The 72089-nt window shown below is 35.0% G+C and overlaps 2 protein-coding genes and 1 long non-coding RNA gene across 7 annotated transcripts in view; 1 reads left to right on the top strand and 2 right to left on the bottom strand.

Moving 5' to 3' along the window:
* Positions 1–6454, bottom strand: part of LOC129256278 (hydroxyacid-oxoacid transhydrogenase, mitochondrial-like) — a 27487-nt gene extending 21033 nt beyond the window's left edge. Inside the window, exon 1 of the mRNA XM_054894528.2 lies at positions 6241–6454. Within this exon, the coding sequence (XP_054750503.2) occupies positions 6241–6299 (59 nt within the window). The 5' untranslated portion in view covers positions 6300–6454. The remainder of the gene's footprint in view (positions 1–6240) is intronic.
* An 8597-nt stretch (positions 6455–15051) lies between these two features.
* On the bottom strand, positions 15052–54150 carry LOC135156811 (neuropeptides capa receptor-like). Of its 5 annotated transcripts, none has more exons than XM_064110551.1 (4): positions 36549–37650; positions 34920–35152; positions 25205–25278; positions 15052–17853 (listed from the first exon to the last, which is right to left on the bottom strand). In XM_064110551.1, exons 1-3 carry the CDS (start codon positions 37558–37560, stop codon positions 25219–25221), a joined length of 1305 nt encoding a protein of 434 aa, XP_063966621.1. In that variant the 5' UTR covers positions 37561–37650; the 3' UTR covers positions 15052–17853; positions 25205–25218. The 5 variants fall into 5 exon arrangements, with proteins under 5 accessions (XP_063966621.1, XP_063966462.1, XP_063966682.1 ...); XM_064110612.1 differs by lacking the exon at positions 15052–17853 and adding an exon at positions 45161–45446 and having other exon boundaries at positions 22847–25278; positions 36549–38103; XM_064110392.1 differs by lacking the exon at positions 25205–25278 and having other exon boundaries at positions 15061–17853; positions 36549–38103.
* Positions 40656–44959, top strand: LOC135156882 (uncharacterized). The gene is made up of 3 exons (XR_010295938.1): positions 40656–40929; positions 43027–44577; positions 44759–44959. It is a non-coding gene; the product is annotated as an uncharacterized LOC135156882 (long non-coding RNA).
* Positions 54151–72089: the final 17939 nt, after the last annotated feature.

Raw genomic sequence — 72089 nt, 5'->3', positions numbered from 1 at the left:
GATCTACACGAGATCAGTCTGGTAAGAAACCTCTCATTTTTAACCTTTTTATGAACATATTTTTTGCACCTTCATATGCATTAGGCGTATGAAGGTGCATACATGTAGATAAATAAAATGATAGAAATATACGTGATTTCTGTCTTCAAAGATGGATTTCCTAGGCCTAGGGAAATCCATGTTTGTTTACATGTGTCTCTTATATGTATATGGGAGGGGGTTCAAGGCTCCGTGATATCAATATCAAAATCATTTAAAAAATAGTCCTCAAGGCTACTATCGAGTACCGTACTACCGTCACGCCTCCATCCAGTTCCAGGGGCCTGTTAGAACTGCTCTACGCAAGAACGAGATATCGCTCAACTGTTTCACAAAGCTGATTTGGGCGATACGAAGAATGGTCCTTGGAAAGACACCTCCAGACATGTCCTACGTAGGCATGATCTTCTTTGCACACCGCCCGCCACTGTCAGCATTGAGAGAAATTGCGTCTACGTCAAGCCACACTGACATATCACCTTTAAACATTTTTTTTTTTTTTGGGGGGGGGGTCATTCGACTGCACTCTGATGCATTTTATATGGGATGGCACCAAGTTATTTTTTATATGGGGGTATAATTACCCAAAACGGATGTCATTTTAACTTCTCCAGGGTCAATCTAGGAGCAGACCTGCCTACCTCTGGGAATGAAAAATTGTATTCTGTGATTTAAAAAAAAGTGTATTTTTCCCCAAAAAAGTGTATTCCATAATATAATGCGTGGCGCACTCGCTCATCGCGGCACTCAAGCTGCATGCAAGCTAAAAGGCGCACTGCTCTTGCAGATGAAAAAAAAAAACATTTAAACATGTGCATATCTCAACCTGGTTTTAACAAAATGATTGAAAAAAAAACAAGTTACCTGAAATTACATTGATGTAATAACCATATTTGTGTAAGTTTTATGAAATAGAGACAGAGAGATGATTTTTTTTTCTTTTTAAACATAATTTTTAAAGAAAAAACATACTGCCGTATTTTGGTTGCAAAAACGTACTAAATACGCCAAAAACGTACTGGTTGGCTGGTCTGTAGGAGGCCCAAATAAATTTTTTAAAATATGTTTTCTTTTATTCTCACTCCTGTCTTTTCCCCAGGCCCAGCACCCCTTTTCCAGTTTTTTTTTTAAATTAAACTTGAAAAATCGAAATGGGCGGCAATCTTTCTCATTAGATAAACAACATGAAAACAGTTTAAAAAAAGAAATTATGAATGGTAAAAAACGTGTTTATAACGTTCAGCAAAAAAAAAAACACGATACAAAACTAAGATGTTACTTAACCCTAAAATGGCCGGGGGGGGGGGTTGAATCAACCCCCCCCTCAACATTTTCTGCGATCATTCCGCCGCGCGAAATTTTTTGACCGCGCCACTCGCAGAGTTTATACTTTTAAGTCTCGCGCATCTTCTGAGACCAAATTTACGACGCCCGGGTACGCGGTTCTGAAATTACGCAACATTTTGTAAGTGCATGTCAGACCAAAAATTGTTCCAAAACGTGATTTTGTGTACGAAGTCAATGCAAATTGAGTTTTCTCATCTTATTCATAAAGATATGATTATTTTTACTTTAAACAGCTGAAAGCAATTGATTTTAGCATAATTATGCTTCAAAAAGGTTGTGCAATAAATCTGGTGAAAAAAACAAAGAAAAACAAAAGGTTGAAAAACAAAGAAATACATAAGAAATTCATAAAACAATAAAATACATAAGAAATTGATTTCCAAACCGAAGTTTTTTTCAATTGCCATTGTTATGAATGCTACAAAGAATATTTTTACCAAAAATTAGCATTCTAGGAGCTTTATTTAGTGAATTAGAGCAAAAAGTATGATTTATGCATAAATTAGCATAATTAATTCATATAAAATAGAATCTCATTATTTTGGAACACTTTACCATACAGCCTTGTAGATTACATCGCACACTACCAGCGTGCAAATTTTTGCGGCACTCGCGCGATCGGCGGCCGAGATCTCAGGGGGGGGGTTGAATCAACCCCCCCCAGCCACAGAACAGCCAAAAAAGCCCGGCCTAGTTAGGGTTAACATGTTAAATCATTTATTTATTTTCATTTAATTTTCATGACAATTTTTTTTTTTTGCTGAGATTAATTTTAATCAATGAAAATTAATTGATGGATTTGTGCTAATTTGAGATGATGCATTACGTCAAACCCCCGTTTGGAGAAAGACCGCAGTTCAGATTGCAAACTGCGGTTCTATACCCCTTTTTCTGTTTGGAATTTGAAAAAATCATTTCCAAGCGCCGATCAACCCTGATTGGCCAGGTAATCCTGCTGTCTCAATTTCTCCTCCACAGGCCAGATTATGAGCGTTGAGCCAAGGACGAAATGATAAACAACAGCTGTGCTATTACGTAAGACTTCTCTGCCTGTAGTAGGACCTTCGGAATGAAATTATTGTATTCGATATTTAATCACGTTTTCAAAGGCATATTGTATTCAGAAATCCAATGTTAGCCCATTTTCAATTTCGAACGAAGAAAATCGACCTCGAAATTAGGAAAGTAGGGGGATAAAATGACGACATGGTTTGCAGGGATGCTACCGCGCTCACACATTGCCCATAGAGCTCTATGCATAGAGCTATTATGCTCTATGCACTGCCATATATCCATTTTGTGTGGCCCCCTACTGTGACTGTATATGCCGGGCTGTTGTTATCTTCGGACCGAGGTCAAGACACAGGTGTTTTTATACTGCTTGGGGCAGTAAGGGTTTGTTGTACTTGGAGAAGAGAATTGATGCAGAGGGAAATAGGGGTATAGTGTTATCAAATGGAGGTTTTTCGTCATGAATGAAAAAAAATCTGCAGTAACAAAGTAGTTAATTGAATTTAATATATAGATTAGGCCTAATAGCTTACGAATCCATCACAATCATTACAAATGAAGATAAGTTTGTTGTACCAATAAAAGAAAAGATTATGGAAAGTCCATACGGAGAGGCACATTTTAAATTGTAGGGTAGGCCCTATCGGCCCCTATGTCATGTTATAGCAATAATGTAGTCTCGACTCCTTAACTTTTAAATGTTGAACATATATATTTTTTATATTCTTAATGCTTATATTCTTATATAAAGTTATCAACTTTAAATATGACCAACGTTTATTTTTAGCATTGTTTCTGAAAATTGTATTTTTTTCCAATGCGGATCGATTTCACACATTTTTTCTGTTTTATTATTGCACTACCCACTTGACATGTTTGCAGCAATTTTGCTTGTCTTTGATTACTCATCATGCAAAGGTATGTTTATACTCTAAACACTCACATTTGTATTTCTTGCGTGATATCTGACAAATAAAATAAATAAATTCGATTTTCACACCCAGCCTCTCATATTTTCCTTTTTAGTCTCAAACAATCAGACACATCGATTTTGTTTACTCCATTCAAACCCTATTTTTACCTCAACAAATAACATTTAACGCATAATTTGCAAAATTATCATTATAAATAAGTATTCTATAAAAAATCAGAATATTTAACTAATACAATGTCGAAATTGCTTTGTTAATTCAATTTCTATGTCAGAAAAGGGTCTCTTTCATTGAAATATCAATGAAAGGTACACGTCTCTAAAACAGTAACAAGTGGAATGCCTCTGGCCGTCTCACCTGCATCACGCGATTCAATATAGCAGCAGTGCTGATTTTGAAAACTACTATAACTCGCACAAGATGTTCAGTGATACTTGGTTACTCTTATTTCCACGTTTTATGAACTAGACCAATACACTTATAGAGATATGATGGCAATTCAACAAATACCCCCAACGTGGCCAAAGTTCTTTGACCTTACATGACCTTTGACCTTGATCATGTGACCTGAAACTCGCACAGGATGTTCAGTGATACTTGATTACTATTATGTCCAAGTTTTATGAACTAGACCAACACACTTTCAAATTTATGGCTGTAATTCAACAAATACCCCAATTTGGCCAAAGTTCATTGACCCTAAATGACCTTTGACCTTGATCATGTGACCTGAAACTTGCACAGGATGTTCAGTAATACTTGATTACTATTATGTCCAAGTTTCATGAATCAGATCCATAAACTTTCAAAGTTATGATGGTAATTCAACAGATACCCCCAATTCGGCCAAAGTTCATTGACCCTAAATGACCTTTGACCTTGGTCATGTGACGTGAAACTCATGCAGGATGTTCAGTGATACTTGATTAATCTTATGTATAAGTTTCATGAACTAGGTCCATATATTTTCTAAGTTATGATGACATTTCAAAAACTTAACCTTAGGTTAAGATTTTGATGTTGATTCCCCCAACATGGTCTAAGTTCATTGACCCTAAATGACCTTTGACCTTGGTCATGTGACATGAAACTCAGGCAGGATGTTCAGTAATACTTGATTAACCTTATGGCCAAGTTTCATGAACTAGGTCCATATACTTTCTAAGTTATGCTGTCATTTCAAAAACTTAACCTCAGGTTAAGATTTGGTGTTGACGCCGCCGCCGCCGTCGCCGTCGGAAAAGCGGCGCCTATAGTCTCACTCTGCTATGCAGGTGAGACAAAAAGGACACCCTGTTCTAGATTTAAGGGAAATAATGAAAATTTCGATTTTATCCAGTTTGTTTATGAATCTTTAAAGTTTTTTTCTCCTTTTACCTCATAAAGTAAGCTCCATACATCAATTCTACAATCAGTAATACATAAAACGTTATTAGATCTCCATTTATTGAAATAGATCTAACAGTATACAAATAATGAATGTGTATGCGTGCAATGGGAAGAATATTTTCATGAGATGAAAGATGTAAAGTTCCATTCAACGAGGCGTTAGCCGAGTTGAATGGAACTTTTAATCTTTCATCGAATGTAAATATTCTTTCCATTGCACAAATATTTACATTCATTATTTGTTTTATATAACTCATATAAGTTACAAAGTTTTTAAAAATGTAAAAAAAGGAATAAAAAGATAAAGATTAGGTTGGCCTATTTCCAGCAACTAATTTTTCTCTGATAATTGCTAGTCGGTGGATAATATACAAATAATGCATGCAGCCGAGTGCGTTAGTGGAAATGCAGAGCACGCGAGGTTTCTTTAGATAGGAGTCGCACTGTGCACGAGCCGCTTGCGGCGAGTGCCCAGTGTGCTCCATCTGAAGAAACCGAGCTTTCTCTGCATTTACTTTTACGCACGACAGAGCAAGTGCATTATTTGTTTTATAAAATAGCAACACAGAAACAATTTTTTAAAAAGTTACAGTAGTTTTGTTGGACTTTACCGCACTGGTTTGCTCGAGCGTGCAATGTCAATTTTCGTTGCACACCTTTTGCACTACCGTGCATGCAGTGCACAAAAAAAGTTGGATGTCATGTGACGCGTATTGACCAATCGCGATGCTTGAAATAATACAGCTATTTTATAACACCATGTATCGACAGCTCATCAGCCCTTTGCTTTCATGTTTGTGACGCGCATTGCTTCATGGATCTGAGTCGAGTGCGCACAGTCAGTTTGATCTGCGCTAACTTCATGCGCGCGAACACACACACACACACATACACAATAAGTAGACATACACATGATTATACTGAGGGAGCGCTAGCGCGCGTACCGTGCAATGGGAAAATAAAAAATGCACGGTCACCGTGCAATGGAAAATTACAAAATGCACGCAGTAAAAAATGGACCAAATATTGAACACCTTTCAACCAATCAGATGGCAAGAATCTTCGTTTGAGTTATATAATTAGGTCTAGTAGTATAGTATAGTCTAACTTGTTAAAAAGTTACACCTATATTATTTTATGAAGTCGCCATTCCGAAATAAAGCCTTAAAGGTTCAGGTGACGATGAAGACTAAATATTTTTCCAATACTAGGCCTATTATTGATATCAAACGATGTCGCGGACTTGGAAGACAAAATTGCCTTCGTGAAACGGAAAGCGCTGATTTGTTGCCAATCTTCCTATCTCGGAAGAATGGTTCTAATGTTAGGACGTTCCTACGTGTCGCTCATCTCGATCTCGTCATGCAACAAGCCCCAGGCCAGGCCACCCAGGTCCCACCTAGTAGTATTACGGTACCGGTAGTGTGAGTAACGTACGGTACCGTACCGTAATACCCCGTGAACTACGAACACAAACTCCCACCTAATTCCTTAATGAACTTGATACTTGGACCATACTTACGATGCCTTGCCGACATCTTGCATAAGTTTTAGTACTCGCAGGGATTTTCCTGATGCCATTGTTGTTTTATTTCTCTCTTCAGCTTTTTCCGCTGTACCGGTACTGATCTCTCTACTCGGCGCGGCCTTAGCTAGCTGTAATATATAGCTGTCAGATCAGATATATATATTAGCTGCGCTGAGCTTGAGCTAGCTATTTAGCGTATCTATATATCGCGGTACAAAAAGCTATTGACGCCCTCTACGTTCGATACACTGACGCGGTGGCCAAAATGATAATAAAATAAATAAATAATAAATAATTCACTGAAACCAATAAATAAATAAATTAATGAATGAAGAATAAATAATAAATTAATAATTTACAATGAATAAATAAATAATTAATAAATTAATAATGAATGAATGATAAAGAAATAAATAATTAACACCAATTTCTCGCTGATTTGATTTTTTTTTCAAATATAGCATATGCATATAGCATTTCTATTTTTTAATGTAGGATAAAAGATCTCTGTAGTCAGTCGATTAAATTAATGCATTGCTCGACTGTGTTGAAGCCGGGGATCGAACCCCAGACTTTCAAATGTTTAGTCAGGCGCCCCGTCAGGCGCCTTAATTACTGGGCATTTAAATAGACCAAGCTCGGCTACGGCCACGGCATCTCTATTTTTTGTTTAAAGAAGTGCACAAAATGAATAGTGGCCAAGAACGCATATAGCACTTCCATTTACATGAATGTAGGATAAATGAGCACTGTTGATTAAATGCCTTGCTCACGCGGGCATACGGTGCCGTGGCTGCATGGGGATCGAACACTTGGCTTTCATTTCTAGTCAGACGCCTTAGACCACTCGGCCACGGCACCTCCTTTCATTTTTGGGGGATGCGAATGTAATAACACACTTCACACAGAGATGCAAGATTAGTACCCCATTGATTTGCCTCAATTCCCATATCTCACTAGCCTTTTTGTACCCCTTGAAATTTTCCAAATTTGTACTATAACATTGTCCTTGCCCTAATAATATCAATATTTAATGTCGGTATCTAGACCCATTCGTTGCATACTGACTTTAATACAAATCTAAATTACATCACAACAAATAATACATAGCTCCTGACTATCAGAGCCAAAACGAAATACCAAATTATTTGGGAGAAGATATTGCATGGTTTTGTGTTCGTGGCAAGTTTTCTCATTCTTTAATTGTTCAGTCTTGGTACATGTACAGGTCAATTTGCTATATTGAGGTGAATTACTGAAAAATGACAAGTCAAATTTAAATGTAGGCTCGTAATAAAAAAAGTGATTTTTGTTTTCATTTTATTATTCTTTTAATACATGTATTTTATGTAGTTTTCATATAAAATTACAAATACAAGTGTATATATCATAATAAGTTATTTTAAAATGATTTAAAGACAATGGTTATTAGTTTCTGAAGACACGACATGAAATAATCTTTCGTTTCTCATAATCAGAAAATGGTATACACTATTAACAGAAGTACACAAACTACTATAATTTTAGGAATGATTTTGGCAGCATATTGAAATTACTGTTATACCACAATAAAAACAACTTTTAAAGATTTAAATGAATATCTGCAAGAGCTTCATACTAATACAGTAAATGTATACAAAATATGTAAATGTATATCAAATTTGACAATTAACAAACTACTGACTCGAAATATATCAAGAATATCAAAAATTTATCATCACATTCAGAGATCCCCTTAAAAAAATTTATCTATAATTTGAATTAGTTATTCAACCATCATTAAGACATAAATTAAGAAATTTATGCTAAAAAATACATGGAAAAGTAAAGTGATACAAATTCAGAGAAAGGAGAGCTTTAAGAAGGGGTCATCAAAACAACCCGTGTGTCAAATAAAGTATGTACAGTATGGGATTAAGAATAAATTTACAAATTAGATTGTGTTTGACAGACCTGCCAACCTCTGAGAATGAAAAACTGTATATTCTGTGATAAAAAAAAATGTATTTTCCCCCCAAAAAGTGTATTTCATAATAAAATGCTTGGCGCACTCGCTCATCGCGGCGCTCAAGCGTTTTATGAAATAGAGACATATAGAGATTATTTTTCTCAATAAATTACGATTTAGTTTTTAAAAAAAAAGTACTAAATACGGCTAAAACGTAATGGTTGGCAGGTCTGGTTTGATCAAGTAAATGAAATTAGATTAGATTAAATGAATTTATGTAATTTTGGACATTTAAAGCCTATTGAAAAGTATCATAATGCCGTCAAACAAACAACTTTTTTGTCTTCATTCAGTATAAATAATATATTTGAATTTTTTTTTTAGCACTTGCGGATATCAGGAAGACATCTTCTCATCTCACTGCAGCAGCTCTCCTCTTTATACACTCTTAAAAATTGTTAAAATTGGTTAAAACTTTATCCAATTCTGGGTAATTTTAAACCAATAATGTACGCTTTGGGTGAAAACTACACAGTATTGGTTGAAAACTACCCAGAGTTGGATAATTTTTTAAACCAAATTATTGTTGTGTGGACAGTAATGTTGCCCAACATTTTAAGAGTGTAGGAATAAAGATATCCATCGATAGCTACAAACAAATAAGAATGATTGTACACTAGCTTGGCACTTGTGAGGGGGGGGCACTCTTGGCACTTAGAACAGATCCAATTTAGTTTCCCCTCCCTCTGCATTATCCTGAATGTACTTCAATATGTCATCTTCTGCCATCTGCTCCGACTCGTGCTCGTCTCGCACTCCAAACATTGAATCCTCGGTGTTTGACTTGGATACAGATCTGGGTTTTGGTGAGGGTCGTGGCTTTGTGGGCGGTTTGGAAGACACCGATGGTTTAGGTTTGGTGCCAATTGATAATAACTTATCCAAGTCGTCGTCAACACTGAATATGATATGGAAAAAAAAAATACATGCATTTTCGTTAAAACTGAATAGTAACTCGTATCGTAGTATTCAAAATAACCGAGGTAGTAATGATGAAAGTATTTTTTCTAATACAATACATAATCTTTGTCTCTCATCCAACCTGTTTAAAACGGATCACGGTATCAAAAATAGATCATCAATTTTGTAAATATTTTATATTTCAAGGATTTATCTAATCATTCTTTAAAAAGGTTTGGCACCCTCTTGTGTTGTGATAGTTTCAATATTACAGATTTGCTTTATGTGTGTTAATTTGAACTATTGAAAATAAAATGAGGAAATACAATATCAATGTGTTCCACGGTTGTTTTCATGCATAATTGAATAAAATAAAAGCATTTACAATCACTGATTATTTTGATGACACAGTCTTATTAGACAGCAAGTGTTTGTCTTCTTTCCCCCTGTTTTTATTACTTCTCCACCAGGGGGTCACAGTGAAGAGTTTATGCTATATAAAACTATTCACAAAACACTTTGCTACATACATATTAGACAGTTTTCCATAACAACTGGCAAAAATGTAGTAATTGAAGCAGAAGAAACAAATGTTTTTCCATCTAATTGGTGTCCTTAAAGGGCAAGTTCACCCCCAACAAAAAGTGGATTTGAATGAAGAGAGAAAAATCAAACAAGCATAATACTAAAAATTGCATGGAAGACGAATGAAAAATAATATTTTTTTACATTTCGAAGTTCCCCTTATTTTTAATAAAAGAAAAAAAAAAGAAAACACAGTGATATGTAAATGTGAGAGTCGATGATGTATCTCACTATTTCGTTTGTATTTTCTTACATGAAATATAAAGTATTTCACTCTTTGTAGATTTGACAGTAAAGAAACATTTTCATGCATCACAGAAGGTTGCAACAATGGCAATCACACATATTCCAGGAGGAATAAAACCTTGTTTAACATTATAATAAGGACAAAATAAAGATCATTCATATTTGATATAATACAATCCAAAAGGAGTAGTGTATGAGTAACGTCGATGTTTCCCTCATTTTTTTGAGAAAAACTTTTCAAATTTCAAACTTCATATTTATTTTTTTCAATTTACATCCGATTTTGAGATTTCAAGTGAAATATTACTTTAATATTTCTCTTTTTAAGACAAATCAACTTTTTGCTGGGTCGGGCTTGGGAAAGAATGTATCGAATCGTCCACCATGTTATCAACCACTTTGAACTTAGGGAATAAGTTGGGAATTTTAGTAATAGTAATGATAATAACAACAACAACAACAACAATACAATGAAAATAATAATAATAATAATTATGATAATAATAATAATGATAATAATAATAATAATGGCTACTTATATAGCACACAGGTCCACTTATATTAGTGCCCATGATGCTTCAAGAAACTTAATGTACACATTGGAAGAGATTAGAAATATATAGAAATATAGAACTTGAAATTATCTTTAAAAAATACTAATGAAAAGGGTGGTGATCCGGTGCGAGGCCCGACTTTTTTTTCATTTCCAAGAAAAAAAAAATCATGGTTGAGTGAGGTCTCCCCTGCCCCCTTTCTTTTCTTTTTTATTTGACAATGCTTGGACGATATTTTTCTTCTTTTGCAAAATATACTTTCAATGAAAGAAATAAACGAGCAAGGCCAGATTCACTTCAAAGACTGCTGAAAATAATGGTTAACCTACTTCAGAAGATCCGAGTTATCTTCCTTTACTAGTCCTAGAATGTCGGATGACGTCACGTCTGTCGTAGTACCCGGAGGAAGGAACAGCGTTTCTTGTATTTCTGAGTTAGATACAGCACTGTCATCTGCAGTTAACAGGAGCACACCCGTCCTATCTGAATAGTGCCAGAAATGAATGAATCAATACAAACTTGATCATGATCACACCATCGACTTTTCATCCTTGCAATGTCTTTTATTTCAGTTTTTAATAATATTAATGAAAAGTTGAACCAAATTATTGAGAACAAGCAGTCTAAAACTACACACATAGGCGGAGAGGGTAGAAAAGGGTGGAAAAGAGAGTGTTTTCACCCTTTAAAGGACAAGTCCACCCCCCAAAAAGAAAAAAAAAATTATTTGAATAAAAAGAGAAATATCCAACATGTATAAGACTGAAAATGTCATAAAAATCGGATGAACAATAAGAAAGTTATGACTTTTTAACAATTTTGCTCAATTTCACAAAAAAATATATTTACATCCTGATCGGTATGCAAATGAGGGGACTGATGACATTATCCACTCACTACTTATTTTGTATTTTATTATATGAAATATGAAATATTCAAATTTCATACTCAATGTCATATGAAACACAGTTTTATTCCCCCTGCAGATGTGGAATTTTTAACCTTTTTTGGTTCACTCAAGTTGGCCCTTATTTTCAAATCTGTAAACATTGAAATATTTTATAATTCAAACAATAAAAAAGAAAAGAAATAATGAGTGATGGACATCATCGACTCTTTAATTTGCATGTTTTGTGCAAAATTAGAGAAACTTTAAAACGTCATAACTTTTTTTTATTTTACATCCGATTTTGATGCTTGTTTGATTTTCTCTACTTCAAATCAACATTTTTCTGGGGTGGACTTGACCTTTAGTAAACGCTGTCACTCTTCAGGTTTAATTCAAAATGGTTATTTACCTTTTTATTCGCTTTCATTTTTTAGAGTGAAGAAGGAGCCAAAAGGAGAAGAGAAATGGAATAAGAAGGAGGAGAAGAAGAAAAAGAAGAACAAGAACAAGAAGAGGAAGACGAGTAGGAGGAGGGAGGGGGGGAGGGAAGAGGAAGAAGTACAATGACAAGAAGGGCAGGAATAACAAGAACAGCAACATAAAAAACAACAATAACAACGAGAAGATAAGACGGTGGTGAGGCGGTGTGATAGTAATGGGGGTTATACCTCGGTCACATTTGTTCTACGGCGGCCGTATACGGCGAGTCGAAGACAGCCGTTTTAACATTTTTTTGTACCAGCTACATTATAGGTGGTCTGAATTACTATTAAAGGTCAAGTCCACCACAGGAAGATGTTGATTTTAATAAATAGAGGAAACTCAAATTAGCATAACGCTGAAAATTTCATCAAAATCGGATGTAAAATAAGAAAATTATGACATTTTAAAGCAAAAAAAAAAAAAAAAAAAAAAAAAAGGTCTTGAATAAAAAAAAATGAAGGTTTTCGTACCAGAAAAAAATTGACAAGCAAAAAAAAAAAAAAAAAAAAAAAAAAAAAAAAAAAAAAAAAAAAAAAAAAAAGGTCTTCAAGCTCATCAGGGGGGGGGGGGGGTCTTCAAGCTCGTCAGAGTGCCCCCCTGCCCCCCCGTAGGTACGCTAGTGCCGTAGAGCAAATGTGACCGAGGCATGAAGGACAGGTGATTCTCGAAAATAAAGAATGTAGTCATAACAAGTATGGATCTTTGACAATAAAATTATTGCTCCTTTCGAAATGCACACATATTGACCCCAGCTTCAACCTTATGCTTAACCCTATCATCACATCACTTATTTATTTTTACATATTCATATTCCACAATCATCAAAGTACAGTACATTATAAATCATTACCAATGAAAAAATACATCAACTGCATAACATGATTCTAAATCAAAACCCTATCAGTACTCTAACCATGTTAACCCCCACATTATCCTCAGGGTGACGTCAGGGCAAATTTCGTGTTACCGTACTATAACAAAACACAAATTAATGTACATGAGCAATTATTGAGACAGCTCTCCAGAGCTATTCTTCCCTATCTCATGTCTCTTTAATTTTCTTTTCAAGGTTGAAAAAAAATTCTCCGTCTGAAATCGAACCGTATAAATGACTTTGAACTCCATTGCAATATTCTTGCTTCTTCAAAACTCATCTGCCATCAACAAGGAATTACCGTATAGGTTGACGATTTGTCTATTCATCGGTATGAGAACCAAGACTCACCCGTGGAATCAACAAAGCCATTGACCACTTTAGGTACGTGGTCAAGGTCCGATTCCCGGTGGAGACATTTTTCAACCAAGTGTCCTACCAAAAATGAGGGGTATATGGCCTATGTACTATGTTGAGGACAGTTTTGGGAAGGTTTGATTTAAGATACAAGCAACTATCATCCTCTTAATTCATGACACACACGCATTACACTAAGAGAACCACATCCATTTACCACATGCAAACACACCCATATACACACACATGGTAAAAACACACACACACACCCACACATGCATTGACTGGATATTTACCAAAATGACGCTAGACGTATTGTGTGATGATATGGATGACACTGGTCTAGTCGGTAATAAAATGGAACAATCATTACATCATTCATTAGAAGTGCTGTATAGTGCCTTGATGCTCGGCCTTGACAACATAAGGGCTATTTTTAATGCCTTGTCCTTTGCCTAACATTTGAAGCCTTGAAAACCAGGAAGATCCGTTAATTTTTTAAAGTTCGTACTCCTTCTCCTGCGTTAAGCCTTCCTATTAAATTCTTGTAAACCCTTAATTGAGAATGGAAAAATACATGTACTATCATATCTCAGCAAGATCCGCTACTATTCTTAAATTCGTACCCTTCTCCTTCACTACCCCTTCCTCTTTCATAATCCAGCCGTTACAGTGCCTAAGCTATATACCCCTTCTCATTCAACCCCTACCTCTCAAATTCTTATAAACTCTTGAAAATGGCAAAATACTTTAATAACCACCCCATATCCAATGTCTGAGTTCGTACCCCTTCTCCTACGTTACACCTGCCTTTGAAAGAAATTCTCTTGAGAATGGCAGAATACTTTAATATCTCAGGAAGATCCGTATACTGTACCCGCTCTCCTTCATACTCCTCCCCCTACAATTTTGATCAACTCTTGAGAATGGCAGAATACTTTCATATATCTATCCATTACAATGACCAAATTCTGCAGTCTCCTATTCGACACTATCCTGTCTGTCAGATTTGAATTCTTCTCGTTACTTGCCGGAATTTTCCGGAAATTACTAATAAACTTTCAGTAAAACCTTCACAATCAGAGATTGCGCACTCATGCCTGATTCGACGGATCAATCACAGTCATATTCCCGGGTCATATTCCTTTAATATGATAATTACAGGAGCAGGTTTTTTATTATTGTTATTATTGACTTTGTTATGTTGATATGTATCGTGTCATATTAATAGATCGCATTTTCTATTTCAAAGGCAAATGTAATTGACACAAAACTCAGTTTTCCATTTCTAATTTCTACCTCAGTATATTGGTAATCCACTTTGATTTCTTTTTATTTTCTCAAACATTACTTAGCTTGAGAGGCCCATACTCCGTCGGACCTCGCTCTTGATTGCTGATATCCTAGGCTTTATATCGATCTGGACGATTGCACGAGTCGTATCGGAAAACACTTAGGTTGAGATTTCTTCAGTCAATTAAAAAAGTCTGCACTCTCGTGGATCAAGTTAACCATGCGATTGGTATTATGGAACTAAACGATTGATCGAAATCGCGAGTTACATTCCCATTTCTTTTGGCCATCTTCAATCTACTTACTCACTTCTTTTAGCAATTAACTCTGGGGAGATGATACAAATCTGATTTCACTATCATCCATCTGACTTTGAAGACATGCCCATCAAAACCTTCAGTTAAAAATAAGTAAATAATGGAACAAAATTCGATTTAAACGTTGTCAAAGAGTAATTATGTTGGATGTTAAACACATTGGAGATCATATTCGGGGATTCCGTCTTCAAAGTCGGCATGAAATGTAAGGTCTATTTTTCATTTTTAATCTCGTATACATCTGCATCACACAACAATTATACTATAGGAACAAAAAAAAAACACATACAATTCAGAGTACATGTAGCGAAAGTTGAGAATAAAGGTTCTAATTATTTATTAACATCATGTACAAGGTGAAGATAAACTTTTTAACAACACAAACACTCAGCATCTTAGAAATGAGCACATCAGAACAAAAATATGAATCAATTCACAGTGACAGATTATATTATATTTAAGCTACGCTTACCATTGTTCTCTTCATTCATTTCTTTCACAATATACATATGGTAAACAAGTTCTGCGGTTTAAGATTAAAGTAAGCCCTATGTAATATTTCAAACGGCCTTCTTAAAGCCATCTATTTTTTTTCTAGACAGAATTTCGAAAGCATGTCGAACAGTTAACTCCGATAATTCTTGATGATCACCATAATGTGCGCATGCGTTCGAACCATAAAGGTGGATAATATACCACCTCTACTATACGGTCAATACTTAACGAAAAAGCTCAGGGAGCGTTTCATGAAAGGACTTGTCAAACGTTTTATCCGACAAGTCCTTTGTAATCGACAGTTTCCATAGTACCTGTGCTTCTCAGCCAATTTAAATCAAGGACAGTTTTCAGGTCTGACAACTTGTCGGATGAAAATGTTGATAAAATGCCCCCAGTATCGCACGCGCCTCGTCCCTTTGGCACATCCATTCTGACGCATGCGTATTCCCTCACTATGCCCCCTTTTAAGGAAGTGCTTTAATTTATGGCTTAATTAAGCCCGGCGCAGACTATGCGATTCGTTACGATCAGAATTTCAAAGAAATTGTAATAACATTTGATATGGACATTTAAACCAATGAAATCTTAGCGATCATAGGTCAGAATAGTGATTAGGACTACTTAAATAGAAATTCAGTCTAGTTCGAGCCTCCCTGTAGGAATAAAAGTATATTCAAGTCCAAATCGTTATGACGTCATCATCGGCTGCGAGTTGAAGCCGATTTGAACATTACCCCGACCACAGGGTTTGCCGCAAAGCAAAATTATGATTTTATTATTCCTAACATTTTGCCGAACTTAATAATCTTACTTTAGGAAACTTTCATATTTACTACAAAATGCTATTTATTAAAAACTCGCGTCGCATCGGATCGCATAGTGTGCGCTGGGCTTTAGTGGCGCTTTGTGATCAGTATTAACCACAGAAATGTATGCAATACATCTCTATGGTATCGACAAGTCGACGTGCATTCGGAAATCTTACTACGAAATCACCAAAATACTTGCCGAATACTACTGTTATACAATACTAAATTTATATACAATCGAGAAAATGTTATTACATCCATATTATACAATTATTAAATAAAATAATATTCGGCATCGAATTTAGTTTTCCCTTAAATCACATATGAAATAGAATATCAAAATAGTTAGGTTAAGGTGATAGTGCCTGTGCTTTTTTCAAAGTTTTCAGAACTCATTTAATGTAAATTTTATTCTCAATATAAATGTTACTTATCCTTGAAAAAATATTCTATCGTGTTTTCAATTCTTCTCACATAAGGGATCTTCTTTTCTTCGTATATGTTTTATTAACTGAACGATAAACACTACGTCCAAACAATGCAAAACATCTCGGAGATTTCCAAATTATTAGAATATAATTATGTTCAATGGAATAGCAATACAACACAACACGAATAAGCCATCAAAGGAAATCAAATCATGGTGGGGGGGGGGGGCATTTCATAAAGACGTACAACTATGGCAATTGAGCAACAAGTGCAACTACCGTTGAAACCTTGAATTTGATTGGCTAAGGCTGTTCCCTGTAACCATGGCACTCTGTCATTGTCATAATAGCGGTGTCACAATAGTTGTAAGTCTTCATGAAAGGGCCTTAGATAGGCCAGCTTATGGCCACACCATTGTGATATGAGAGACTATTACAGAGGAGACAATATCATTCTGCACATTAGAACTAAAATGCTCGATGCAATTATTATATACACATATTATAATTTTATACGTCATTGGAGTTTATTGTGTCTTGTTTATGTGGAAAGCAAATGAATAAAAAAGTATGACATGAGAAATCGCCTTACTGACATTACACATTTTTAAGTAGTAAGAGTAGTAGTTATGTGCCAGTTTGTGGATTTTTGCGCGAAACTGACACAATTATGTGGCGTGTCGTGTTTAATTTGACGCGCGAAAACGCATTGACTTCCGCAGTTTACTTTTGTGGAGTCTCAATATATAGGAGCAAAGCAACATTTCCACAAACTGACACCTATGGTAGAATCGTTCAATATTCAAACTTGGTTACGAACATCTTCTCTATAATTATATCCAATACATGATTATAGGTAGGATCGTTTTTTTATACTTGAATTCTGCAAATTCTCTTAACTCGTGACAATACGTGAGCAATTTGAATCGAATCACGTTTTACTCGAAATGCGATTAAGCACATCTGAGTCAAATATTGGTCGACTCACTCAAAATTTAAAATTTTGACATCATATATTTTAATAATAATAATCTGGTATTAACAGTGATAACAATAAAATTACATTTTATATAGCGCATAATACACGAAGTCTCTCTGCACTTCACATATACATTATTAGGTTGCATTGCTCACGTGATCCACGACTCCGGTTAATCATCCCAAATGCAGCATTTTAATATTTCTACCCGTTTTATAGTCAGGTGATTTTACCAAATAAGTCTCTGATGATCAATAAAGTATGTTGTCAAACACAGTCTCTTTGGCAGACGTCTGGTAACTCGGTTTGTTTCTTCAAGGGTTGCAGTTCATGTGACTTCACGCACGACTCCCACGTGACTTTCTGTTGCTGTAGTAAATGGCATGACTGGGCGGGGTTGAGGTGACGTAACAAGAAGGTTGCAAAGCATATTAGGAAATTGTGAAGGGGTTTGAATATGTTTTAATTGATTTTTTTGTTTAAAAAGCAACAGACAACAAAATAAAAACCCATTTTTTTCAAATAGAAGGAGAAGGAATTCATGAAATTGCATAAAACGCAGTGGTTATGTTTTTTATGATAAAAAAAAAAATCGAACAGGTTATAATGATTTCAAGGGGAAACAACATGAAGATGTTGCGTGGAAGAAGGTAATAAAGGGTTACTTGAAAAAAAGCGAAAGAAATAGAAGAGAAGCAAATATACTTCAGCAAAACAGAGACAAAGAAGGGTGATTGGCGATTAATATTATTAGCCATTGGCATACAGTATATAGGTTAAGAAAGCGAAATAACATGAAAATTAAAACCAACACGACGCAATGATAATTCAGTTGGTTTGAAGTTTTGAGCATTATTAACAAAAATAAAAAGAAAAGAAAAAAGAGGAGAGCGTGGTACAAATACATTGAAAGAGATAACGAAGAATACAATGGAGGGGTATGAATGCAGGTGGCAGGGGAACAATAATTTAGGGAAGAGGGAATTGAATGGAGAAAAGAGATGGAAAAAAATAAATATAACAATATTAATAGATCAGCGCATGCGCATGAATACAAAATGAAAACAAGCATAGAGATAAGATCGGATGTATAATAATGTCAATGAAAGCAGAGTGGTAATATGGTCACTATCGATGAGGTCACGTCAGGTATCTGCTAATTATATCAACATTACAGCGTGAAAAACAAAGAATTATTTATAGCCTCCTGTTCTTTTTCGCGAAAACACATTGGAGGTCAAGTTTAAAATGGACTGAGAGAAATCCTGATTTATTCCGTTTGCTTTTTACCTTTACAAATAATTACACCCAAAGAATGTTGAATCAGGTAGAAACATTCTTATTCCTATAAAATGTAGCATTATGTAAACGTTTAACATTGTAATCAACACTCTTGTAGTAAGACACACATAGGCATAACGTCTACTTTAAAATTGACTTTGGTTGAAGTAATGATATAGATTTGTTCATGTCCTATATAATATAATTACGTTGTGAATTTATCGGCCTCTTGTTTATAAATTATTGCCAACATACACATAATACCATTGCTAGTAATAAACTAAAATGACGTGAAACATTAGGTCTTATGAAAGGAAATAATGTATTAGCATTTAGATGCCTGAATTTTCTTAAGGAACCATACTAAGGCCTTTTTTTTTGGGGGGGGGGATTGCCTAAAACTCAGGAGTCAAACGCTAGTACAAACTGCAAGCTTCTAATTGGATTTTCATATCATTTCATTAAAAAAAATACAAATGAAGTAGAGAAGCCCAAGTAAAAACGATAAGATTGTACAATTGTTGCAGTTGAACTAAATGTGTGGCATATTAATAAGTGTAGACTATCAATAACAAAGAATTGTGACATTAATGAAACTCCTTGTGGATGAAAATTGAGGTGCGTATAATTTGTTTGCATTGTGTTTGATAGAAACTCTTTCAGAACGTGCCCATGCTCCGTGGAATTAACGTAAATTTGCAATCCCTACGCAGACGCTTTCTACAACGCATCAATTCCTTTGAAAATGCAAGTCAAATCACAATGGACAGCTGAGAGGTTTTTGTCGAAAGTTGGTGGACCAGGGCAGCAGATCTTCCGAAGATTCGGACCGGACCAGAAATTGCAAATATGTCGTTTGTCCAGAGTCCAGGACGACAAAGCTGTTTTGATTCACTAATTTTCGACAAAGGCTGTTTTGTCATTAAATATTATCTGCGTTATATAAAGCATCAGTGATTGCGAAAAAGCGGTGTTATTGCTGTATTAAGAGGTGTTATGGGGACTGTTGTCATGATGGGTCAATGTTACACTCAGGAGCTATTTTCTATAATAAGAATTACAATACATTTTATTTCCGTTACTTTAATGACATTAATCACATGAGCGAAAGGGCAATTTTCTCTTTTTAAAGTCACAACCCTAAGGAGACATAACTAACCGACTCAACACGTACTAGATAATTGTGAACCATACATCTTGTCAAAACGAACAAAATTGAAGCATTATTTTCTTATAGGTATGTATAGAAAATCTTCGAGTATTCAATGGGGTTCACTTTAGAATGAGTGAAAATATTAATTTCACTTAAATTTTTGTTTTTGGTCCTTAAAGGTCAGCTTCAAAAAAGGGTTCTTAGCATAGCATACGTGCTTTATTCAATGTCTTGATGCATAAACATTTTCATAAAACACTCAAAATCTGTATTTCTGTTAAAAGGTATTGATTGATCTAATAAAAATTATGTGAAAGTTTGGAGTCGTACTGCATTCCTTTGTGTTACTTCACAAACAGAGCTGCCAAGTTGTATTTTGCATTTTCAGTATTCTTATCCCCCAAAATCAGTATTTTGACAAAAAAATCAGTATTTTTACCGTGTGAGATAAATATTTTTCCCCAAAAAAGTGTATTTCATAATAAAATGCTTGGCGCACTCGCCCATCACGGCGCTCAAGCTGCATCCAAGCTAAATTGCGCACTGCAATTGCAGATGAAAAAAAAACCCATTGAAACTTGTGTATATCTCACCCTGGTTTTTACAAAATGATTGAAAAAAAAAACAAGTTAGCTGAAATTACATTGATCTAATAACCATATTTGTGTACGTTTTATGAAATAGAGACATAATTATAGAGATGATTTTTCTCAATAAATTACGATTTTGTAAAAAAAACAAAACGTATTTTTGAAAGAAAAAACGTACTGCCGTATTTTGGTTGCAAAAAACGTACTGTACTGGTTGGCAGGTCTGCACAAACCATAGTGGCATGGGTTTTGTGAAGAACATCGAAAATCCTTAGTTATTATTATAGTGATTACACTCTGAAAATATTTAGTAAAAGTGCTCCATAAGGATAATTATGTGTCCAACCAACATTGGATATTTTATTTATCCATTGTGATGAACATTTTGCCAATTCTTAAGTAATTGCTGCTTATTTTTCTAACCTTACTGGACAATATGCTTCCCGCATTGGGTAAAATACTGCCCAAAAAATGAGTTGGACACATAATTACTCGTGGTAATAAAAATTTTACTCAATATTTTTACGGAGTAAGAATTCCCCAAGACTATCCTCAAATTATGATATTTTATGTAGGAAGTCAGGAATGATATTTGTTTAGTTATGGACTTGAGCTCATATATTTTCCCAAGAAAAATGAAAAAGATGGAAGTCTCAATAACTTCCATCTTCCATGATAGTGCTGAGAAGCAGCATAGCTTTTTATTTTTAAGGACACATATTCCTTCGAGGGATCACAGTAATTACTTTGGTCCCCCGAAGGAATATGTGTCCTTAAAAACAAGATGTGGTTTGAAGTCGGCATGAGTCCGGCCTCAGTACGGTCCCGCATAACACCCCAAGTGGACTCACGCCAGCTTAAAGGCGGGAGTGATGTGATGGCAGACAATATAGTTATAGTTACAAACAGTTAAATGAAATTTCAGGTGACTCGTGTTACGAAAATAGGCGACATGAAGCCGGATTGTGTGTATATAACAGGGGTAATAATAATGATCTCGAGGCGGCTTCAAATTGTAGGCGTCGGGGCAAGCTTCAAAGCCGACGCCTTTGTAACAGGGGCCTTATTTTCCTACTTTCATAAATATGTCGGTCAGTTCCGTCTTATCATCAAAAACATTATAAGGTAAAAGGCCACAGGCAGGTATACATCAGGTTAATATCTTTCATCTATTCTAGTCCAGTAAATTGAAGGTGCTTCCCTGAAAACATCAATGCACTTTTTCTTGTCATTAGTAGATAGAAATGTAACAGGACTGCCCGCATGGCTGAACTGTTGAGTGACTACTGCGTTATATTTTAGAGTCTCACTCATGGTCTATTGAACCAAAAATATAAAACAAAACATAACAAAACAACACATAGGCCACAGAGCTACACGCACAGAACAATCACAATAATCTGAAATACTGATTGATGACATGTAAAAAGAAATAAAATAATAGAGAAAAGTATAACGATTACAAAGGAAACGATTATTAAATAAAATGAAATTGCAACAATCATCGTCGGGTTGTTAAAGACCTTCTACTTTCGGGGTGGGGTAGTTAAGATGTCTCAATATAGTCTGCAAAAAGTGGGCACCATACGATATTCTTGTGTTGGACGTGTTTTTTTTTCTTAATTCTAACTCTACAGGTTAGAGTTAAGAACATGCACATAATGTTGAAATTGAACAAGGATGTTCAAAGCAGTGGTAGAGGAAAGGACATGTCTTATTGAATAAGAGGTTTTGTACTTTTTCTGTGGTTTATCTGCGGTTTTCTGTGGTTTGTTGCTGTATTTGTACTTATATTAGAAAGGAATGGAAGGGTCAAGACAACAAACAGGAATATGTGAATTAAGAAGCTTTTATTTCATAGGAATTTATAATGATCGGTGGCTACTGCAGTTGCAAGGCTTCCTCGTAGTTATTTTGGATTTTTCTAATGATTTCAGCAAAAAGTTGAAAAAATACATTGGCCACTTCGTGAGCAAATCAAGAGCAGATTGCAAAAGTTCTTATTGTATATTATGAATCTGAGTGACCAGTAGAAATTTATTATCTTTTTTGTCAAACGTTTCATCTAACCTCCTTTAATCCCTCGTTAAAGACCGGGGGCTGATTCGCCCCAACAATACAACGAATATTGTCACTACCAGCCTATTAGGCAATCTACTTGAAAGCATTGTTAGATGCATGACATATTAAACCATTAAGTTATGCATAATTTATTATGCAAATATGCATATTTTACACATAATTCATTTATTTGCTTTCTATTTCATATAAAAATTTGGGATCTAACATGGTTTACAAAAGTGAATAATCAATTTTGTCGTATCTTTAAAAAAGAAAGTGTTGTGACTTTATGGTAAATAGTTTTAGAAAGTTTTTATTTTTATTAAGAAAATCAAACATTTATCAATTAAACATAATAATTTGTCATATTCAATATCATTAGATATTACACACACAGGTAACACTGTTTTTCGTTTTGATCTTTGTTGTTGTTTTTGTATGAATTTATACCTGTAATAAAGCTTTCAACATACAAACACCTCATAACACATAATCTAACACGAAGTTCAAGACGCTACAATGATTACATTAAACAGTAATTTAAAAAATATATCTATATGATACAATTTCAATCAATTTTAAGCGGAGGAATATTGTAGATGAATTGTGTTATGATAGATAACGACTCATTATCATTACGAACTTTGAAATACATGCCTATACAGGGAGGGACATTATTGCTTCACATAAGATGAGGCTCACACTGTTCGATTCATATAGCGGCAGCGTTATCTAGGATATGGTATCATGGAAGCGAGATAATTAAGCGATTTAAATAACATAATATAAGATGACAATATTGGAACAGTTATGATGATCAAATAATAATAAAGAAATGTAAGTTGGAGAAATGTCATGACAAATATCGAAAGCAGATAAGTACAATATTAAGGGAAAGGAGAGTTTCGTGGATTTGATATTTTTTCTTGAAGCCATTACTAAGCTGAGGAAACAAAATTATAAGATAAAAAGGAAACAAAGTCACGTAACCAGCAAACGGATGACATAAACATTTCAGTAGATACCGGGTCACGTTGTTAGTAGAATAAAGAAAATAATGTATTAGTGACATAATTTTTTAGCTGAAGTTCTTTCATGCATATCACATTAACCCCGCTGCCCAAGAGTGGCCTACTTTGATTGCGACATTTAGTCATATTTAGTAACGAAAAATTCGCATACTGTCTTATAAAAACGAGCTTTTGTTGTTGAAAATATCTATATCGTTAGTCCCTTTGTTGTGTATTTGGCTATTCAGGTTGAACAAACAGATAAGTATAGATTGCTTAAGCCATATGACATATTTTGGCCACATTCGTGTTTACTGCGACCACATATCAAATTTGGCGCTATTTCCATAAAATATATTATGTGAATACCATTTTACACTGATGCAAGAACAAACATAGCCAAGAACAAAATATTAGCTCGAATGGTAGGCCAGTGATTTGCCAATTTCTGTTAGATTGATGACAGCTTCCAAAGAAAATGCCTTTGTGTTTCAAATGAGACTTGTCTGTTTTGCTCATCTTCTATTTCTATTTCCGCACTTATCTGTGAAATGACTGATGCAGTTCGTGTTGACCAGGAAAATTGGCACCTTGCGTTCAGCGGAGATGTACATAATATTAGTGTGATGGTATGAAACAAGCATGCAGCAGAATGAATATCTTTCTGAACATTTCTCTAATTATCACTCTTCGACATCTCACCAGATCAATATATATATATTTTTTTTAAATTAAGATTTTGACATCCCAAATTGTATATGTTCGTCACTACTTTGGCCAAGTCAGCAAAGCATTCGCATATACTCCATCACTTGGTGTTGATTTCGTGTTTCAATTTCATGGTTAAAGGGGAATTAGTTTAAAGATATTGCCCAATAGCTTGACTAATCCTTTTGTTCTAAAAAAATTTCCCTTCAACCATTCAAATCAAACATGAAATCAAGATCAATAAATAGGCCCGTTTTTAGTGAAGCTAGTAACGTATATGAAAAAAAATATATATATACATACACACACAATCATGTATACATACATATATATACATACAAAATTTTAGGTAATTTATAACTTTTGTATGCTTATGTTTTCAGCTTTAATAGATTGTGAAACGTTTTCAAGCTCACATAACCTTTAGCGGCGATATTCTAAGTAAATATACTTGTTTATTTTAACTATTTTCACGACCTCCAAAACCAAATTGTCTTTTATTTATCTTAATTCTTTTGAAATGAAATACTAGAAAACAACTTTTACTATTCCTTCATCTGAGCTCCTCGCCAAATTGTTAGTTGCTTGCTGGCAGTAGAACTTATTATCCATGTTTCGAAAGACAAAAAGCTAGCGTAAGCCATGCAAAATTAATGATTAAGATGCAAAGGCCATCTTTTGATGACCTGCGGACTACCCAAATCGACTTTTGTAATTAAATAAATTTGGTCAAACATATAACATTTACATAAAGGAAATGTACTGTTTTATATTGAAAACAGTTTATGTAAATATCTAAAGCCTAGAAAAGCATATCAATGAGACTACACCGGAATATCAAGTCTTTCAGACTATCATAACGTTAGCATGGTTAGTAGGGAGTTTGAACATAAACACTCCACAAATAATGTTCTCAATGTTATAATGTGAAGTACCCATTCATGGTTCTTCAAATCACAGTTGTTGTAGTAGTCGTTTGTCGATGACACGCAGAACTCGGCACGCCCACCTTAAAGTAAAACAAAAACAACAACAGAAAAAAGCAGTGATAAATATTTCAAGCAAGTGAAAATAAAGAATAGATTCGAGATAAAATATGTGAAGATTGAACTTTTAATATGGGTGCAAAACGTGAGTGAACGCGATTGAAAAAAAATGTCAAAGGTAAGCCACTGATTCAGATTACTTTAAGCAATTTTTTTCTTAATAATTGGAAGTAACATGACTGAAATATAAAAGCAGATATGAGTGAAATGATTGTGTCATTTTCAATAACAATCTGTCGGATAGAAGAATCGAATAAGAAAAGGAAAATTAAATGAATAGAAAAATAAATGGACAAAGGAAATTATGATGAACATAAATAAACGTGAATGAAAGAAAAACCTCTAAAAACCTACTGCATGAAAAGTGAGAAACAGAGATTTACCAAGTATTAAGTTGATAAGTGATGTAAACTGGTGAAGTTTTAAAGGTAGTGACAATAAATAGTAAAAAAAAAAATCTCATTTTGCTTTTTGAAATACTGATTCTACAACCGCACCCCGAAACAAAGAAAGAAAGAGAGAGAGGGGAAAAAAAAATCCGCTTTTGAAACATTACAAGGGGAAAGGAAGAAAGAAGATGTGTACGCCACCACACAAAACTCAAAGATATCAAACGCAACTTTATTAAAAGACCATATTCGGAATTAAAGGTTGGATATCTTTGTGCCTTTGAATGCAAGCACCACGTGATAATATGAAATATTCTAATATAAAGCCCTAGAGGTTTCGTGAATTTTTGAAATCAATTAAGTGATATAAAATGAAATAAAAAAAATATGGTCTTTGTTATAAATTTGTAAACAATCAGAAACGAATAAACTTTCTCTATTTCCAACACTCGGTTAAGACTGCCTAAGCTCTCGTGTGTCGAAAACAACACTAATCAACAATTTAAATAATTGTATACCTCCCAGTGATAATTAATAAGTGAGCTCAAAATGCCAAATAAAGTGTCATTTTAGTTGTTTCATCTATTAATCCTACATAAATTGAGGATTGCTCTTTCACAATACTCTAATTGGTCTCAATAAATCGTCAACTCCTCTCTTTCTAAATTGTTTTCCCATTGATTTTCTTCATTGTTTCTATTCCCCATCATGATTTCATGTGCCCTATTTCATACATACACACACACACACACAGTGGCGTACCGTGGGTCACAGCGTTGGGGGGGGGGGCACCAGTAAAAAATTTGAGTCACAATTTTTGAGCGCGCGAAAAAAAGGGACATTATACTGAAGCAAAATTTTGTAATCATGATACGTAGGAACCTACCTATCTCACTAAACAAACAATGCGAGCGCGAAGCGCGAGTTGAAATTTTTGTATGTATTGACCTCAAACAGAAACATTTTAGAGACTATATTTGGGGAATTCATGAAGAGCATACACATCTCACAATAGTCATCTAAAATGCGCTTCCTGATTTTTTTTAGAAACACATGAAGCACTTTTTGTATTCTTTGTAATCATGAACATGATCCGTAGGCTATCTCACTAATTTTGAATTTCAGACCAGAATAGATGCATTCTAAGGCTAGTTTTGTAGAAATTCATTAAGACCAAATGTATTTCACTAAACAAATAATGCGAGCGCGAAGCGCGAGCTGAAAACTTTTGATATTCAGACAAAAAAAGGGCATTCTAAAGACTGTTTTTAGGAAATCATGAAGAGCAAATCTATATCACCAATCCACTAATGCGAACGTGAGTACAACTGGAAATGTTTTATATTCAGACACTCGCCTGATTGCGCGCACACAAACAAAATTGAATTTGAAGCGGTTATGCTATGAGAGCAACTGCTGCCAGTTAGTAAGTAATTATTTCACTATTTCTGTAAATATATAAATATTTTGTGAATACTTTTGAATAAATTATTTCATATCATTATTTTTAAATACCTGAATGAGAGTGACATGGGTCCAATAAAATCATTGTCATTGTAACTGCCACACAGATATTCTGTTCATAAACTAAATGGCTTCTCGGCTGCTCATAGTTGAAATGTTTCCGGCATTACCACTATTGCAAGATTATTAATTCTACTTGGATTAAAACATTCAGACCACGCTGCATACATACATAAACAAAATAAAGTTGGGTTAAGAAAAAAAAACACCTCGGTCTCTGTGAACGTTGAATTTAAACCGTGACATACAAACGTACGTTTGATATCAATAGATCCATAGATGCTTAAAATAAAGAGTCGTAGCGGTCATAGATTCCATGAACATTTTATTTCCAGTCAGTTGCTTTAACTACTCAGCTATAACAAATTAAAAAGAGAATTCTAGTTTTTAATCACCATAATTATCCTCATGCTTGGCGCGAATGTATCAATGTATTCCCGAAAGATTGAGGATCTAAATGTAGAATCATTTGTGTCAGGTATTTTGAGGGCCGATGATAGAAATGAAATAATGAGCTTGGTCCAATCACCTGTACGCAACATTAGACACCCCAATAAAGAAAACCTCAGAGTGAATCATGGATTTTCGATAATTAAACGTATCATTTTCTTTACATTACTTTTCCGCATTTAATCTGTTCCAGATGAAGGTGTCTTTGAAGTCATTTAAACGTTAGATCTTTAGTACCAAGATCACAGCTTGGAATACAAATATTGCAGTATATTTTAGCAACACAATTCTGCGCTTTCATCACCAATTTACAGTATTGAGACAATATTTTCTCAACAGAGGGAGGAAAATGAACAAGTAAAAATAAGATGCGTATAACGGGGAAGAATTATCAAAATGAAGAGTATTAGTGATGGAACCGACAACAAGGCTTGTTTTCATGACAAGAGAAAAACCAGCCGCCTATAATCTTCCACATAATATGCATAGTGCTTAAAAAGCAAACGATATGAAAAGAACAATAAGTCGCGATATTGTAGCATTAGTTCATTTGTGAGTTTGGTAATTGCCGGGGTGAAAAATTGAGTTAAGTGTCGTATGATCTTTGGTAGTAGATAATAAAAAAAAGGGGGGGGGATACGTGATGGTAATAGTAAATAAAAAGTATTCTAAATTGCTGCAACATAAATAGTAGTGTAGGTAGAAGTTTCCATATCAGTCGAGGTAGTAGTAGTAGTGCATGCATAAGTATTAGTTTAACAGCAGTAGTAGTAGTAAAAGTAGTAGTACTGTTAGTAATAGTAGTAGCAGCAGTACAAGTAGTTGTACTGTTAGTACACTCTAAAAAAATCAATGATTTTAAATATATCCAGATCGGCTGTGAATAGTGACCAGCCGAATATTAGATTTAGTTTTAAACCTTGTAGAATTAAATATAAATCTGAAAGATTTGAATCTTTTGAGATTTGAAAGTTAATCCCAAAGATTTAAAATAACTCCAACAAATCCGATGTGGATTAATTATATATCCTTGATCTTTAGAGCGTAGTAGTACACTCTAAATTACAGGGATTTAAAATAAGTCCAGATGGACTGTAGCTAGGGACCAATCGATTTCTGAATTTAGTTTTAATCCTAACGACTTAAATTTAAATCTCAAATGATTTAAATTTAAATCTTTCGAGATTTAAAAATGAATCTTAAGGATTCAAACTAAATCCGGAATTCGATTGGTCCCTAACTACAGTCCATGTGGACTTGTTTTAAATCCCTGTAATTTAGAGTGTAGTCGTAGTAGTATAAGTAGTAGTATTAATAGCATAGCCGTGCGGTATATAGTGAAGCCTGTAAACAATACCTTGGTCTCTACATTGACCAGAATATCAACTTCAATACTCATAGATGCTTAGGTAAAGAAGGCTAACTTTAATTGTCTCCGCCTTCTGGAGTTGCAACTTCAGGCACTATTGTCACATGATGTGAACCACACACTCGGTAGTCTTTGTTACGACACTGGTGACTACATCCTGAAAATCCTCATCTCAAATATGACGTCCATGCATAATCCTGAAGTGGGAATCGTTTGCTCATCATACATCGTCAAAGACATGTTGTTCCTTAAACGATTCAACTTGGGTGATATTGCCTGTTAGTCCTTTATTCAGGAATTGTCATCAAGAACTAGAGAATATGGATCTTATTTCAAGATATATACGCTTCTTCCTTCGTCTCAAGAATCGACAAGGAAAATCTCCAAACAGGATCCAGTTCACACTCTATCTCTTGATGCCTTTCAGAGTCTTCTCGAGTGGGATGCAGGTTCAGTAATATCAGCACAACTGTTTTATTTACACTTGTATACATGTTTTTACACCTGCACAAAAGGAATAAAAGTATGATATACTCCAAATGCACAAACAATGCATGCGTTTATCCACATTATCTTGAAGCACCACTGCCTCTCCCACTGGAAGCAGAGTATTGGTATAATAATAATAATAGTAGTCCTGTAATGGTAGTAGTGCAAGAGTGGTAAAAGTAATAGTAGTCTAAATAGTAGCACATGTAGCAGCATTTAGTAGTAGTATAGCAGCAGTACTAGTAATTGTGGAAGTCGTTGTAAAAGTAGTAGTAGTAGTAGTAAAATGGTAGGTAGGTAGTAGTAGTAGTAGTAGTGGTGGTGGTAGTAGTAGTAGTAGTAGTAGTAGAAGCAGTAGAAGGAGAAGTAATACTAGTAGTCGTCGTCGTAGAAGCCTGTAATAGTTGCTGATGCTGCTACTGTTGACGTTGAAGTCGCATCGGTCGTAGACGTATTGCCTCAGTAAAAATTGTAATATGGTAGTAATAAGTTCATCGGTGTAGTAGTAAACATTTATAGTTGGATGTATTTGGATTGGAATATGTGCCAACTAGTTGAAGCAGAGGTTGAAAAAGCGGAAAATAGAAAGAAAAGTAGTAGTACCGATAGTTGTAGTAGTGGTTATAGAAGTAGTAGTCTAATCATGTTGCTTGTAAAGGTATTGGTAATCGAAATAGTAATACTGTTGATAATGTTACTATTTTTGCAGTGACGCTGTAAGTAAGGGTAAGGAAATTCATGAGATTCGGAGGTGGCGGTTTAATTGCATGGGTCACGTAAGGGCGGCCATGAGAAGTTTACTTGACAAGATGAATTGAGAAAAGCATGGGAAGAAGGGGGGATACTTCGGGTAAATAGTCTCAATAAACTGATGCAAGAGAGATGAATGCACAACTGGAAGTAATACAAAATGTAAGCTATATGATCCGATGGCTTTAACACAATATGATCAGGGGAGAGGGAATAGTAGTAAGAGTAGCAGTAGAAGTAGTATTAGTAGTAGTAGTATTATAGAAGTAGTAGTAGTAGAAGTAGTAGTAGTAGTGTTGGTATAAGTAGTAGCAGCAGCAGCAGCAGCAGCAGTAGTAGTAGTAGTGGTATAGAAGTATAAGTAGTAGTGGTGGTGCATGGTGGTAGTAGTAGTGGCAGTGGTAGTAGTAGTAGTAGTAGTAGTATAGTAGTGGTGGTGGTAGAAGTAGTAGTAGTAAAGGTAGTATCAGCTGTAGCAGTCGCCGTAGTAGCCATACACTGAATTGTATCATTAAAGTTCAGCAGTAAGGTTCAGTGTTGTAATAAGCATAAATAAGAAACATCAGTCGTAAGTCAGTGCTTCAAATAGATCATAGGATATCACTAAAATAGAGTTAAGGAACACGGTTTATTTTGGGGGTCACCCTTCCAAAATTATCATTCGTGATCAAGAGACGCCATAATGAAAGTAATACACACATTTTCTAATGTGTTACTGTTACATTTCTAATTTTTATTCCAAAAATAGGAATACATTTTTCTTTCTGTTTAGTGCCATGTGCGGTCTCCTTCCGTAAACATCCGCAGTAAACGGATTTATTTTTTCTAATATTTTAGTACGTTTAATATTTTCTTTACATATTCTGCAAATCCAAAATAGATTTTGCAAATTGCAAACACAATAGTAGAGAGATTCGAAATCTGGGCGGTATGACAGATAAAGAAAAACAAATTGGAGTCGGATACTAACACCTTACATGAAATAAGAAAGATACGAGCGCACATCTTACTTTAGTGCTTGAGGTACAAGAAGGTGATAAAGGTTTAGAATTAGAAATAAAGCATGCCTGATATAATGTAACCTCTGGTAAGTTTTAACCTCCCTTTGGTAAGTTTAACCCCTATTCAAATTGATGTGGAATACCTCTTAATTTTAATGCTTTATTCAAATCTACGTTGTGCAGAAGTCTATCATAAAAAGGAACAGAAAAAATCATGGATATTATGCCTTAAGCTAGCATTTTTTTAAAGTTGGTCTAGAATCTACCTCCAAAACTTAATAAATAAGTTGCTTTTATATTTGCTTTCATATTGAATCCCTCTTTTCAAGAAGATATTGAATACTTAAATATGGTTCATCTATGACTGTCGAGCCCTATCAAACATATTGTACATGTTTGTTTTTAATTGTTTAAAAATGTTGGAAAATTCGAAGTTATTTGCAAAAAGATGCACATTCATCAAAGCCATGAATCCCCAGGCCAATGCATAATAAACTCCTGATAAGTATGGTAAGTTAAATTATACATTTAAGGTGATATAGGCCTATCATACAAGCTACTTTTAAAAAGTTACATGGGGTTGCATCAGAAACGGATCCTTCACTTCATGATTTTTATAAAGACTTGTCCAAGGGTGTGAAAATAATAAAGGTGAAATGAGCTTTTAAATCTATTGAAAATGAGAATGTAAGTAAAAGCTTTTAAGGACATGAAATAACAACAAGCGTACTCTATCATTCTGAGACACAGGATATTTCAAACCCTCTTGCATCTCAAGTGCCATGAGAGCCACATTCGAATAAACATGGACAACAGGCCTAGGTCAAATGCTAAACGACCTGCCAGATAGACAAGAAATGCTTTATACATAATAAGAGATGATTGTTGTTGCTACAATCAGAGACGTAAAGAGGCAAAATAATGATTGGGCAAAATATGATTTACCTATGGGGCCAAATTCTAAGAAGCTGCGAGCAAATCAATAAAAACATCGATTTTGTGATTTAAAAAAAGAGTTTGACATAATATTGAGAGATTATCTTATTTATTACCCTTTTCCTTTTCTTTATTTTTCTCTATTTTTGGGTTTGGTTTTTCAGGTGGGGGCATGGCCTATCAGGCACAAGTAGCAACAGTAAGATAATAGTTATTATGTAAATATTTTCACTCATTTTTTTTTTTTGCAATTGTGTCACCCTTAGTACAGTCACGTTATTCCTATAGGCCCATGGGAGCTGATCGGTAGTTTAATAGTGAAGAAAAGAGAGGAAGAAAATGAATGAAAGGGGACCATTGGGAAGGAATGCTATAAAAAAAGAAGAAGATAGATCTACACTGTGTAGCTCTACATGGAGCTCTGTTATGTAGGCCATCTCCCCGGTCCCCACCCGTATCAAACTATCTCGGCGCCACCCTCCCCTTTTCTATGATATCTAACGCAAACAATGTGCGCGCGTATACTCTATACACATTACCAGCTTATATTTCGTCTACGGTTACCTGTGACTATAATAATACAAAATATACCCATCTTGAAGAAATGTTCCCAGAGTTTATCCTACCTTTTGGCAATTTGGCGAGGCTTCATATATGTCTCTGCCGAGAGTCGAACCCGGGCCCCCAGCTAAGAACGCCGGTGCCTTAACCACCATGACCACTAGACCACAGAGAAGGGATGGTGCTAGGACAACTCGATCCGATTAACCCTCTGGGGAACTTTACGCTATACGCCTTCTATTGTTCTCTTACCCCCCCCATTTCTTTCACAACATTTATATTAATAGAGTTGCCAAAGCTTTTGTACATGTATAATTTCTCACACTTGTATGTGTTTTTATATATAATTTGATATGCATCTAAAAAATAATGTCCATCAAAAGTATATTAATTTTTTAATCGCGCGTGGGTAAATTCCCGATTATTTGTACCGATTTCAATGTGATTTTTGATGAGATGAGTGTAATCGCTTAGCTTGTACACGTTGTGATTCTATATATCAAAGCTGTAACTGAATGGAGTCGCTGATGTTCTATTTATCAGAAACAACGTCTTGGTAGTAGCATCACTAAAGGGGGAAAGACCGTACTGATATAACGAATGTTTATTTTGGTGTCATTTAAAAAAAAATGATTTTAAAGGGTTAAAAAAATGAAAAAGAAAGATTATTAAAAAATTATTACAAACGATACTCGATGTTTCGATTGCCTTTTCAAGAACATTTTGCATCTTGTACTAAAGAATATCAATTGAGTTAATCAATTTGATCGACACTATTTACAACAAGAAATTTACAACTGGGTACGTCATCATTTTCCATATCAACCATTGTCAACTGTATTCTAAGTTATTGAATGTAAAATAAATACTAATGATCGTTTTTATGTTCCTTGATTCAAACGGTAATTTTAATTCCATAACAATGATGGAGGTATAATCCGGTATAATCATCATTGCACTTGAAATGGATTTCGTTTATATACATATAAAGCGATTGATTCATTTATCCACCAAACCAATTCTTACAAAAAAGTATTCTTCTCAAACCTGAGAATCTCGGATGCGATAAGCATGATCTCATTTGTTGTTCAGTCCCATACTAAAATAATATCTACATTGACCCGTCGACGGCTGCTTGTAGGGTTAGGAGTAAATTGTAAGTAAAGGAGTAAATTGTAAGTTAGATCATAAGTAAACTTATGATTTAAGAAATATTAGTATTAACTAATATAAAAGTTTGGACTCAGTTGTATATTTGCCTGTGGTGGATCTGGATACCAAAGATACGGAACAAACAATATGGGAACTTGATAAGGTTTGCTTTTACATCATGTAATGTTGTCCATAAAAGGACTGTTAATCTTTCAGTAAAAGATCGGAACTATTCTTAAATGTTTGGCCATTCGTCCGAGGCTACCAGCATTCACTTGAATTGAGTTAGGAGGATTTAAAATACCTGTTTCCCACTGCCTTACTAATCTACTTGATGAAGCCCGATCAAGACATAGTTCAGTCTGGTCGATCTAGTTCGGCAAGACACACGGAGTCAATCTCCCATGATCGGCGCCATTCGACCTTGATCGATTGCCCTGGTGATCTACTCGAATATCTTGATTTCTAAAATATTTGAGCTGTGAGCCAGAGCGCTGTTGATCATCACGATCATCTTGCTAAACTAGTCCTAACTGACTGAGAGGTCTTGATCAGACTGTATCCGTTGATCAGTTCAGCAGTAGGGCTCGATCCAGGCATGACTGGATTTCACCAAAGAACCGCCGTACCCACAGAGTACGAAGGTCGTAACGAGACTCTTCACTGTACTGGGCGGGAAAGATACAGCATTAAATACTATCTGTAGTCAGAAACCTGAAAATTGTCACGTATTTGCCATCACGAAATCGTTATCCTTATATCCCGTCAATATCTTTTTGGAAGATTACAACCTTCCCAGTATATAGCTGCCAAAGAAATAATTAAATTCCCGTAATCGAATTGTAAAGCCTTAATTTTCTCAAAAGATTAAGCAATTAATTATCTTGTTTCTCCCCTCACAGAGCTGAACTATTAATGGACGACATGCGGGTTATATAAGTCGAATGACCCCGTGTGGTCATTGAATTGTGGGGGGAGCTTACTTCGCGGCAGAGTATGGTCTGTTTGAAGGCGCGACGAAACCTTGCAGACATCACGTTGTACAGTATGGGGTTGATGGCGGAGCTGACATAGAGCAAAACGATTGAGAAGTGATAAAGCCCCCTGTAGTAGATGTCTTTGATATGCTGAGGCCAACTATCCAAATTGAAGAAGGGCAAGATGCGGATCAGGTGAAACGGGAACCAGCAAATGAAGAAACTAGCCGCGATCACAACTACAAAATCAAGAAAAAATAGTAAAAAAGAACAGTATTAATGAAGAACAAGAAGATTGTGCATGGAAACAATGACAAGATCAAAAGAGCCAAAAGGTAGGAAGTGAGGTGGCTATAATTTTTTAACCTAAAACGTCAAAACAATCTTAAATAACTCGATCAGGTCTGTATCATTTGACGTAAAACAAAGTTGCCATCACACCAGGCAACTCCTCACTAGGTTTATAAGAACAGGAGAATGAAACCCCTGAGAACAAGTAAGCTTGTGTGAAAACAGAAAATCAAAGAAACGAATCAATGATAGTTGAAAAAAATGAACAAATAATAAGGTTGAGAGCGCTTGAATGTTGAGATCGCTAATCGCTAATGTTGCGGCCGAAATGTGTAATGTCACACTTCTACAACACCATTATTTCTTGTAGGACTACATATTTTATTTGAATTGTCAGTTTTATCAAGGCTATCCAATCAGGTGGGTGTTTCATAGAGCTGTTCGTAAGATACGAATGACTTTATGCACGACTGGTGACCCCTTCTTGTGCTTGATGATACATCCCTATGTCATTCATTTAAGACATAAGAACATGTTCCAGTCGTGCGTAAAGTTGTGCGTAACTTTACGAACAGCTTCACCGGGTGTAATGGAAGGATATGAAATACAGGTTTCATATGCCATACCATGGACAAAGGGTTTGTAATATCTTTTCAGAGTAAAAGAGGATAGTTGTACTGTGACATATCATAGATCTTGGTTGTATTGTCAATGGGAGGATCTCCAGACTGATTTCGACATTCTCATCAATTTCTTATTGTCCAATATTTCCATTTTCCTTTTTTTTAAATGTTATTCTGCGATTTTATCAATTTTTCATGCAAACTTAATTGTATAAGGGACGCACCATTAGATAAACAGGGACAAGGGGGGCCTGGAAGTTTGGGTTGATGCAATTTTTTTCCTTTCTTCTTTGAGCAAAGCTTTTTTTTTCCTTGCTCCATTTTTTGGGAAAAACTTCCAGCCCCCCCCCCCCCCGGATATCTAATGGTGCGTCTCTAAGAAGAGTTTCATCCTCCTATATACTGTGAGAAAAAGAAGGCGTGATCCCCTTTAAGTAGGCTAGATCTCACTGCTCTATCAATAATTGTTGCCAAACTGCTTCATTTTATTGTTCAAATTGGGTATGAACATAGCAAATAATCGATCTGTTTAATAACTTCTAGAAATGGATCGGAGACTTGAGATGGACATTATCTCACAAAAAACTTTCCTCTCGATACTTGTTAATACTTTTAGTGTTGATGATAATATTCATTATATATATTTTTAAATGGAAATCATTAATAATCTTAGAGTACACACAAACCACTCAAAAACCAAAGAAAGACGAACATTGCTTACCTAACATTTTAACCACTTGTTTTCGCATCGTAATAACTTGGTCCTCTTTGTCTTCCTTGGCCTTGAGATTTCCATTGACCCGAATACGACATTTCGTGGAACTCGATCTTCTCATGGGGACCTTGATGTTGACACCGAAGAGGACTCGGGCGATGAGCGAGTAGAGTACGATGATGAGAGTCATGGGGAGTAGAAAAAGAAACGTTGCTGAAAAGACGTAGAAATGGTTGACCCGACTGTCCATTTCATCTGTGGTCTGGCAGACGGTGGACTCTTCGATTCCGACGCACGCTTGTTTGAGGTGGTAAGCGAGAGCCAAAGGGATGCTGATGACAAAACTTAAGATCCAGATAGCGATAATGAATTTAATGGCACGAGAGGTTGAGATGAACGCTTTGGCTTTGATCGGGTGACAGATCGCTACGTAGCGTTCGATAGTGAATGCGGTTATGTGCAACACTGTCGTAAAAAGACAAAATTCTATCAGGAAGAATCGAGCATGACAGAAAAACTTTGTATAGGTCCAGGGCCAATACTTGAGTTCCACCAGAATTTCCGTGGGTCCGGTCAGCACGAGTAACAACATATCAGAGAGAGCTAAACTCACAAGATAGTGGGAGGTGGATTGCAGGACACGATTCCGCAAGATCACTATGATGGTGAAGAGGTTTCCGAAGAATCCAAAGACTACCAACGTAAGAATAATAACTGCAAACGGTACCACAAATGCATACTCATAATGCGCAGGCGGCATGATGTACGCTAAATGATCCATCAATTCATTGTCAGATAGGTTATACATATATGCTGGGCAAGTGAAGTTATTAACATTGTAGCATGTCCTGGTCAAGTTGGAGAAGAAATCGTTCTCGGACTGAAACCCAGTTTTGTTGACTCTTTTGAGTTTTTCATATGAATAAACGCAATAAGCTAATCCATCGCTAGCATTTTGACTTGGTCCTTCCCCGGGCAAATAAGACATTACATCTGAATCATGGGCATCCATTGTCATATTTCTGTGTTGTATTTTCTATTTGTCATGAAATGCTACACTCTCAAGGAACTTTTCCACGCCAAAAAAAAAATCAATTCACAGTTAAAATGTTACAAATGAAGCTCCTAAATTTCACATAGCTTCACCAAGATTCCAATTCCTTGGCGAAGTGGAATAGAGTGTTATATTACTCTTCAGCCAATTCACTAGTCGACTTTACATCATTTTGGTAGATAGATACGTATATCAGTTTCGAAGGTATACCTTCAAAACAGGTTTGCAGGACCAGCCGATTGTCAACATACTATAAGTTATCGAGGAGAAAAATTTGATCTCCTGTTGCTAGCGCGTAAGCTCCATTCGTGTGAGAGTCAGACACCCACGGACATCCTTATTAACTATCAGGAGATCGTCCATTCTCTGATAAACCGGTGGTGATTTTGGTCATTCGCTGAAAACACAACCTTTTGCACTTCACGATCACGAATGACGTCAAGGTTGCCTCTTCCCTCTCGACCAATAGAACGAGATGGCGAATGCGATAATTTGATTCAGACCAATCTAGTAACAAAGAGAAAAAAGAAGAAAACCGAAAGGTCTCATTTACATACATGTACTTCAAAGATGTTTACATGGCTTGCCCCGGTCAGAAAATGTGCTGCCTACAACCCTATTTCCGTCCTCGCCCTTTACAGTCATCACTCTTCCTAACAACCGTCTCCGTTCGTAAGATTTGTTTCTCCTCTGTTCTGATTCCCCTCTAAGATGCTTGTCATTTTCAATCTCAGGTTTCTAGTTTGTTCGAAGAGCACCTCTTACATATTTGACACCTTACAGTGATCCATGAAATCTTGTTTACTTTATATCTATGTGAATGTTTCATTGAGATCGAGCTAGAACAAAGCTTATGAAAAATATTCAAACTAATAATAAAACAAATATATTTTTAATATCTAAAGCTAACTAGTTTATATCTATTTGCCCCTAAACTATTTTTAGCAATATATATATATTTAATTCTTTACATTCCAAATTTTTCACTTTGCAACATGCAGGTAAGCGCTGTAAGGAATAGCGCCCTACCAGGTTAGGGAATGCCAGCCATACATTTTTCCTTCATTTTAATTACCATATTTGATATTAACAGATTGTCATTCAATTCAATTCAATTCAATTCATTTATTTAATACTTTCATTAAAAACAGACATATATAAAGACATAATAACATAGACAATATTAAAAATATAAATAATTATGACATTAATAGTAAGCAAAACGATAAAAAAAAATGAAAAATTACTTTACTCGGATAGAAATGAAAGTGTAAGGAGTGGCAGAAAGGCTGAGCCTTATATAAAAGCCAAGATCCAAACATGATTATAAACCTAAGTATGTATTACCGATTTAAACAAAAGATAACATTTAAAAGGTACATGCATACATGCAATCATCAACACCTATTTACAAATTTGGACAGACAGACACACACAAACACACCCACCCCCACACACCACACACACATCTTATTGAGTAAAATCATTGCACCTGTGAATAGTTTTGAAGTTAATAAAATTTCATTTTCCTTTTGGAACTATTTAATGATGGGCTTAATTTTATATCTAATGGTATGCTATTCAAGATTTTGCCTAAACACCCAAATAGTCGTGTTACCGAATTATCTACAATAATGGCTAGTTTTGCTCATTTCTAACACCTACGAGGATCCCCCAATCTCAACTGCAATAGACCTTTTAATTAATTTTAGCAGAAATGCGAACTGGGTGTATAACGTTGGGTACACACTCGCGCATCAACTGCAATACGCGTAGCAAATTAACGTAATGGTCATATATACTTTTGTATTGTCCTTGGAATAAGATATTGCTCCTCTATGACAATAGTACATCAAATACTAATGCATACCAGATGAATTTGATTCATTGTTAAATTCTACATACAATATCATGATTTAATATCTCATCTGAAAAAAAAACCCAGAGAAACTTCAATTCAATAAGGCAGGGTTTCCCTTTGAAGTATGCAGACTACTCGGGAAGAAGAGACCAAAACCTTTTAGGGGAAATCCTCGAAACCTTGTGATGTAATGACGTCATTCATGTGATGTAAAGCTATTGCATTAAAACAAGAAGTTCAAGCATCTGGAGGAGAGTTTTAAGAGAGAAAGGTTTAATGGTGGTGTTCTTTCACGTTCGCTTCACCCGGATACGCAAAGTGACAGAGTACGGAAAGGCGATATGGAATCGAACATGATTTCTGAAAGAACATTTCAAGAGGATTTTCTAGTTTACCTATGTCCCCATTTTTACTATGTGTTTGAGATCTCTGCTTCTGTTCTAATACTTTTCACCTAATTCTCAGGTCTACTGTTTAGTCTCCGATATAATCACAGCAATTATGTATTCGTAATTTCAACACATTCAGTAAATGCATGCAGTTAAAGCGCAAATTCAAAGAAAGGTCAGTGGATTCTTGAGAAAAGCGTTCTCCATTACACAATCACGAATATTTACCTGTTTTGGGGTCAAATGATTGTCAAATTCAAAATTATCAAATATTTAGAAAATACAATCAAAATTCCTATGTTCCATACTTCTTCCATGTTTTATTTGTAATAATTATTGTAATGAAATATAAATCCCAAACGTTCGTAAATAGAAAGGATCCCCTATACACGGATATCACCTTCTAATTTCAAACATTTTAACTTAAATCTTCTTGCTACTGAATATATTTTACTCGACTTCAAAGTTTGCAAGAAGAAATCCCTCCAAATCCTAATTTGCTTTCTGTTTATATAAGCCGTTGCTAGCCCCGCCGTGCATGTAAGTTAATCACCAAGCTTCTGAGTGGCAAATGTCTAACTTCACACACTTCTCTGAACGGGTGAAAAATTCGGAGAGATATTTTATGTGCATGGGGTAGGGTTGTTTGTGTGTTTATACCGGGTGCCCAAAAAAGAGGATCTCACGGTGGAATTTGAATAATTTACCTGCGGAATGTTAAAGTTTGATATTTGTTTCACAGTTAGTCATTTGACTATTTGCGACCCTTGCCGGACCCTTGCAATCGTGTGCAGAACATATCGTGAGTTGTCGCAAACGGTCACACGACCAATAAAGCGACTTCCCCCCAGTTAATGGCCACAACCAAAGTGTTGAATATTATGGCGGTTGAACTTGACATTCGAATATATTTCTGTCGGTGACCATCAGGTGGAATACATCGAGTTACCACCCTACTCTTTGACGAACAGTGTATTGGTGACACGTGCATAGATTATGGCTCTCCTTTACACGGGACTAACATTTCCAATGGATGGAGTGTTTTCCAACTGTAGTCACACCTGCACGAAACCCAGCAGTGAGGTATGTTTACACGCAACGTTATTGCATCACTTTTTATAGACGTCTTCCGGCATGAGCGGGACTCTATCCTACGCATGATGAATCTAACAATCTAATCCTGAACGGGCGCTTGTGAGGGGGTGTCTCAGTAGAGTTACACCGGAACCGAATCTGTTGCGAATCCATCCGGATACACGTAGTCCGGTGGTTTCGAGGTATTCTGTTCTCCCTCTGCGAATGCGAGAAAATTCGGGAGGGATTTGGGAACATTGGCGAAGGAATTTGGCTCGTTTTGAAATGTTCAAAACCAGCCTACCCTCCAAAATACTCACAATTGTGACCACAACAAATTCATTTCGGGCCACGTTTGGGATGTATTCGGATGACATTCGGTTGGATTAGGGGAGGCATTCGGAGTATTCTGGGCAGATTCAGAACTATTAGTATCATTCGGGGCGTAAAAGTCCGAGCTCGGCTCATTTGGCCATATTTGTTCCGATTAGGGTCAACATTCGGGTCGTCATTCTGCTGTAATCGGAGCAATCGGGTAACATTCGGCTCTATTCAAGGCACCTTTGGCTCGATTCTTGCCACTATTCGGGTGGCATACGGCTTAATTTGGGATGGCTAAATTGATTCGGGTCAATTCTTGGTGATTCTGCGCTGAATCGGGACATTTTTCGGACCCATTCGTCTCCCCGAATCAGAGGACGAATAGGTTCAGAATCTACCAAATCCATCCGAACAGGCCATATTTGTGCATAATTGATCCGAATTCATTTGGGAGAATTCGGTTTTGGTGTAACCCTAGCTTTAGTGGCGATTGCTTACAAACGTTGCGAATTTTGGATTCGCCAAGTTTTCTGACGAGTGTTGCAATGTCAAAAGCCAAGAATACGTGTATTCGGATAGATTCGCAGCTGATTCGGTTTCAGCGTAATGCTAGCTTTACGAATACTTATTTGCAATATCGATAATCTATTTGCAAACTGCTTCAAATTTGGGGGGAAAATATGTTCGCCAATGTTAGGCACACATTTTTCATCATTGCATTATAAAGAAACCATGCAGTAACTTGGTCACTATCATTGGCGAATCAAAAAGAACTTCAGCTACACCGTTTTACAACCGTTTGCAAATGTTTATGACTGCCTTGCAAACATTAGCGACAGTACTGTTTGCGGAAAAATAGATTCGCGAAGAAATTTTGAATTAACATATTCAAAATTTCTCTGGGACAAGAAAAACTGTTTGCAATAACGAAAACTGATTACGAACTTTCTTGCAATCTTTTACGAACGGTGATGTGCAATATTTTACGAACCCTGACGAAATCGGCGAATAGGCCTATACTACGTGGCGAAATGTGGGATTTCGTCAGGTTTTGAAAAAAAGTTTAGAAAATGTTTGTAATAAGTTGCAAGGTTTGCAAATAGTTGAATTTTTTGTCACGTTTTCTCATCGCAAGGAAATTTTGAAAAAAAAAAGATATTGCGATTTTCATCTAACAGTAGCTAGTATTCGCAAAACAGCCATCAGCATCAATTTTGCAAATGGTTTTTAGACGATGTCGCTATAGTTCACCTGTATTCGTCAAATAAAACGACAGAATTCACACATGGCTCCTGCATAAAAACAATCGTCAAAAAGTTGTCGAATCCAAACATTGCTACATTAGTAAGCATTCACCGCCTCATTTCGGGAAATTAATAAAACCTAGCGGTGCAAGATTGGCGTCATTTCTTTTTCAAATATAAGAATTAGATCAAATAACTTCCGAGTACACGACGAATGCAACTCTTTAACCATGATACGAATGGATACCCTGAATATGACGATAAACAGTATAAGTAGAATGAAATAAGGTCATTGCGTGTCAGAATCCAATGGATAGCGTAGGACATCATTACATTTGCAAATCGCTTAGAATCATCACCGCCTGTCATGGATATTGAGCGCAAAATAAATGCAAACTAGCATGTTGATTATCGACAACTTACTTATCTTATTTCCCAATTAATGAACCCAAGTATAAAAAGGGGACACAATGATTTAGTCACACAGCAAATCGTATTATTATTAATATGAACAGTATTTCAATGCTCTCTTCTTTTCAAGATTCGCTACTGACCGGTCAACATGCCAATGCCAGCTATAGTCACTCCGGCAACATATCTTGCAAGGAAGGACCATACACTGAAATTTGCTTTGCCAAAATCGTCAATTGATTCCTACAAATACTCCTTCCCAAAGACAATCCAAATATCGAACCACCTGCCTGGCGAAGTTGTATACACAACAGGTCTACCAGCATTTAAAGAGGCTGCGCTTCCCATTATTAGAAATCTGCAGCCTCCAACCGGATCTCTTGTTCTTTTAGATGTATCCATGTTTTTACTTGCACAACGCACTCTCCTTTTATTGTAAAATAGAGATCTTCACTATGACACCAATCTTTTACGACATATTGCAAAGTTCATTCCAGTTTAGCTTTTTGGAGCTGCAAGAGGAATGATCTCATCAAGTATCAAGTATTTCGGGAAGTAATGATGGCTCACGTTTGTTGAAATTCGTAGCGAGTGAAATATAATTCGAATGGGATTCTCGCAAAGTAAACTCTTTGAATACATAATGTAAAAAAAAGTGTATGAAAATATCTGATCATCCTCATCAGAGTGTGTGATTTCAATATTCCACTCGCTATTTGGAAGTCGATTTTTATGTAAAAGACCAGGGATATCAAAGTGTCAAAAACACATTAAAAAATCCGAACAAAAATATATATGTATTGTTAGCTGCAGACTCAGAGGTACTCTAGAATGTCACTCAGGCTACAGTCACATCAATGAAACCGGCACCAGACAAATCAAAGCTATTACGTTATTTTGAATGAAATATCCTTGTTTGCTTTGGGGTCGGTTTCATGTACCTGAATATGTTTGATGATAATTATCTTGACAGACACAGTACTCCTTTTAGCAACAAAGATGACAGTAAAGCAATTTACATGACCTTTTAACACTGCCCTTTAGTACAGACGAGTACAGATCGCTATAACAATATCTGATTATGACAATATTTGCTCAAGATAATCCACCTATGTAATTTAAAGCCGGAGAAGGGGCATTTTCGCCCACATCATATTCAACAGAGCCAGCATTATACGTGACCAGCCAACCCAAAACAAAGTTTCTCAGTAAATAACCAATTAAATAATTTGTCTTTACAGAGTAATAATGAGAAAATTAGCTCTGAAAGCTAGTTTTCTTCTTCATAGTTACTGCCAAAATTTGTAGGTGTAAAGTTCTATAAAAGACAAGTTATTCTGGACAGTGTTTACACAGTGTGCTCATCTCATGCTTGAGTGAACCCTAAATTTCAAACCTTCTTTTCTCCTTATTCTCTGGAACTCTCACTGAATTTCTTCTATATTCAATCAAGTAATTGTGTTGGTAATTGTTGATCAAGTTTGTATCATTTTGAAAGCTTATGATGTGCTTCTTCCAGATATTAAAAAATCGCACACTTCATTTTTGGCCAAATATTGCTGGTTTGGGGTTGGCAGGTCAAAAATGTTAATCAACATGTCCCAATATTTTTTTGTTTTTCTGTTATTCTCGTTCAATTTTTTTGTATAGCATAATCCTTACTTAATGATGTTTCTATTATGTGTACACAGTAAAAAAATATACAACGCTGTTTACTATATGGACCTTACAGTAATTGTTTAAACAGTTTATAAACAAGTGTTTAAATCTTAAGCAACAAAGTATAATTTTCAATATCTAATCTTCAATAAATCAAACATGATTGTTTAAATGGTTAAACAAATACTGTAAGGTTCATATAGTAAACAGCGTTGTATAAAATCTTAAAGAGCGTTTTTACTGTGTATGAACCTGAAGTACAGTATTTAATCTCACCCTTATATTGTTATTTTTAATCTTTGTTAATTCGTAGGTATATCATTTCATGTATTTTTCCTTTTTCTGTTAACTTTGTATTTGTCAGTCTTCGGACTGTTTTTACAATGTCTTCATATAATAAAGTGAAATAAATTAAAGAAAAAAAAAACCACACTAGTGTTTTCTTCATATTTATGCTATGTCAATTTATATAGCACAGTTACTATGTGTATATACTCTACTGCACTTGACACTCGATATCATAATCACCCCGACAATAACTGAGGCGCCAAATATGCGCTAAAGCGTTCAAGGAATAAATCCTACCGCGTACCCATCCACCTCACCTGGGTCGAGTGCAGCAGTGTGGATCAACTTCTTGCAAGAGGAAAATACGCCATGACTGGGATTCGAACCTACAACCTTCTATTTATAAGTCCGCAGGCTAATCCACTGGTCCATAACGCAACAAAAATTTTATAATTATTAATTAAGAACTCCATAGCTGCACTAAGTGAATAGTAGCCCTTTCATGTAGCCATCCATCCAATTTGATAAACATGGTGCTCACACGGTTTATATACGAAGACCAACATTTTCGGTGCTTGCTTATGATACTTTGTTATTTGTTATAGATTCTAGCCTCAATCAAATACTATTGATAGCAGCAAGCAAACTAAGTGTTATTTGTTCACATTCACAATCGCAAGGAATGAATTTGAAGCCGCCCAGTTGACCTTATGAATAAACTTCAAAATACCGGTACAAGTTACCATCTTATCATCAAAGAAACAAACGTACACACTTATGCCCGCATGAGTATTCCCTTTCCATCGATTAGGTTTAAAAGCTTGTTCAAGCAACTTTTATTGGCTTAAATTACTGACATTCAACCTTGAGGTAAACTCACAAGCAAAATCGCCCCTGCAAAATACAATTTAAAAATCAATACTTCAATGCCATAAATGATCAACAAGACATTAAGAAGAACAAAATAAGCTTTCGAGGCACCCTTGTTTCCGTTGAAATGTCAATACTTTACGCTGTTATGCGTTTAGTCTTTACTTCGAAGCAGACGAAATCTGGATGCCCCAAATATAATATTTTAAAATTCATGGAATATATATTATTCAAAATCAATCTGAGGTCCGATCTAAGCACAATAAGGTAGGCCTAACACACATGCATAAGATAATAAAAAAATCCATTATCAAACCACTAATCATATCACTTATCATATCACTATCTTATCAAGATATAAACATACTGCAATCAAATATTTGGTAAAATGATGCATCCAATAATGAAATTCGTTCAATAGACAAAAATTGCGTGATTATTTTCAATCCCATTTGCTTTCAAATATTTTCTCAAGTGAATGAAAAAAATAAGTTTGGGTGGACACACGATGTCGATTGGAATTCTCAAACACATGTAAACGCACATCGACGAACATAATCAGGAGAAAAGGTCAGAGGGAATGAATGAGAATGATATGAAGAGGGACTTGTGTGAAAGAAAGAGTTTCAGTAAAACTCACGGGCATGTCATTTGTTATCATCGATTCCTAGTGACGATTGAAAGAATGTACCTTTGACCTATACACACGATCACTGTACTGTAACACACGATCACTGTAACTGGCGATCAATCAGCCATTTTCCCCACAACAGCCTCGGCGGAAAAAAAAGTGTTTCGCCATCGCTTATGTGCGTCACAAAACAATACAAAAATTAGACCAACTTAAAGCAAAGATAAAGCATGCCAGGCAGTTATATACCTCCCAGAGGTATATGTTTTGGGTAGACCGTCAAAGCTACTCCTCGCCAGCAGCAAACATGCAAACTTATAAAAATGCACCTTTCTATAAACAATAGGGAATATTAGCAATCACTTCACAGACCCTTCCTATAACGCAGATAATCTATTGTCAAAAGCCCTTCATAACAAAGCAGCCTTTGTCGAAAATCGGTGAATCAAAACAGAAGTGTCGTCCTGGACTCTGGACAAACTGCATATTTCAATTTTCCATCTGGTCCGAATCTTATGACGATGCGCTTTCCCGGTCTACCAATTTTCGACAATGAACTCTAATATGTCCATCGAGATTTGACTTGCAATTTCAAAGGAATTGTTGCGTTGTAGAAAGCGTCTGCAAAGTGGATGCTAAAATACGCTATTCACACAAAACCGCGTTAAAAAAATGAATATGTGAATCACTGTTTGTAAAAGCTGATTGCGCCGAGGGGAGTTAAGGTGGTGATGGACGTTCTGCTGATGACTGCTAGTACTTGTTGTAACCAACCATGGGACTGACGGCTAATGTAAAAAAGATTTGAATGCGTCCAATGGTACTGACACACCTAATTGCAACCCAATGTCGCTGGATTGTGAAACCATCGCTCCACTATCTGAGCTAACACACCAGACTGGTAACTCAGTTAAACAAAAACTAATGAAGTACATCTTTTCAACCCAAAATATGCAAGGGCTTGGATCTGTTTGACAGCTATTGCAACAAACTAAGGAAAAATCGATGAGTCGTGTTTTGTTGATAGATACGGCCGTTAGCTTCTTATTTAAAGCTGACTCCTAATGATGTGACCTTAAAACACCAAACAGCTGCCATGTGACATCTCGTGATATTTCAAAATTTATCCCATTAAATACAAAATGGTGCACTGTGAAAAACAATTATTTGAAATTACTCAATAAAATTGAGGCAAAAAATTGAATTAATTTTTTAAGTATTTATAAGTTTGGTAGTTTTAAGTAAAATCTACTTATTTTCTTTGCATCTATCTCACTCGGGTAAATTAAGTAACACCTTAATTTTTTCAAGTATTTATAAGTTTGGCAGTTTTAAATAAAATTAACTTATTTTCTTTGCATCCATCTTACTCAAGTAAATTTAGTTTCGTGATTCGAAAGTTTCCCTATCGTCCTACTTTTAGTGGCATCAGTTTCATCTTAGACATCTTTTATCCAAATATTAGACTTTATGCATTGTCACCTACCTGTACATGTATAGGTACTGACATTGATATTTATATAACATATAAAACAATAAGAATAATATTAAAATTTTCCGAAAAACTAAAAAGAAATCTGAAATCTTCTGATGAGTGACTATTTAATGTTGCTCTTCATTTGATTCAACAAAGAATAAGATATTTTGCACCCCCTAATCCAAAACAATTTCAAACACAAATAGATATGACAGTTATTAAAAAAAACATTAACTTGCTCTTAATGAATATTCAGTAATTTAATTTAAATAAGGCGTTAATTGAAAAATATGAGCACATTCAACATGATTTTATAAGTAATAATTATCTTTGCCTAATTGGAGTTAGATTTACTTAATCGAAGCAAGCTTGTAATATACGTGAATTTTCGTAAATGTACATCATATTGAACCCAAATAAATGAAGTAACTCAAGTACATTAAAAGACAAGTTAAATCTACTGAAAAAAAGAGAAATAATTACAAATAATAAATTCTACTTTTATATATATTTAAGTGTTAACTACTAATTCAGAGGGTTTTTTTATAGTGTGCATTGTGGTACAATGATGAGGATATAAGTGCAAAGTCATGTTAAGGTGTAATAGAGATCATGATGTGATCTCAATCAGACTGTAAATAGTAACAATATGACTAAAGAAATAACACAATCACTACGGCCAGGACTAACAATCACTATATACCGCAAGATTCCTCTTTTGATGGATAAAACTTGTTTTTACTAAAATAAGCATTGTCAACAATGTCATCTTTCAAAGAATTCATGACATTTTACCTAAAACACATTTTCACAAACGTGATTTGATAAATGAAATTGAAATAATTTACCTACTCGAATAATATAAAAATATTTAAGAATATCATCACGACAAAAATTACCTTAACAAAAACCCATACATATTTACAATCTGCACACAAACAATATGACATTTACATTCTACAGTCCTTGAAAGTAGTTATTTGGCATTCAACATGATGAATATGTTTGATACATAAAGCGTTTTAAGATATATTGCCCCTCCCCCATGTGCACAACTGATCTTTAAGTTCGAATAGACATATTTATACAGTGGCGAATAAAAAAATATATATATATACACTCTTAAAAGTGTTGGGCAACATGCTGCCCGCACATTGGTTAAAACTTTATCAAATTCTGGGTAGTTTTTAACCAATAATGTGTGCTTTGGGTGAAAACTACACAGTATTGGCTGAAAACTACCCAGAGTTGGATAAAAAAAAATTAACCAATAATATATTGTTGTGTGGACAGTATGTTGCCCAACATTTTAAGAGTGTATACAGTGGCGAGTTTGGCGCAATTGGACAATTCTGTACAATATTACTCTCAATCGCAGATTTCTTTAGTGGGATTTTGAAACTGATCAGATTTGCCTTCAAAATGTTCAACCTATCAAATGAACGTCCTGGATGTAAAAGCACAGAGTAAATATTACCACCGGGGACTGAATGATTAACAAGGAATCTCAAAGTTGTTCAATTCTCTATAAACAAAATGCATTGAGATCAAACGTATATCACACTGAGAAAGTTAAAATTCCCTGTAACAATTATTAGAAACATTACACACATCATCCATTTAAGGGTAGTTATGTCCTCATATACGTGAACCTTGATGAAATAGTTTGTGAGTGCTACATAATTTTCCATCATATCGCTTTCAACCTGCTAAGACAGGTAATTTCGCATCAATAATCGTCGTTAAATAGTGGTTATTGTGACTGTTTTGTCGTTAACAAAGGTGTGCTCGTTTTGGACAACAAAGACTATTCACTTGAACTTGATACCAATCGGTATTTTCTGTGGGACTTTGACCATCCATTTCATTTGAAAAGCTCGATCTCCAATAAACGACACTTGAACGTGAATAGCGTTTCATTTGAAAAAAGCCCATTTCTTCAAAATACCAATTCACAGAAAATATATTTATATACATTGTGATTTGACGGGTAGCCATGAAAGCTCACTCCACTATAAATGCATGTAATAAAACACCATGGTCAAATGAAATGAATCTGTTTTTATCACAAACACCGACTGCGTCGTTAGTTGGATAATGCATGGAATTCTGGTATTTCTCAAACATCGATTAATAACTGAAAAAATAAGATGACTATCAATCAGAACACCCTTTATTCCAAAGTACCGAGCTCCAAGGTTATCAGCATCATTATATATTCAACTGAGCCTTCTTCGAATTACGATGAGGAATGTAGAGTTGCAGGATATCCATAGTTGTAAGCAAAAAAACAGAATGGTTTGTTCTTAAAAAAAAATATCTTAGTAAATACTGCCTTGTTCTGTTGGTATCAAATGTTATCTACATACTTCTGATTATGTTTATCCCAATTCATTGCGACATGGTCATTAAATATCCAATCGCTGTTAACAAACTTGGTAAATATCAGACGTATAACGTTAACATGTCATTATTCTTGTTTTACTTTTATCGCCCGGTTGAGAAAAATCTATATATTTCTTATTGTTAATGCTAGTAAGTAGTATGGCCACGTGTATATCTACAATTCGTACGAATGAACGCGACTCTAATCCGACCGATTGTACCGTGATATAATAGTGTTAAGTCTGGATTCCGTATCGCACGTGTGACTTTGACGTAAGGATTTCGCAATTCCTCAAAAATACAATTTCAAATACAGCCATTGTCATTTTGTTTTCATATTATTACTGAAGCGTTAATTTATTAACTTTTCTGATGGCTTTGAGGCATTTTCTAACACATGATATGGTGAACATGGATTTTATCTTTAAAACACCCATCATCTGTTGAACATGTTATCCACATCAATGACGTTGACATGCATTACGCCAATGCTAGATGCCCACTTCATATTTATGTAACCCCCTTTACTCATATATGCTGACCCACGCACCAACTGATGATAACACACTTGGATTTCAATACAACAAGATCCAACTACAAGGACGCGATTGCTCTCTACTACTTGAGAAATTCCGCAACAATAAAAACCATAACTTTGCTTCAGGTACTTTAGCATACTTACGATTATTATCACGATATGATTGGTAGTGAGTCCGTCTACAGCAAACTCTGAAGCGCTCTTATCATGCTCATTACTTTTTTTTCGCGTTCATGTCGTCACTGATCCGAAGGCCCAACCCCCACGAAGTCTACCGAACAATACTTTTCGTCATCTGAATTGAAAATGAGTTTACAAAGACGGAATTTAGTTTCCGTACTCAAAGAACCATCATTGAAGATCTCTAAATCAATATTTCAATGTGGTTGATTAGATTATCTTAAACATGTTAAATGTAACATCGGATACATACACATTCTGTCATTTTCGTGAAAACCGTTGCAAGTTTCGTGAAAACCGTTGCATGCTTCGTAAAAACATCACTTTTTGATCCCCCATGCATATGCTTCTGTAATGAAGTAGATCTTGAGAAAAGCTTTCACATAAGGACAAAAATTGGCATAGATAATTATAATGAGAGAAATCGTTAATTAATTTTGTTCATTATCAATTGTGATTTTTCTTTATATAAAAGTCTAATCTGTTTCCCTCCAATCCTTAAATACACCATCAAATGAAAAAGGAGGCAGACCGGTTAAAGATAGTACGTGCTCTGCTCTATAACTGCCCAGTCAAAATCGTGCGTCCGTGAATGGGTAATTTTAATATGAAAAGATTTGTAACGAGAAAGCTGGAACCTATAAAAAAAAGCTCACACTGGCTTATTAATCCTGGCTCGTCTCTTTGTACATAAGGAGTCAGCTAAAAGTAATTGAAATTTGTTTTCACTTTAGGTGAGGTGAGATATTTAAGATGGAGAATAAATTCACCGGCAAAATAAAAAGAAAATGATTCGTTATTCTCCTCCTCAGTCAATAATGATTATCATAAAGTAACATATAAGTTCATTCTAGGTCGAACCGATATCATGGGTAAAGTACATCCAGGATCGTATCTCGATTGAGTTGATTTTAGCAATTTGGAGAATGAAATATATCAAATTTCAAGTTACCCGTTTCAATGACAAATTAATTCTAACCCTGCAAACAAAATGTAAAAGTCTTTTGTTAATCTTTGGTTTAATAGAAAAAAAAACCTAGATCGTCTAATCGGTGATAACATGTTAAAATGGGAGTTATTCAACCAATCTGCATACTGTGACGGCAAAACTTGAGTAATCTAAATGCTCCCTCTCCAACTGCAAAATTATATTTTATTTCTCCCTCCTCCCCCACCCACAAAAAGAGGAATATTGATATCACCATCTGTGCAATAATCATCATACATAAAAAAATGAAAGTATAATCAGAGTTGGTTTATGGATATTGCGATGAAGAAAAAAGGCGAGACTATATGAGTTTTTTTTTCTTTGACGTGAGTTTTTTGTTTTACATGTGTGATAGTCAATTATCACTTATTGGAAATTAATTACAAGTATGAATGAGATATCATCGAAATATATAGCAAAATAAATACCAGCTAAAGTTTTCATTGTCACCAATGGAAACTGGTGATGCCGTCAGCAAGTCCTGAGATGGACACTTATTTGGACCTTACCATATCCTACAAGGCTGTTTATAAATAGTACACTCTTTATCAGTTTTTCTCCTTAAGCATTTGCCACAGCAATATTATATCAATGGCTTTACATTTATTTTTTTTGTTTTTGTTTTTTGTAATATTTATTAATCATTCAGTTCAAAATTTATACTGTTACGATCAATTATTAGTCGATATCGATCAAAATTCTAAAAGCGGATCAATGAATCGTTATCTCTATTGATCTCATAAAATAAAGTAATCTTCGTAGGAGGCACGCATGAAATATACAGTATAGAATTAGGGGCAATTCATGTTAATGGACCATAACATCAAATTAATTTGTATTCATCGATTCGTTGCACAGTTTATTGTTAAAGTATCGCTGATGGTTTCAACATTTTGTTTAGGTTCTTCTTGTGTGTGTTTGTCCGTTTTATTTAAACATAGCTATCAGCCTATACATGTATGTATCAAAATCTATAAGGTGGTCCATCGATCGTTAATTTTCCTAGAATATAAATATAATCTTCGTGGGAGGCATAAAATACTGGAATCAAAGGCACTTCAAAGTCAAACTATATTATTGCTACTTTTGTCAATTCAAGTCGTTCTACACTACGAAATCTATTACATTTCTAAGTTAGAATACAAAACATAATCATTACAGCATGAACTTAACACCTTGATCATCAATCATTTAGAGCATTATTTGCTGTGACATGCATGGGTGTCGATCGGTTTTAAGTATATGCTAACTTTATTTCTACAAGACTATAGGTATTGCGTCTTTAAAGACTAGATCAATAATGTGAGCTTGAGCTACATCCAGAACTCGATTTGTTTTTTGATACTTGGGTCATCTGAAGAGCAGTCGTTTACAGAATGTCGTTTTAAGAAATTTTTTCCAAACATGAAGACAGTTTGAAACGAGAGTTTCCTTTAAAATGGAAAACTTTTACTATGTGGGTGACATTTTCTAAACATACAATTTCACAAAGCAGATTCCCACCAATAATGCCTTATCAGGTCACATACACTGTAAAAAATGGAGTGCTAATTTAGCACTTACAGTGCTTGTATAGTCACTGCACTACGAGTGCTGATTTTCTAGTTCAAATTTAAACTAGAAAATCAGCACTCGTAGTGCAGTCACTATACAAGCACTGTAAGTGCTAAATTAGCACTTAATTTGTTACAGTGTAATCATAATGACTGATATTCCTACACCGCATGTAAAACAATCTATCATTCTTCAGTGTTGTTTTTTTACAACAGATTCTCCCTTTCCGTGAATAATAAGTTAATCGTGTATCAAGAGCACAAAGTTTAGGTATCTATAACATACATGTTTGATGCGCTCCACTTACACCACATTCAAGAATAATCAATCAACTTACATTCTGACGACCGCGAATAATTTACGTTACTCCAGGTTAAAACTGCTCAATTACATCGCCCAAACGACTAATAACATGTTAAACTGTTTCAGTGACCAATTCTCAAAGGCCCGTTGATAATGTTGATGGTTTGTCTAGATGCCCCATGGTCTGACGATGTTCTCTATTTGCTGATAAACGAATTCTCAGTTGTACCAATAACCCAACCAAGCTCCGATCCAACTCTAATACATTTGGTTACATTGGTTATTGCGTGCAATAAATCATATCAATAATATCCGATCAGTCGCTTTTTATAATGATTCTTTTTAAAGATGTCGGTCTCATCCGCAACCCTGGAATTGTGCAGGGGAATTATTAGAAGGTACTGCATTAAATTCATTTTACCTTGGTGTAAAGGGCGCCCCCTCCTCTTGTCCAAAGATTAAACTCAGCCCAGGTTTTAAACTTAATTTCTATTGTAAGACAGCTGGCTGGCGCACACATAAAAATTATAGAAAACCAGCGAGAAATATAAGTGAATTTCGTTAATTAGCTCGTAACCTACGTCCATCATATACAAGCCCGTAACGAAGTAATTTGTTTAGAGGTCAACTCTACCCCCAATACAAGTTAATGCCATTGAAAATATCTTTTAACATAATGAAATGAAATATATTACTGAAAACCTTATAAATAACTGATGCAAAATAAGAAGTTTTTACATTTTAAAGCTCTTGTAGTAGTTTCACAAGGGAGTTGAAGAAGATACACACCAAGATTAATATGTAAATGTAAAAGTCGATGACGTCACGCAATATTCCGTTTTGGAATTCTTCCATTGTTCCTCCTATATTTTATGTGAAACATGGTTATAATCCTAAAATGAACATTTTTCAACCTTCTATGTGGCCCAACACAGAGGTTCGTCAATGAAATATTTAGAAAAAAAATAAATACAGTATACCAGAGGAATGGTGATTGTGTGTGATTATCAACACTCCACTTGCATCCCCCAAGTGCTCATGATTTGATAAAATTTTCAGTCACAACTTTTTTATTTCAACGAAAATTGATTTTTTTTTAATGGAAAAGTGGCCAAGTGTCTATTAGATGAATAAAAAATAACAGTATATTAAAGGTCAAGTCCACCCAAGAAAATGTTGATTTGAATCAATAGAGAAAAATCAAACAAGCTTAATGCTGAAAATTTCATCAACATCGGATATCAAATAAGAAAGTTATGACATCTTAAAATTTCGCTTATTTTTCACAACTCAGTGACTTGCAAATGAGAGAGTCGATTATGTCCACCACTCACTATTTCTTTTTTCTTTTTTTTGAATTGTACAATATTACAATTTCTACCAATTTGACATTAAAGGTCAAGTCCACTCCAGATAATTGTTGATTTGAATAAATAGAGAAAAATCAAAGTACCATACGCTGAAAATTTCATCAAAATCGGATGTAAAATAAGAAAGTTATGACATTTTAAAGTTTCGCTTATTTTTCAAAAAACAGTGATATGCACAACTCAGTGACATGCAAATGAGACAGCCGATGATGTCCATCACTCACTATTTCTTTTGTTTTTTATTGTTTGAATTATACAATATTATTATACAAAGAAATAGTGAGTGGATGAAGTCATCATTCTCCTCATTTGCATATCGACCAGGATGTTCATATAACTGTTCTGTGAAATTAAGCGAAACTTTAAAATGCCATAACTTTCTTATTTTACATCCGATTTTATGAAATTTTCAGTGCTATGTTTGTTGGATTTTTCTCTTTTTCTTCAAATCACTTTTTTGTTGGGGTGGACTTGTCCTTTAAGGACCAACTTAACTGAACCATGAAATATTATAACAATGCCAATACCACATGTCTAGAGAGAAATAGAACTATTTTCAGAGGACAATGAGGAAATAATTGGAATATTTCATATTCAATATAAAAAAATAAAAAAGAAATAGTGATCGAGTGATGTCATCGGTCTCCTCATTTACATAATGAACAGGATGTGCATATAACTGTTTTGTGAAATAAAGAGAAACTTTAAATGGTCATAACCTTCTTATTTTGCATCCGATTTTGACGAATTTTTCAGTGTTATGCTTGTTGGATTTTCCCTTTTTATTCAAATCAACTATTTGTCGGGGTGAACTTGTCCTTTAAGTAAACCGATGACCACTTTGATTTTACATCCCTCATCAATAATCCATCAAGAATTTACAGAAAATGATACAAACACTTATCATTGGTCATTCTGGCCGTTAAAGCGTCACGTTACTGGGTGAGAAAATGTAGACAAACATGGTGATCGGAGTGGGTATTCAAAACGAACAATCATAATGACGATTTTTCATTTCTAATGATTAAAAAGAGACCAGTAGAAATCCTCCGATTTATGGTTTGTCCATGTTGGTGTTAAAGTAAAAAAAAATGATTATTGTACGTGGCGTCAACGGAAGGAAAACGGTCTTACTATAATATTTGAAACAAAATAACCTTTTGAAAACTGGATATTGCATCCAAATATTATCAATTTATTTTATTTACATGTACCAATCCGACATGCAATTTCAAACTAATACGTAAAACATTTACATCACAACTGCAACCTTACTTTGGTTACAGACATTATTTCAATTTTCACGCAAATCTCTGAAGAGGAAAAGTTATATCAAAATAATGGTTGATTTGGGGGTCATATCCAATTTCAATCAATGTTAATTGAGATGTGAAATATAAATTACTTTAAATTCTACAAAATTAAAAGAGGGTGAATCCATATGCCAAAAAAGTGATAGAAACTTAATTTTATTCATCGCACACTTGTTTCCACCAAAGATAAGTTTTATGAATATAAAACAAGCATAATGCGCACAGAGATGTTTCATTGGGCTATCAAATAACTAGCTGAAGAATACAACCGTTTTAAAATGTGAGTCCCGTAATTTCATGCAAAATCTACTATCAGATAATGAAATTAAGTTTTCACCTATAGCGCTATCGTTTCCTAATGACTAACAAAACCTTATGTTATTAAGTTGATGGCCTCTTGGACAGCCAATCTGTGTTTAATAACTCCATGGCCAAATGATTCTGTTCTTTCTCTCAAGCAACCGTGGAGACGATATCCTGATAAGTAGATTCTTAATCTTTGATGGCTTATTCTTACTAGCTCTGAAAAGGGATTCCATCATTTGTGACATCTTATCGTATTCAAATGAAAATGAATACGTGCATTATTCTGCACCTATACAGTGCGTATAAAAAAACGGGACAGATTTGAAAAGTCTATAAAATTTTGGTTTCAAATTATGATGTCTATATTTTGGTGTTAATATGTGCTCTGAGGTCTTATCTTTCAAATGCCTTTAAAAGAAATTAGTTTCGTTCATGCCTGAGCGAACACGGAATGTGTTTGTCTCAGGTTAAAAAGGAGCCTTGCGCGCAAATGGCATAAATTGACAAATATGATGATCAGACTTTTTGCAAATCAGCAGACTTCCTTTTAACCTTTTCATTATCTTTGTCATAATTTCCAAATTATGCGGTCAAAATTCATGTTCAAATCTATTTATTTGCTTGAATTGTTCTGTTGTTTCTTTTTAATATGTTCTATTTTAGCTGCGAATTTTCATTCTTCAAGCAAAAACAATTTTTTTTTCAACCGAAGTATGGGAGAGCGTGTATTTTTTTCCAAATCCTTTCATTGTGTGCTACAAAGGTTATGGTGCCTTTTGAACAGTGCCATACAGATGGGCGGGGGCTCGGGGATGCTCCCCCTCAATTAAACAAAAATCATGACCAAGAAAAAAAGGTGGAAAGGAAATAAAAGGAAAGATAGAAAGTGAAATATGATATTATTTTCTGAATATTATGTCAAAATCTATCACAAAATTTGATATTGTAATAAAAAAGTGGGAATATTTGCGTGCTCGCTTCGCTCGCTCACAATTTTTAAATACATTTTTCCCGATCTGCCATATCTAGCTCCTTCAAAATTGACTCAATACACCATTGCCATTGAAAGACATGGATCCCTTCCTGTTTGTCATGTCAAACACATAATTAAACTTGGTCAAGGAATCAATAACCCCTTGAGAAATGGATTCATGTCTTTTAAAGGTACCATAAGATAATTTGTTTCACACATAAGTTTTCCCAATTAATAATGCAAATCTTCTTGCTTGGGTTGACAAAAAGTCTTCTTTTCTTACTTATGAAGGAAAATTCAAAGGTAAAAGAAGTTTAAATGAAAAAACAAAATAATTCAAGTAAATAAATATATTTGTAAATGAAATTCGACAGCATAATTCGAAAATTATTGCACAGATAACGAAAAGGTTAAGAGGGAGTCTGCTGATTAGCAAGAAGTCTAATCATCATATTACTCATACTCTGCCATTCTGGCGCAAGCCTCCTTTTGAAACCCCGACAAAAACGTCCCGTGTTCGCTCAAGCATGAAAACAAACAATTTTTTTAAATTGCATTTCAAAGATAAGATTTCCGAGCATCTATTAACATCAAAATACAGATATCATAATTTGAAACAAATTTTTTATAGACTTTTCAAAGCCGTCCCGTTTTTTTATACGCACTGTATAGATTCAATTGCTTTTCGGTGCTCTGACGATGGCTGCGCTCAAGTGCTAGTGTACTGGTATCGTGCTTATGAAGAATCTGAATCTGAAGCAAATATGGATGAACCTGTTCTAAACTATACAGAGTTTCTTTAAATGTCTACACTTTGATTTACCTTTAGCCTCATCCAGATTCCAATATAAGGACAACAATCTACCTCAAATGACGATGACGTCATTTGCGGGAGGGAAACAATGATAGTATTCCTGAGAACCCTGAAGAAGGGTGAATGATACAAACGGCAATTACTGTTGACCTTTCTCTTAATATCTATTTTTACTACAGAGATTAAAAAAAATAAATGCCAAGATGACTATGTTTCTACTTTCTTCGTACTTGTTTTTCAATTAACCAAAGTTCAGAGGAAGGGTGAAAGTGCATCATGGAAAATAATACAGTTTGGGCACGTCAATGATCAGATTCGATTCCTCTTGTCAGTCTTTACTTCCTTTATATGGAGGAACATTCTTCAGGGTGGTACTTCTCTCCTCCTTAAATTCCAATTTGTGATGACATCATGAATGGATGGTCGAGTGTGAGGAAGCATGCATGGACAAGAGATAAAACGCTCGTGATTCCATTTCAGGAGAAAGAAAACGTACATTGTGAATTGGAAAGTTGTGGATTGCCCTAGAGCAAAGCATTTTATCTACGTTGCTATTTTTATTTATCATCATACATGTGTCAAATAAATGAAAAAGGCTATGCATTATCGATATCAACGCGTTCACCTGTCAAAAAATACTCAGAGTTATAGTATACTGTTCGAGCGGAGCGTTTTAACTATGGTGAGATGTAGAATAAGTTAATCCTGAGATGTAGAATAAGTAAATCCTGACTAAAAAAGGATAGCTGATTCTCAGGGGCTACAAACATGACAATTTCTGTTTATTGTTTCAAGTCAAGTGTCGCGAAAATCATTACGATCCTGGTGGAATCTGGTAGTCGTTTCGAGTCACAAGAACAATTTTATAGAGTGTACTGTTATCCGTTGGTCCTGTCATGATTTTTTTAGGGGTTCGTCAGATCTATAATTATTGTTTCTTCAGTTTGATTTGTTTCCCCTCAAATGGTTATAGTTCATTGCACAACGTTTGTGATATAGCTAATTAAAAATATCAGATTCATCATTATCGATTATTATTACTTATTATATATTCTATGTTTTCACATTAGGCCCAAAGCGCTTGCAATAAAGTATAGAATTATACAACCTTATAACTACTAAGATAAAGACGAGGTTTAATGCTCTTCAGAAAATCGCAAGTGATGGAGACTGTCTAATTCCACGAGAAAACTGTCTTAACTGCCCAAAGCTTGTGAGTTTTGACGCCACTACCTGACCACAATGAATTGATAAGGAGGGCCTAAACTGCAGGTAGAACATTCTTTGCGCCGGTTTTAGAGACCTTAAGGAGTGTCGGCATCGCAAGCATGCATCCAATAATGCCAGTGCAATGGGCACAATATGGAAAGTATTAGTAAAACTCTGTCATGAAAGGTATATATTTGATGTTTTTAGAAAGCCAAATCTTTGAATCGGTGTGTAAAATATGAAATCGTCCTGTTTGGGTTATGTGTATTTGTGTGCCATTGTAAGGGAGGGAGGGCGTGTCTGTGTTAACATCCAAAATGCAGAATTCTGTTTTGATCAAAGTTAGTTGTCATGCCTTTAACCCTCAACGTATTCACCCACACATTTAACCTCTGAAAATAAGATGACATTTTTCAGAATCGAAAATGAGATTGCGGTTCATTTTGACATTCAAACGAGAGGTTTGCTAGAAGGAAGCCACCATCCCTCCGACCACATTTTGTCCGATATTGTTTCGTTACTGGTCTTGCTCCTTAACAAATTCAATTCTAAGAATAGCTGTGCTTCACAGCATACTGGTTGACCTGATGAGAGAAGAAGATATATTCTGTACATGTACATCCCGAAGAGGCTAATGTGTGAGATCCATTTGAAAGTTGAGGATGTCCGATGGTTTTTCGCACTATTCCAAGAGACAAAGGACGCATCGATATTCTTAAAACGGCAAATAGGGCATGCGAGCTTCTTGTCAATATCCATAATCATGATAATAAGGACCAAATGACACACGGAAAAAATAGATTGGTGAGGTGAGTAGTGAAAGAATGAGGACTCTAATGTGGCCATTCATAATTATTGAAGATCAAGGAGGAATATTTCTGGTGAAAAATTGATTTAACTTGAATATTAGTGTCTCCCCTCTGGTGCCCTTACGAGGATAAATGACAGTCACATAAGCCTCATGACAGCACACCTATTATCAGGTGTCTTCCTCTATTACGCTGGAGAAAGAAGTGGAGAAGCCAAGAGTAAGAACGGATCGAGAAAGGAAAAAAGGTCAAGTTCCTCCCGACATTCATTTGATCAAGAAAATAAATAAAATGAAACATGTATGCTAATCTAATCCTAAACTTAATGAAATTCTGATGTATAACAAGAATGTTGCGATATTTTCATGTTTGCATTTCATGAAACCGTTCTCACAATGCAAACGGGAGAACCGGTGATGTCACTATATTTTATGTTGTGATTTTACATTTATCTTATTGAAATACAAACTCATCTCGTTCGGGGATTTTTTGTTTTGTTTAGCAGCTAATATATAATGTATTACAAAGACCTCATTTGTCTTGTTAGTTAAGGAAAAGACGAGGGATGAAACTTGCATCATTTCAAGTAAATTTCCAGTATAATCGCTGTAAGATATAGAAATCCTAAGCATGAACATGAGTAGATGGGTAGGAAGGAGAAACGAAATTCTATCTCCTGTGGTATAGGGTAGTAAAGTACATGTACAACTCTGTAATGATTGACTTCTCTATTCATGGTGAAGAGCTACTTATTAAAAACTTCTTCTGACATGCGTGAGATGCAGTCTAGACATCTTCTCTTGCAAAGGGGATAAGCGCTGTATAAAGCACATATCAAATCTTGAGGTTTGGACCAAAGTGAATGCATACCATAGAGCTAGAGTTAAACAAAAGTCTCTTTGCATCCTAATCAGAACAAATTTATTTTATATCAGAGCGGAGTAAAACCATAGGAATTTAAAGCACTGCAGCGAATATGCTTCACTTTGGATACAAGTTGGATAATCAGAGAGAGGTTAACAGATTGAAAATTCCGTGTGCTCTGGTTCATAAATCAATGTAGGCTGGGATATTTCTTAAAAAAAAAATAAGTCTTCACAATTCATCGGTTTTCACGATCACAAAATGACTACTCGAATATATACTTTTTAAGCTGTTTCATAAATTAGAACCACATTGGTCCCACGACCCCATGATCTCTGTATGTTCCCTATGAATACAATCAGCAGTAAACATACCTCTTGAGAACTGAATCAATATGAAATATAAATCATATCCAAAACAGTCCATTAAACCCAAAGAAAATGACAGGTGGACGTATGTACGTGTTCCCCCCCCCCCCAGACTAAACAAGAATGAAATGAACGCCTGTGATTCCGAATAAATTATATTTCGCGTCAAAAACATTACATAGCCGTCATAATCTAGACTGTCGTTCAACACGGGTAAAACATTTATTCTGATTTGAGAAATCTAACCTTTATATATGAATAAAACATTATCAAAATTCTCCATATCAAGCATCAATTTGCGAGAAGAACGATTTCATTTGTCATTTTTATATACTCTAAGATCAAAGGTCCAAATTTGAACTTTTTGTGTGTTCAACCCGATAACACACTGTAAGTGTAAGCAGCTTTTGTGCCTTTTAATACAGAAAGGTTCTAAATTACATCTGTAATGGTGCTCCAACTGTATCACCGTTAAAGGGGCTTTGTTGTTGTTTTTCCTCTCCTGGAAAGAACACAGTGTTCTATAGTGTATGTAACAGTGTCTGTCACAGTGTGCTCACAGTGTGAAATCTCATTTACACTGTTAAATTTAAGCATTTCAACAGTGTGAATAGCATGCATACTCACATAGTCCACCAGGTCCACGCTGTGAACAGTTACACTCTCGAAGTGTCCACAGTGTGAAAATATCGTCACATAAATCTATTCTCTAACACATAAGGGTCTCTCTTTATTTAACAAGTGGAACGCCTCTGGCAGTCTCGCCTGCATTACGCGATTCAGTATAGCAGCAGTGCTGACTTTGAAAACAGCTATGAAATAATTATTCACAAAAGAAAACATCCATATGATAATAAAATACTAAGTCCATTGACCAAAAATGACATTTGACCATGATCATATGATCTAAGATGTGTGCAAAACAATACTTGATTACCATTTACCCTTATGTCTATGTTTCATGACTTAGATCCATAAACTTTCTCAGTTACGATGGTAATACAACAAATACCCCCAACATGGCCAAAGTTCATTGACCCTAAATGACCTTTGACCTTAGTCATGTGACCTGAAACTGATTCAACAAATACCTCTAACATGCTCAAAGTTCATTGACCCTAAATGACCTTTGACCTTAGTCATGTGACCTGAAACTCGGGCATATGTTTTGGCGATCCAATACCTTTGACCTTAGTCATGTGACCTGGAACTCGGGCATATGTTTAGGCGATCCAGCCTTGCAGGTTTCTTATAACCTTCATGGAAAACCACGCAATTTATTTTATTATCTAATCACATTATTTGATGTTTCTTTGTATTTTTATCCTATTTGCGAAATAAAGATTGAATTGAATTGAATAATGTTAAGTTATACTTCATTACACTTATGTCTAAGTTTCATGAACTAGGTCTACATACTTCTTAAGTTATGTCATTTCTAAAAATTAACCTTAGGTTAAGATTTCTATATTGGTTCCCCCAACATGGTCTAAGTTCATTGACCTTAAATGACCTTTGACCTTGGTCATGTGACCTGAAACCAAAGCGGGATATTCAGTAATACTTGATTACCCTTATGTCCAAGTTTCATGTACTAGGTCCATATGCTTTCTAAGTTATGTTATTTAAAAAAACTTAATCTTAGGTTAAACTTTGATATTGACATCGCCGCCGCCATCGTCGCCGTCGGAAAAGCGGCGCCTATAGACTCGCTCTGCTATATGCAGGCGAGACAAAAATACAATTCATGTTTTGGAGACCAGTCGAGGTTTCAGCCAGTTCGTAAAATCACTTAACTCGCATATTGGAAAGTCTTGAGGGAGGATGCAAGAGGATTCAATGTAGATAAATGTATGAGAGTCCCAATTTACTACTACACGACATTTTGATTTTACATGGAGCAAACAGAAAACAAATATTTGTGAGTGGATACAGCTCGAGGGTAACAAAAAATAGTATCATTGTTTTTTTTCCACAAAACAAACAGAAACCGATACCAAGGATTCACAATAAATTCAGTATACAGAGAAGGCATAAAACACAACGAATGGGATATTCAATCGGATTCGCCTTTTAATTCATCTAATAACAGTAATCCGAGATCAAAATATAACTAATGGATCAAAGCTTCATATTTCAAATATAGGTCTATTCTATGCTGTCATTTAATCATGTCATAATTCTTAACATTTCGTGTCGCATTGTGAACAATTAGTGACAAAGCAACAAAAACGGGTGCCGCAAAGCACATATCAAACAACTTTCTCGTGTCTTTACATGTAATCTCCTCTAAGAAATTGCTTTGAAAAACAAGTCTCCACAAGATCTCTCATTCTCTTTTTTTTTCTTTTCCTTCCAGCTATTATGCAAATTATCAATCGCGTGTTGTTGTTGTTGTTGTTGTTGTACATCACGTATCACCTTCATGATCTTGACCATTCACACAATAACACTGCATGATATGGATAGAGGAATAGTCAAGTTCTTAATAAATTGCAACAGAATTAGAAGGAAACAACTGGGAAAAGGTCAAATCGGGTATTTTTTAGCTTTTCGAAACCATTTAGGAACTTTAATTATGATAAAAGCTCTTGATTGGTTGATAATAAGTTACAATAATGGTGATTCTACTTTTTCAAGGTGGGGATTTCCCGTCTTTTCATGTTAAATGAGAAAATCCTTTTGATATTTCACTTCCAATTTCGATGAAATTTCCAAAGTTCTGTTTGTTAAATTTTTCAGTGTTTATACAAATAAAAAATTGTTATGGGGATGTTCTTGGCCTTTTAATAACTTCTTGTCTTTAAAAATTTGATATTCCCTTTCCCGTTGCTCGTAAAGTCAAACTAAGATTTAGTGATCATATTTTCAATTTAATGGTTTCTTTATTAAGGAACTACTATCCGGTGACCTTTCCTAGAACTCCCAGAACTGTGGTAGGCTATATACCAGTTATTAAAAAAATGAAGCAAAAACAATCGTTAAAAAAAAAAAAATGTCGCCCAGTTCAAGTGGCTCTAAGATAGAAAAGTGCTTATTTGTTTGTTTTATTTGATTTTTGTTCCGATCATCGTACGATGGATCATTTTTTTATTCTATGATTCTATTTATTTTGGGGACAGGAGGTGTAGGTGGCCATGGGTTACGATTGGTATGATGACATTTTTACGGCCAACTCACGATTTCATGAAATATAAATGGCGTCGTAAATGGGCCAAAAACACAGCAGTATGGAGATCGCACAAAATATTGTATGACGGTCATAAAGACTCGTACAGTATTCTGCCCAGTTGATGTAATATTTTAAAAATTTAACAAAGATCGTACGACGCCCATAAAATCTATTAAATTACACTACACATTGTACGATATGTTTAAGTGGAGCGCGATCTTATGAATTCTGACTTTAGGCGAAACAGAATCGCAGAGGCTTTATAGATTGTGAATCCGTTCGATAATAGCACGGTTGGTACATAATGATACTGATTCACATAGCGCAGGAACTATGTGCATTTATATATATATATATATATATATATTCTTCTGCGCTCTAAGAGCTCCTGAAATGCTTGGAAAAGAAAATTGTTTTAATAAAAAGGAAAGAAAAAAATTGTTTGGAAATAAATGGAAAATAAAGGTCTTTAGTCTCAGTTTGAACGTTCTTTTGATGGAGAATATCTAATTTAATGTTAGTCTTAAGGTGTTCCATAATTTTGGGGCTGCGCGGACAATAATTGTACAATCTCCCAAAGTTATCTGGTTTTACGAGTGGGGACGTAATAAGAAATATAGTTCGAACTTGGCGGGATGTGGGTGTGTCTGTGAACTTTGCTTTGAACTAAAATCTCAGAAAAATAGCTGGGGTCTTGGCCAATTAGTGTCTTGTATAGAATTAACAAAATCTTGAAAGATATTTGTTGGCAAACTGGCAGCCAATGCAGATTTTACGAGACATACCAACCCATGGCAACCATGCGATTAGTAAATCCAAACTCTCAAACTACCTCCCACGCAGGGAAACACTGATTTCCTTTCCTATTCACCACTTTTTGTTCTTGTCATGCCATATTTTTTGCGTTTCAGTGATACGAACATTAATAATCTAATATCTAATCTCATCTTAATGGTCCATATTCTAAACTCGGTTTTGGTAGGTCAATGGTCCTAAAACACCTTTAACAGTACATGCTCAATTTATAATGCTTATTCATTCATAATTGGCTGGGAATAATAACTAATTTTTCAACCATTATAGCCCAGGCACCGTAAAAATAAAAACATGCATTCTAAAGCAAGAAATATTAACATTTTCGGTTACCCATAATTTTAGCACATAGTTTCTTAGAACATGGTAACGTTAAATTGGACTTCAAAATACGGGCCATTGTGTTAAAGCGCTATCATGCCTTTGCTAAATCAATTTATTACCTCCTTAGAAATCATTATTACTATCATTATTATCAACTAGAAAGATCTTCTTCGTGAATGTGTTTAAATGTCACGCCAACTGAAGTGGATCAGATACTTCGATGAAATTGTACAATTATTGTATCGCAATTATGTACAAAGAAATGATATTTAATGGAAATTTGCTTGAAGATTTATCACAATATTGTCGAGGCTGAAAAAAGTACAATCTTAGAAAGCTCTCAAACTTCTCTAAGCAAAATAAATTTCCTGCTGAGCTCTTGTGAGAAAACCTTTCCAGTAAAAAAATGAATCTGAATAACATTAGGCTTTACGGTTAAAGTAAATATAATCAAGATGATAGCAAAAACCATTTCCTCCCATGTATAACAGCTCTGTATTTGGCTAATTAGTAAGAATCACACGAACCAGGGATCCCAGCTTTTCAAGAAGAAAACAAAATTCCCTGATGTAGTAGAAAAAATCCCTGATAATTATTTAATCCATTCTTAGTTTCACATGTTTTCTAAGTTGTTGCAGTGAATTACATGTATTTTCAGTATAAAAACAATATTGTTAAACTAATTAGTAAACAAAAAAAAAAACCACCATATCCAGTCATTCAATGGATGTTGTTTTGATATGCAACAAAATATAACATATTCTGACTGACTACCGTGCTTTCGACTTTTGGGCCAATCAAATTCCCTTATTTTTTCCTCATTTGAGGCATTTTTCCCTGATATGAGGTATTAAAGGGGAATCCAGCCTTGGCCATAAAATGTTGTGTTGGGAAGGATAAAAATAAATTAAACAGAATGGTGAAAATTTGAAAGAAATCGGACAAGCAATAAGAAAGTTATAGCTACTTTGAAATTGGGATCACTAATAGTATGTAGATGTCAAATTGGCAACTGGGTAAGTAAATTATGACAAGGGGCAAGGACAACTTTCCCATAGGCCATGTATTTTATTATCAGGGTTTTGTGGTTTTCTCCTAAGTACCCATTCCCCTGGGGCAGTAATCTAAATATAACCCAGGTAGTATATTTTTTAATGTCCTCATGAAAGAAAAATGTAATTTGAAATAAAACTTTTCGGAAAAATGACATTTTAGCCATAATATGTAGTGGAATACATGGAAGAGTAGTCCTTGCCTTACATCACTATGACATCCCATATGTGGCCAATTTGAAGTCTCCATGAGTATAGTGGTTACCAATATACACAACTTTTAAAAATTCATAACTTTCTTGTTGTTTGTTCAATATTGTTAAATAAACTTTCACATATCAACTTGTCTGATTTATCTTTTTCTTATAAAAACAAGTTTTTATTTGGGTTGGATTCCCCTTTAAAAAAAATCGAATTCCCTGATTTTTCCCTGACTGGAAAAAAAGTAAAATAATTTTCCCTGATGGGCTGGGAACCCTGATTCTCCGTGTTATGATAGATAAGGAAATTGGAACTAAAATCATTGCCATCAGGTGATATACAAGTAAAGTATCATGACTTGTTTGGAGATAAGAAAACAAGTGAACAATGAGTAGGGAATGTAAATATTTTCCTTTACATTTCCCCATCTTGGTGTTTTCTTCAATGACATGCGGGTGATCATCCACTTAGAGTACGCCCGTCTTACATTCATGAGGGTGAAAAGCGGAAAGAAAAGAGAATGTCATCAAATATGACGTAACACATAATTTATCATCAAAATGAAGCAGAGGGTTGTTTTATCATTATGGGATTTTGTGGAGGATATATGCATTTAGAAAATAACATGAAAAAATAAGACCTCTGTAAATCGTATTACCTAAAAACGAAATACGATACCGAGGTGCCGAATATGGAACTCTATTGAAAAGAAAATTCCCATTTGTATCTTTAAATTACTTTAAAAACACATCTTAAAAACATACTCACCACAATTCGTCCTGATTACTGTTAACGAATCCTACATCATTCTCTTCTCTCCAACAATCCCTTGCCCCATAAATTATAATATTAATCAGAAGTTAGTTCTTAGTTCTCTTTTCGTTTTTTTATCGTTTTTCATAAATATTTGCTTTATTATTATATTTTGTATTTTTGCTTTGTTTTACCAATATTTTATGATTTTTGTGCTTTTATTATAACCATGGGTGATTGTACTTTTTATTTGTGCGTGGACTCTTACGAAAAGCAGCATTTGCTGATAGGTTGTGCCATCCCATGAGTGGTAAATAAATGAATACAAAATAAAAATCAAACATATACAAATATCAATCGATAGAATCATATTTCGCTTGTAATTGACACATTCTGACAACACACAATTGACATGCAGTGAGGGGTGGCAACAATTAAAGGGAGAAGAACGAGGAGGAGGACAGGGAATAAGAAGAAGAAGAAGAAAAGGAAGAAGAAGAAGAATAAAAGAGAAGAACAAATCAAATAAAAAGAATGGGAATTTGCGTATACCACTGGAGAAAAGAGGACTCAGGCAATTATTTACCCCCCATCTCTCAAACAATGAAGGGGTAAGCACTTCAAACATTTTTTGCGTGAGAGTATAATTATTGCAATATATTTAACGGTCAAATCTTCCAGGGGCAGTTTCATAAAGATGTTCGTAAGTTAAGAACGACTGGTGATCCTTTCTTACGCGCTAAACCATCGCTAATGAATGTACCATTTACCACAAGAAAGGATAACCAGTCGTTCTTAAAGTCGCTCTTACCTTACGAACAGCTTTATGAAACACCCACCCAGTGTTATTAAACATACGGCTTCTAATTCACGGAAACCTACATGATATTGTGACGAGGACTATGAGGGCAAGGTAACACTTCAATCTTTGTAATTAAAGAACAAAGTCGATTGATGGATGCTCATTCCGTAAAATTAGGAAAGCTTGACCCATGAAGAGGCACGGTGATTCATCGTTGAATGATTAAAGTGAAAAAATGCATAATTACAACATTGGCTGCATGAACGTTTATTCCGTTGTACATACAAATTATTTTGTATTTTCTAAATTTTCTGAATGTATGGTCCTTGTCGAACAAAAGCATTTCTTTTTATACAAATCAATCAAGACTAAAATTTATAAGCTTTGATACTCCTGAATTTTTATGCTCCTGCTCATAACAGCTTTTGCGAAACGGGTCACTACTGCTGCTGCTAAAATTACTACTACGCCTCATTATCTACCACCACTAATCGCCTCCTATTAAACTACCACTGCAAATATTACTAACGAATGAAGCTAAATAAAGCCAAGGCTTTTTTTACTTTATTTAAGCAGTTCCCCCATTACATTTTCATTCTTACTTAGGCTTGTTGGCTTGTAAATAGTTTCGGATATCTTCTATTATGTATTTTTTTAAATCTAGAATGAAATAAATGGAAATTGAATTGAATTATACTATGGAAATGGAATCAAACCAACAAAAACTAGAGACTTGTTACTGAATGACAATAACATCGATTAATCTGCTCACTGAAGGCTAGAAAATTAAACATAATTATCAATGGAAAACTTGCTGATCATATCATGTTGTAATAATATTGATAATAGATATGTTGTTAACACCTTGATAATGACATGCATGTACTGATTTGCTTGAGTTAAGTTATCCATCTTTAAAAAATAGAAATAACCAATTTAATAGTTCAATGTTCCCGTCACCCTTCATCACATTGAATGTGAATAACTCAACACATGTATCGGCAGACAAGACTTCCACGCTGTAAATTCGAGCTAATTTTCCCCGTGAAGGTGAACTTTAAATCTTTACTACTAACCTTCGTAATTGACGATAAATTAGTCAATAGCTGAAAATTTTGGAATTAGTTTATTTTTGTTTAATTTCTCGTAAGGTCTGATTCCGTCTTTAACAAATTCAATTCACGCCATATATCTCTCGGTGACATGGCCCACTGACCATATGTCGGTCAGCAATCACCTAATTGATAGACAGATTCCCGCAGATGACCATGCAGCAGTCAAAATCCAATTATCCTAATTCTACAAATGAGATAAACAACCAATATTTAACTCCATGGGCATACTAATTTGAGTTATATATGTTGGGCGGAATTCATTAAAACTACGTGGGAAATTAATGAACAAAATATCTGGGGGACCATTGTGAAGGTGATATCAATTTAATCAAGAGTGAGGAATTTGACCTGGAATGGAAACCCACTATATCTTTCCTTCATTACAATCTTATCCCCAAATTCTCTCAGGCACTTTTGCCATTGCACAAATATAATAAATGGGATATCTAGTGGAAGGTATGGATCCCTGGTATATATAACCTTTATATAAAATGACATACATGGGAGACAAATATTGCATGCTTACAGGGGAAATAATTGAACATATTGCATGCCTGGGGTTATCTCTATACTGTACTCTGCCTACAGATATCATTGCCAGAGTCTTTGTAGAGCAAACAAAACGCCGAAACTAACCCACGCCCTTAGGCCAAGATCAGCTGGATAAACCGAATCCATATTTTTCTTTACTTCAAAGGTGAACCATTTAAGAATTAACATATTTGTATAAAAAAAGTATTTTTAGAAGACTGTTGAAGAAGGTGGTAATATTAATCAGAATTAAAACGAATCGCTGTTGAAGATCGTACTTTCTCACCAATTAGATTAGACCGGTTAGATGAAGTCATCGCCGTATTATTAATACAAACGAACTATTACTGGTCCGAGTTTGAGTTTGCTACAAAACTGAGCATCCTTTAGAAAAAAATAACAAGAACACTTATAATAACTATAAACATAAAGGGACATTATCAGGTATACGACTTTTTTCGACAATTACGTTCCTGACAGCGAGACATCACGTTCTAACCTCATTTACAATTTCTGGGTATCGGGGTATCATCCTAGTCAGCATATTTCAAGTAAACATGATCGATCCCACTTCTTAAACTTCGTTATATAATGTAACGTGCTAAATAAAACAGTCAGGGTTTGTTTGAAAATTAAACCACTCTTAATCTGTACCAAAAGGTATGTCCATCACAATCAATTTTGTCTTTTGGCCAATAGTTTGAAATGTTGCATCATATAAACTTCACTTCCTGGAGTCGCCCCGCCCCCGTTTCATCCAGTTATCAAACATAGCACTGTCATCACGTTCTTGATAACATTGTTTTTGTATGTTTAAACTCAGGACTTGAAATGGAAACATTTTCCACCATCTTGATAATATATATATTAATTTATTCCAAAGCTTCCCAGTCGTTTTTGACAACTATCATCTTTAAAATCGAAGGTACCACCGAACGAAATGTATAAGACTAAACCCCCCTTAATCTAAATTGGCAATTAGGATTTCGTTATCATTTTATCGCATAAATTATATTTGTTTCATTTAAGTTACTTTAATGAAAAAAAAGACTCAGGAAAGCATTAGCATCATAATCGCATTCTAAATAAATAAGACTTGATACATCCCATACTTGATGACTAAAGTTACGCTCGGGTTATAGGCCAACTAGATTTTTTTTTCACTTTCGAAGCTGAAATGGAAAGTTCCGTTTTCACAATAATCTGATGTCGATGTAAAAAAATGAAATCATTGGCGATATTGTCATGATAATCAATTCAACCATTCTCCAAGATCACATAAACATAATTTATGCACCAATTTTACTCACCTATATTTCATCTCCTGGATTCATTTCCACCTCGGTCACATTTTTTACCAAAAGCAAATGTTCAGTCCAATATTTGTTAACTTGTTAAACGGAAGAATCTGCTGCTGTTCGTACACTTCAGCTATTAATCACTTATATACTATCAGAATTAATTACCAAAACATTATGACAAGGAATGATGACTTGCAAACCTAATCTGGAGAGGTTCACAGAATTGCTGT

Source organism: Lytechinus pictus, chromosome 1 (genome assembly GCF_037042905.1).
Source record: "Lytechinus pictus isolate F3 Inbred chromosome 1, Lp3.0, whole genome shotgun sequence".
Classification (NCBI taxonomy): Eukaryota; Metazoa; Echinodermata; class Echinoidea; order Temnopleuroida; family Toxopneustidae; genus Lytechinus; species Lytechinus pictus.
The sequence above is the reverse complement of the archived record's forward strand: the minus strand, read 5'-3'. Positions and strand labels throughout refer to the sequence as shown.

Excerpts from the sequence above, each read along its gene's own strand:
- LOC135156811 (XM_064110392.1), bottom strand. The coding sequence starts at position 37,560 with ATGACAATGGATGCCCATGATTCAGATGTAATGTCTTATTTGCCCGGG. Across the intron at positions 35,153-36,548 it reads ACAAGTGGTTAAAATGTTAG|TTGTGATCGCGGCTAGTTTC; the intron begins GTAAGCAATGTT and ends TTGATTTTGTAG. Across the intron at positions 17,854-34,919 it reads AGACCATACTCTGCCGCGAA|TCATGCCATTTACTACAGCA; the intron begins GTAAGCTCCCCC and ends AACCCCGCCCAG.